This window comes from Sphaeramia orbicularis, chromosome 8, assembly GCF_902148855.1.
Source record: "Sphaeramia orbicularis chromosome 8, fSphaOr1.1, whole genome shotgun sequence".
NCBI classification, from domain to species: domain Eukaryota; kingdom Metazoa; phylum Chordata; class Actinopteri; order Kurtiformes; family Apogonidae; genus Sphaeramia; species Sphaeramia orbicularis.
In genome coordinates, this window is record NC_043964.1 from 32,260,433 (window position 1) to 32,315,759 (window position 55,327).

Genomic DNA, 55,327 nt, shown 5'->3' on the forward strand with positions numbered 1-55,327 from the left:
AAACAAAACAGTTTGCTAGTAGAGGGGGTGGGGCCCAGGACAGCAGCAGCAGCTTACATGATCAACCCAGTACTATGACTGAACCGCGCCCCCCCCCAGAGTATGGAGTATGGTGCTGATCCATCCTGCTTATGTTATGCCAATGCATACATGAAGAATGTCACACGTCACTTTTTAAATCAACAGTTTACTAATAATAAGCATTTTTGTAAAGAAATAATTCTATATTGTTCTTTCCTCTTTAGTCTGATGATAACTATCCAATAAATAATTGTGATCCTAGTTTTTGCACAGGGATCATTAGTGTAAACGGTGGCATGGCTGCAGAGCATCAGTATGATGGGATCCACAACAACCATGTCACATCCTTCCACTGACACATTTAGCGTTTTTGTGTCAGCTGGTATTGTTTTAGATCCACAATACTAACATTTATGAAGAAGAGCACAATTGGCAATAGTAAGTCTATAAGTTTATTCCTAAACAGTGCTGGTACTGACCGGAGCGTCATGGGTAATGTCACGTCCGTCCACCAGCGAAAGTTTTCACATACACCTGCTATTAAAATCCAATATTTATGAAAATATAGGTTGCACTGTCAAAGAATATCAGTAGTCTGTGCACAAATGGATTTGCATTATTTCAACACAGTTCTATGCATTTCTTACAACTTTCTTTTGACAAAAATGCAGTAGGGACGAGATCTCACTGTGGCCTGTGGCACCACTGCCAGAGGTGCCGGTGCCTGTGGTTCACGTTTCTGGTGCCAGTGGTTTATTTCCAGTGGCTGTGGTACCGCTGCCACTGTTCTATTGGTAAAGAGCAGTTTACAATGGCAGGTGCATCATACGACTATACGGACGTTCAAGCCAGGCATGAAGTAAATCTGTTTGTTGGTTATGGAATGGGAGTCAGGCTAATAATGCAGACGTAAGTTTGTTCGTGAATATAGACCAGATTTTGTTGAAACGAATACTTTTGAGATTGAGTGACGCGACATTTTTTCAACTGAAATTTCGTTAAATTAAGTTTTTTTTTTTTTTTTAAATACGACTTTATTCCCTCAAAATTATGACTTTTATTCTCAATATTTCACTTTATTCTCGTAAAATTAGGACTTTTTGTGTTTATTCTCATGAAAATACAGGTTTCATCTTGATATTTTACGACTTTATTCTCGTAGTGACAAGTGTTTTTAATTTTTATGCGGCCCTAATATGCTGTTGTGTTTAACAGGTTCTTCCTGTGTGGAATATTTAGCTGATTTCTGGTTTTCCAGTGGAGAACGATTATTTTCTTTGCGACAGTCAGGGCTTTGAATAATCGACCGGCTCCATTTGTAAAATGTCATGAGATAACTTTTGTTATGATTTGGTGCTATATAAATGAAATTTGATTGGATTTGACCAGTATCAATTATTTCAAATTTATTGTGTTCCTTCTGTCTTCTTCTTCCTGTCATGCACTCAGCCATTGCTCATACCTTGTTCGTTTCATGACAAACTGCTCCTTTTTCCCCCTCAAACATTTTCCATTGCATATCTATGACATTGGATTGTATTAAAATTATACAGGCCCCAGTTTTCCCAAAAGGTTTTATTATTCACGTTTTCGTTAAAGGGTTGCCAAAAAATAGTGGGAAGAATATGACAATTACCGTGCAAACACAACAACGAAGTCAGTGTTTACAATATATGAATGTGTTCGTGCAGGTACACTTTCTGCTGGTAGTGAGTTGTAACTCCTCTATGTAGCACTGACATGGTTCAAAACACCGCTCCGAACAAGGTGCTTCCTTAGCTCACAGTCCAATGCAACTGATAGGAACCCTTGGCACCACACCATGGCACCTGGTACCGAGCTGGGCTGTGGTACCGAGCCATGGTCTCATGGCACCGAGCCCTGGTAACGCGGTGCCACGGCACCTAGCGTTGGCCCCGAGGTGGTACCGCGGTACCACGGCACCTGGCACCGAGGCACCTAGCGGCGGCACCGAGCCGTGGTACCAGAAGTGAGCCACCGGCGGTGTCGGTGCCTCAATATGCACTCGCTGTCTGTCCAAAAATGGCCCCTCCTTTGACCCCTAAGGCCATTTGAGCCGTAATGTAAATGTACAGAAGGATGTTTACCCAGAACCATCATGTTAGCTTGCCTGCTTCCAACTGCCTCTGCCCTACTAAACTAAGCTCAGTTGTCAACAGCCCTCTTGAAAGCACACTTTAGACTGAAGTCGACACAAAACATATGCTGTATGTACATTTCAATAAATATGACCACATATAAAACACTACTCGCCAACAGTCGTGTAGCTAACGTGAGTGGTAGCTTAAGCTAACCTTAGCATTGACACTGACAGGTTCATGTAGCTCGGTGCTAATAGCATAGAACAGCTTGGCTCTGTGAAAACAGTGCATAAAGTCATTCTGAATAACGTTGCATAAGATTAAATTCATCCTTACCTTGTACAGAGTGGTCCAAAGCAGCATTATTCTGAGTCCCAGCGAAAAACTATCCGAGTGCAGCTGAGCTTTTCCTCCTAAAGCAGGAGTGTTTCAGAAGTCAACCTGACCCACATATGTTAGGAGGAAGAACAATTAAACTGTTGTATATGTTATGAATTAAACTGTGCTGTATATGCCAAGTACATATTTGAAAAGTGAAGCACCCTCCCTTTGCCCTTTTTTCAGTGTGTTTCCATTTGTTTCTGTTTCCTTCCTTCTGGAGGTTCAACTGACGGGAAAACCCGTCCGTTAACAGAAGACCAAATCACTCTATTCTTAAACTAATTCACTGGAACTGAATACTAAGTCCTGTTCCTAACAGAGGTTCAAAAACTCACAGTTGGAGTGACAAAAGCAGAGTTGGGTCAGGCCGTCTTCAGCAGCTTTTCCATGGGTACACACAGTAAACACACGGGCTGTTCTCCACCAGAGCCCACAAGCTTCTACACCCTTTTCCGTCCTTCTAGAAGGTTCGGCCTGTTTTTCCGCCGGCAGAAATTATCTACTGATTTCTGTCCCTTCAGAAGCTCTTGTTTTCTTATTAAATGCTCTTTGGTCAGGCACATCTGTGTTGTTGACCTACTTCCACACACTGGCTCATTTGGGGTCTTCTTCTCCCTTCTTCTGTTTCTTCTCAGTTCGGTTGAGCAGCTGTGCGGACACCTGTCCAGATTGTCTGTGCCAACGGTCACATAAGCAGGGCCCGCTCCAGGAAGAAAACAAACAGAGGATCCCTCTACAAAACATGTACAAATGACTGAATATGGGAATCCCTGTGGGGTGCATCCAGGAAGGCTAAAACTAGAGCTGCACAATTAATCAACACTTAAATTACAAGAAATACTGCTTTGATATTTACCCTAAAAATTATTGACAACTTGGCATTTATGCAGTTACAATATGTCAAATAACAAAATGTCAAGTTCTACAAGCTGTAGATGTGTCCTGATATTTTTATGTCTATTTTTTAAAAAAAAAAATGGAAAAAGATAGAAAAGAATTATTTAATATAATTATAAATTTAATATAATATAATTATGAATGTAATATAATGTAATTATAAATATAATATAATTATAAATTAATATATATAATTATAAATTAATATATATAATTACAAATTCATATAAATAATCAAATTTAATATAATTATAAATTTAGTATAATATAATTTATTTGGTTTAAAATACCTCCCATGCATTCATCCATTCCCCCTATTAAGGCGTCTGTACAGCATTAAAAAAAAAGAAAAAACATTCTCTCTATTCTAGAATGTGGATGACGTAAATTTGACGTCAGCCAAGCCACACCCAAAAGGGCAGCACGCCAGCGCAGCGACCCTCACCCATGCTCACCCACCCACGCACGCACGCACAACCCCTACTTGGAGTCGACACGCCTCCAGGGGCGGGTGAGTTCTGTCTCCCAACCAACCAAGCCTCAACAGAACCCATTGGCCCCGCCCCCTTCGGCGTATGCTCCTGGGGACGTACTGGCACGCACCCCCCCGCCTCACTAGCAGCGCCAGCCAGCCCGGCCCGCACAGCACTGGACCAGGGATGATTACGTTCTTCCAGACGTGGGCGGAGCTTACCTCCCTACCAGCCCCCTCGGTAAGTCCGTTGGCCCCACGCCCTTCCGCTCGCACCCTGAGCACCATGCCGACCAGGTGACCAGCGCTGCCCACTCCACAGCTCTGCCAGTACATCTGACCATAGGGGTTCCCCTGGACTCGTACTCACAACATTCGCTTCGCGAGACATGAGCTTAGACCACTGAACCAACGCACTGCCCCAACTATAGTCAGCTCGGTACTGTATTTAACCCTTATACAAATTACGTCACGCCTCACCCCTCCCACCCCCAAAATGCGTTCTAAAAGAACGTTCTAAAAAAAAAAAAAAAAAAAAAAACACTATTGACAGCCTGCCTTGGAAATGAGTAAACGCCTCAAATCAAGTCTATAAAGATAATATTAAATAAAAATAAATAAAATAAATAAAGATTGAAGTAGCCAATCGCAGAAGAGCCTTTCTAGCCAATCAGAGGCAAGGGTACGTGCAAATTCATGTCTTTGCAAACGGGAGGAAATACCGGATTTAGACCAAAGAAACTTTCTCATTTTCATCAACATTTACTATTATGTTGGTCCTCCATAACTTTTCCCCTCACAAATCTTATACTGGGTGTCCCATAAGTGTCCACACATAGGAAAAATAAACGTTTCTTGACATAAACCATTTTGATTTCTACAATATGCTCTATCTGACTGCCATTTTGTCAGGAACACATTTCAATGCGTGTCCTCCACTGCTGAAGAACTAGAAAGAAGAAATAGAAAGAAATACATGTTAGAACCATGGAATGGATTATGTCTCCTATGTATGGAGACTTATGGGACACCCTGTATATGGAATAACTGGAATATATGTTTCAAACGTAAGTCGTTTTTAAAGAATTGGGTTGATTACTGAACACTGCTTGTCTGTCAGTTGTTTAACAGGGAAGGTCACTTATTTACTTACAGTGAATTTTGGTTGGAATATAAAACTCCGGTGCTCCCTAGAATATGCAGTCGTGTTTGATTCTAGCCCTTCAGGTTTAAAACCTTTGCTACTTCTACTATTAGTCCTTCAACAACCATTAGCCCTCAAACTGCACAATCAGAATTATACACAGGAAATTTACATCCATTCTTGAGTAAAAAAAAACAACAAAACCTAATAATAAATGCATTAGAGAAGTGATTCAAAGGGATACAATTTGTAAGCCAGCTTCCATCTTTTTTGGAGTAATTTATATTCTGATGTGGAATGGGAAAAGGTATGGTTATTACCAAGGAAGTTTTATTTCCAATAAAGTGACAGAGGTGTCTTTAAAATTGTTCCATAGATGTTATCCAACTAATTCAGCTCTGATTAAGTAGAAGATCGGTGTCGACCCTTTTTGCTCATTTATCATAATTCAGATGAAACATTAACTCATTTGTTTTGGGAACGTGCCTTTGTTCAGCTTTTTGGTGTGATCTCAATCTTTTTTTTTTTATAGAAAGCTGGATATTTCTTTAACTTCAAAATTGAAGATATTTATTTGGTTTCTTATTACTGATTTGCCTGTTCAGAAATCGTTTATTCTTAATCTCATTTTATTAGCTAAATTTCATATACATACAAGCAAGTCTGCATATCAGAAACCCAGCTCTGTGGTCTTTAAATCTTATTTGAAATCCTATCTAGACACACTTAACTTTTGCACTAACCCTAAAGCTGTGAAGACTAAAGCCTTATGGGAAGAGTTTAAGTTGTAATTTATTTTTTCTTTTTTGTTTATTCCTTTACTTTATTTTTTAATTTACTTACCTATTTATGTAATTGTATTTTATTTCTTCCTGCCTCACCTCAAGCATATTTTTTTTTCTCCATGCCATATTCTGGCCTATGTGTATATGGTATTTTGTAAGTATGAAAAAAGGAGAAAAATGAAAAAAATAAAGAAATAAATAAAAATGTAAAAATTCAAAAAACACAAGTGTCTTTCATTTTGAGGTCAACAGTCAACTAATAACCCTACACCAAACCTAATGCCACTGGAATAAACCTACCTTTTACATGACTGTAACCGAAAATTTCATATTAGTTTGGGCTTTGATCCAAGTTTATGACCAGTGCGGTGCTTCTGTTTGGCTACAATAACTGTTTACGAGGGCTTTAAGCTCTCATTGCTGGCTCAAAGGAGTCACATCAACTCAAACATTTTCAGTATAAAAAAAAAAAATAATGGAAAAAACACATTTACAACAGCCTTGAACTAAATAATTCAGGCTTTTATGTACATTACAATAAACAGCACTAGATTTAAGTCAAAATTAGAAATATTGCATCTTTTAAAACAAACATCTGATTGGGTTTGAATTCATGTTTTGACACTTAAATCTAATGGTATGATTGTTCAATTCCATATTTTGAAGTTTAACATGAGACTGAACTACAACATAATTAGTTTACTATTTCAACAAAAACTTCCAAAGGCAATAATTAAATCAGTGGTATCTGGTGGCAAATATTTGATCCACAAGCACCAGGCTCATTGATTCCAAAGTAATTAACTATACAATAAATATACAATAGATGTAAAACAATGTGAAAAACCAAAAAAGTAGGACATACCTCTGCAGAAAGTCATTTAATTCAATCAAAATCTTGCAATGAAAAAAAAAAAAAAAAGTAGTATCCAATTTGTACATGTCTGCTCCAGAAACTACTGGGTTCATCCATGGCCGACGCTCTATGCTTCATCCAGGTTTCATGAATATATGTGCATTGGATATTCAGAGAAATAAATTAACAAGCAAATGGAGGAGAGAAAATAACATCTTCAGGGGACTTAACAAAAATATGGCAGACAAAAACAGATTTAACATGAACAAAACATTACGATGGGCAACTCGATGGTGCAGTGGTTAGCACTGGTGCCTCACAGACAGAAGGTCCTGGGTTGGATTCCAACACCGTTGATGGGGGGTGGGACCTTTCTGTGTGGAGTTTACCTGTTCTCCCCGTGTCTGCGTGGGTTCTCTCCAGGTACTCCGGCTTCCTCCCACCGTCCAAAGACATGCACCGATAGGTTAACTGGTTAATCTAAATTGTGCACAGGTGTGAATGTGACAGTGATTGTTTGTCTGTATATGTTCAGCCCTGAGATGAACTGGAGACTTGTCCAGGGTGACCCCTGCCTTCACCCCTGTGTAGCTGGGATAGACTCCAGTGACCCTAGTGAGGATAAAGCAGGTTCAGAAAATGAATGAATGAAAACATTATGATGGGCAATGAGGCCACAATTTCATCTCATTTATATTCAGGAATCAATGTCATTTAGCAAAATTGTGTAAAAGTTATTCTTAAAGCAGCGAGCTAATAATTAAAAGCACTTTGTGACTCTGTCTGTGAAAAGTGCTCTATAAATAATAAATTTACTTTAAAAACCATTTCACGATACAGTCTGAAACCACAGACGTCAACAGGGTAACTGCTGATCCAACTAAATAATCTGCTACAGTGCTGTGTAAAAAGTTGGGCATTAAATCGTATCACCAACAGATATGACACAATTAAAGAAAAGCAGTTTCTGTGAATTACAGGCTTGTTATTTTAACCAGAATAAAGCCAGGGATTGTAGTTTTGTCCTCCGTGAAGCTGTGGCAGCAGCTCAGTCAATGTGAACCGCAGAGAAGTTGTTCATCTGTTTGACTTTTCCTTCAGTTCATCAGCATGAGCTTCTCCTCGCAGACAGATGGGAAAGCACCACATTCCTCTTCATCCGCCTTCGAGCGACTTTTTAAAAACTCACTTTTATAAACAAGCATTTCATTAAATCAGGACAGTATAGTGTGTGTGCATATATTTGTGTATGGAGGTTTGTTTCCATCTATATTGTCTGTGCGTTGCTGTATTCAGTGTTGGTTGTGGGTCTGTCTTAGGGGTTGTTGTGACATATGTGACCATGGTTTTCGTTCAGTGTGTGTTGCTTGTGCCAGAAAGTTTGTATCTGCATGCTGAAACTGTTTCTTATTCTTGTCTTTCCTATTTGTCTTATCTATGTCTCCTTTATGTGAAGCACTTTGTAACATGTTTTAAAAAGTGCTATATAAATAAAGTTGACTTACTTACTACAGTGTTGACCATTCAAACAAAACAGACACTATTGTGGTTGTATGTCAATGTCAGTTTAGCCAGTCCAGAGAATGCCCCTTCAAGCTTTGAACACAAACAAGAGAGAAAAAAGAAATCAAATATGAGTGATGTATGAGGAAAGATCTGGTACAACGCTGTCTGACTGAACACATAAGACGGAACACAAGGCAGGGGTCGGGGTTTCAAACTGTGTTTCCCACCACCAAATCTGAGAGCTCAGTCTGGACTCTACTCTGATGGTTTCTGACAGTTCCTCCTTCTCTTCATACTCGCTGGCCGGCGCAGGGTGTTTGGCAGGAGTTGTGTCTGGAAAAATGGCCCCTCTCCATTTTCCTCACCCATTCCCCCAGTCAGACTGAGAGAATAGTAAAAGAAGAAGGGATGACAGAGACATGAAGCGAAGGAGGGGGGTTAGACAGGCAGTTTGAAACACATGCAGAGAACAGAGCGGAGGGAGAAGATTCAACGTTCCTTTTATTGTCACTGTATACACAGAGCATACACAATGAAATTCTGATGTGCTTGTTAAAAACGAGTCAGTGTATCTTTTGGTAATTGGATTTTCTTTTCAGAAACAAAAGGAAAACTAGTGGGTAATTGATTTTCATTTTAAAACAGACAAATTAAAATGGAATTTCAAGGTGTTTCTTTTTCAGTGTCAAAACAGAGAAACAAAATTTAAAAAACAGATTGATTTTCATTTTCTTTCTAGTAACAAAAAAGAAAGTCCAGAAGTGTCTAACGATATTAATTTTCCCTAATTTCATTGTACACACAATGACAATAAGGCTATTCTATTCGTTCATCTGGCTGTTTCTAATCTGTCTGTACATTTCAAACCAGCAAAACATCAGTTTCACATCAGTTGCTCCTTTACTGTACTGTATCTTGGTTGCTTCCCAGACAAACTGGATTCAGACAATGTTTATCTCCTAAAGATTCTGTTGACATCAGCTAAAAGAGCCACAGCAAAATGTTGGCTACAGAAAGAGCCACCCGCAACAGGCTTTTTTATTTCTATCGCAGAAAACATTTGACTGATGGAACAGCTGACTTTTACCCTGCGGCTCCAGGAGGAGCCCCTGAAAAAGGCACTGGAGAAAATGGACAGACTTTACAAACAGTAACAGTACTAGTTAATAAAAGCATTTGATGTTGTATGCATGTTTGATGTTATAAGACCTCAATTTCATGTTCTTGTTTTGTAAAACTAAAATGTTTATAAAAGTGTCAAAAAAAAACAAAAAACACAAAAAACAAACAAACAAAAAAAACATTTTTGGATTTGTGCTCACCATTAACACAAAGCCTGGATGGACCCTTGGCAGCGGTCACTTGTTTCTGATGGCTCAGATACAGAAGCAGTTTGTACTGAAGAAAAGAAGAGATGCATTATTCATATAAATCAAAAGTTAATGTCAAACAGGTGACGGTGTGGCAAAGCTCCCACCTCACCTCTTGTGTGTGGCTTCCCAGTCCGGCTGCTCCCAGCTTCCCTTGTTCACATACTGTCGGTTAATGCTGCACCAGACAACAATCTTTTAACTGGATTTCATTATGAGATGATTTGGTGGATTGTGACTTGATTGAAGTTAGAAAAAAGTGACATCAAAGCTCCTGACTGAAATGTAAAGTGGAGGACTCACTACCTGAAGGCTTGAACTTCTGTGGCAAACAAGTAGAGCGTCTGCACGTGACGTCAGCGCTAGCGGAAGTCACCGCAAGTTCCACCCACTGAGTGGCAGAGAGAGGGAGATGAGTGACAGCGTTGGCTTCAATCCTGTCTAAACTCAAGAACAATATTTAATTAAAAATAGGAAAAAGAGCTGTTGTGTGATTGATTGTATGAACAGGTTCTTAAAGCAGTCGGAGCTATCGTTTTACAGACACCCAAAGACAAAGAAAAGAGAAGGAGATGGATCCACAAATCCAGGAAACCAACCTAGATCTGTGGATCCTGTTTGGTGTCAGCTAACATTCACTGATGCTGTATTTTTGGGTAAAATTACACCTTAAATGACCTATTGTTTTGGCTAACGTTCCTTCTTAGTGCAAGCTCTTGGTTTCATGATCAGATCTTTCATGGTTTTTGTCTTCATTTTGTGATTGTGAACCTTGTGCTCCTACATGATTAGTAAAACTAAATGAAACGGAGGCCAACCTAGTTTTACAGATACGGGGGAACTGGAGAATAAAGCTACGACGGAGTATTAGGACCACAGAAGAAAAGAAAAACACTTGTGACTATGAGTATAAAGGTCATAAAACATCAATATAAAACCCGTAATTTTATGAGAATAAGTTGAATACAAAAAGAATCACAATGTTATGAGAATAAAGTTGTAGTTACAAAAAGAACTCAGAAAATGTCATTTGTTTATGAGATTAAAGTCGTCATATTCCAACAATAAAACCATAATATTACAAGAATAATGTCGCAATTTCAAAACAGGTGGTGTAAATCTGCTAATTTCCCAGAATCCAGTGGTGCCCTGCTGGTCCTCAGCAGTAGTATCTGTGTTGGATAAAGGACTGGATCTGAACTAGACTCAGTAAATCTGCTCAGTCCCAGTAGATCATGCATATATTCCCTGGGTCAGTCCATGCTCGACTGGAAATGCACTTTGGATCAGCTGGTTCTGGACCCTAGTTTTGGAGCCTTTGGATCTGCTGGTTCTGGGCCCTAGTTTTGGACCCTGGTTGTCAGTCATGATGAAACCATGTATATTTGCTTCATGTAAAAATAGCACTGATCCCCTACACCCTGGATGTCCGGATACTCCATTTCTGTCCACATGTCAGTGTTCATGGACCACTTGTTCTTTGGCCGCTCGTACAGATCCATGTCCAGTCCAGTTGTCCTTCATTTAATTTCAGATTTCACATTTCCCGCTCTGGCTGTGTTTACTGCTATAACTCCGTCATGTTGAGCAGGTTGGTTTAAGACACTCAGTCTGACTGAGAGGGGCGTGGCCTGGGGGAGAAGTGATGTATGTGCAGACCCTCTATACTGTAGGAGCTCCAGGTGGTGGCGCCGGTGTCGTTGCTACAAAGAACCATAATGCTGTTCACTTTATTGTTACTTCTCTGATGTTCGTTTTCTCTTTCTAGTAACAAAAAAGAAAGTTATTACCTGACAGAATGGAAAAATGGACCAAAATGCCTGTCTTTTTCATTTTCTGAGACCGGATGTTGGTCATTTTCAAGGAAGAGCGCTAATACCTAGGTCACAAAGATTCTTAAAAACGATGGGTTTGTACAAAATCTGGACATCGTAGAAATGCCCCCTCCACAAACGTCTACAAACTCCAGATTTCATATGACCTGGAAAATTTGTACATTGTGTAGCTATGTTTACTCTCATTTTTGTGCAGTGGAATGACTTTTGCTATTTTCATTTTATTTGGGAAATAACCTGAATGGAATGATAAGTTACAGATATGGATTAGAGGTTTTGCAAAGTTATTTATGACTCTTTTAACAATCATGTCAATATCATGACAGTCAGTGGATAGCTTACTTTTGCACTTTAGAACAGTGTTTATCACCTCCTGCTCATTTGTTTGCACACAGAAAAATTGGAATATGGATTTCTTTTAATGGTTTCATTACACTGGTCATCACCTTGGTTGGGAATATCTGCAGCCAACTCCAGGCACACAATTACAAAAAAAACACTTAAAACGGTTGACTGTATTCATGCTGTGATTTACCACTATTTTTATCAATAAAGTAGTCAGAATATGTTGCTTTAGTAGGTCCTTGTTTAATTAAGTTGTTAATATATCCCAAGTTCCTTTATATTATTCTTACTTTCATATAATAATTTATTATAATATTGCTTTTCGGTAGTTCTGATTATGTTTGTTAATTTATTTCAGTAAGTCATATCTTTGTTCTGCTTCTTGAGTTTTTAACTTAATGAACGATTTAGAGATTATTTTTCTTTTTACACGCATTTGTTATTTCTTTAATAAGCCATGGGTGTTTTATTTCTTTTTCTTTATGCAGAGTTCTTTGGCAGGGCAGTGTTGGTTATACAGAGAAATAATACATCTAAGAAATTACCATATGCACTCTCACGTCTGATTCCCTGTAGACTGTACTCCAATCCTGGAGCATTAGGACTGTTGTTAAAGGCATTGATCGTTTCTTCACTTCTTATTGGTTTACAGATAATTTTCATGTCTTCTTTCCTTTTCTTTATGTCACAGTCAAACAGAGTGAAAACAGGGACATGATCAGTGTGTCACATATAAGCAGGCCACAGGTGGTTTGATTTCCCATGATGTTAGTGTAGATATTGTCTAGAATCGTGGCACCGTGTGATGTTATTCTGTTTGGTTTAGTTATTGATGGATAAAGGGACATACTGTACATTATGTCCAAGAAGTCAGCTATAGTTTTTAGTTTAGTTTCTTTTACAGGAGAAATTTTTCTCCATCCATTCACTGAAAAGTTCAATACTTGAACCAGGTGATTGATATACACAGCTTAGAAGAATTACATTTTTCTTCTTTCATTGTTGGATCTCTACAGTCACACATTCCATCATTTCATCTATTTCTAATGTCACCTCTGTTAAGACCATACATTTTACTGATTTATGAATATATAGTGCAACCCTACCCCTACCTACTGATTTAATATCATTTTCATACTGCTCTTGGATGAAATAATTGCAATCTGTTGCTATGGTAGAAAGAAAGTTATCAGGATCTATCTCTGGATGTGGATCCATTGTAGTTTCAACGTAGTCCAGTGTTTTTTTGGCTTTGGCATTAGTTCTCTTCTTTCTATCTAAACAGCATCTGTGTGGTCCTCGTTAATGTAGATTTTCGTACCTCGGAGGCATTTGGCTCTCTGTAGTATCTCGGATTTATCCTTGAACTTCTGAAGCCGGACTACAATAGGCCTTGGTCTGTCTCCCTTTAGGTTTTCCAGCACGGTGAGCCCTCTCCATCTCAACATCCTTCTGGAACTGGAACTTCTCACTTCAAAGCTTTTCACTTTTAGCTGTGTCCGTCAGCTTTCTCCAAGTGACTCTGTAACGCAATCTATCATCAGGTTGTTTCTCCTGGACTGAGACTCCAGATACTCTATTTTATCAGACACGACCAGCATACTGTCACATACCTTGAACAAGTCTGTCTGTGTGGTGTACTCTGTTGTTTGGATTGCCCAACTGTGTCTTTGTATCATCCACATCCCTTCTGTGTAAATTGCAGACTGATTTTAGCTTACTGGCCGACAGGCCATAAGCTATTGTCGTCATGTGGCATCTGTCATCTGTTACAAAATTTCAATCTTCTTCTCCGAAACTACTGTAGCGCCCCTTTGCTCTTCATTGCTTTGACAGGGGTAGCTAATCTGGGTTCTTGTTAAGTATGTAATCTCTTACAATATTAACGATTATTTAAACTATGGTTCTATCTTCTTTTTTATACTATTTTTAGCGCAATGTAACTTAATAAAAACATTTACCCTTGAAATGAACCCTTTTCTAAACACTGAGCACTTTACCCACACTGTATGCACTTGAAATCTTCCATTCACAATGCAAAAAAACACACACACAGTTTATAAGGGCTGTGCAGGCCTGTGCGCTGCAGCCTAAAACCAAATGGCCTCTTCACCTCATCGGGCAATAAAAAAAACAAAAAGGTACCTGTATCACCAGCTCCCCGAGAAATGCTAATCTATACGTCCAGGGAAAAGGAAATCCAGAATCCGGTAATCAGCAGTCCTCCTGTCCGTCAGCTCCAGTGTTGCTGTGGGCTCAGTCTGGGTCCTCCGTACATTCTGCAGTTAGCGGTTAGCTAACCTGCTAGCTTAGTCCGTCCATAGCTAGCCACATGCAGCTAACTTACTGAGGTCGCAGTCTGTGTTTTTTTTTAACGTTGGACTTCTAGTCGAAGTGCTGTTACAACACAGAGTCTCTCACCATTAAAGCCCCGTTTGTGATCTGTCCGACCACTTTCCTGAACTAAGCTGGTGTTCTTTTCTTCCTGAATACACTGTCTGTGTTATTCCATATTCTCCTACACGCACACGCCCGTCGTCTTCACCAGGTTCTCTCTCTTCTACTTCCTGTTTCCTGTTCCCCTTGACCCCGAACTATTCTCCAAGCTCATAATACACATAACAATAAAATATACATTTTCATTACCTTTTAACAAAACATAAAATATTTGCGCACTTTCCCATATCATTAATATTATTTTTAATTAAGTATTTTAACAAACACTTTGCATTTAACATCCTGTAAACAATACAATGCAGGAACTCAACAAAGTTACATACCTTTTCACAAATACATGATCTTTTTAATACTCCCACACTGAAATGGTTTTAATTTTTAACCCTTTGTATTCCACTTATGAACTTAGGTATTTATGCTATTTTTTTTTTTTTTTTTAACTTTTTAACACACACCCATCCCCTTATTTCCATCGGGCTACACTACAATTCCAATTGACTTCAAACTTGGTATACAGCTTCTTTATGATGATGTCAACAAAAGTTAGTGAAATTATTTGGATCTGGATCTGATTCTGGATTTGGTGCCACTTTGAAAAATGTCCCCATTATCAGAGATAGGAAGTGGATGGATGCAGTAACTCAGTAAATCTAAATGATATCCAGTGTAAATTTCTCCAGTCCAGCCCTGATGGGGAGATGACCCAAACATAATGTCCACATGCTGATCAGGATCTTCTTCTGGATCTGGAACTGACACAAAATTTAACATGGGCTCTTATGGGGAAAACATTTCAATCGTCTTTTTCTCTGAAACTGCAGTTCTGATTGACTTCAAACTTGGTATACAGCTTCTGTATGACGATGTCAACACAAGGGATTGAAATTATTTCAATCCAGATCTGATTCTGGATTTGGTGCCACTTTGAAAAATTTTCCCATTATAACAGATAGGAAGTGGATTGATCCAATAAATCAGTATCAATGATATCAAATTGGAATTTGAATTTTTTACAGATCTGATTGGAATATGACCAAAACATGGGCTATTTCTGCAATAGAATAAACACACAGAACTGGATGAGAATAAATGGATCTGGATACATTTCCCAAAGCTTTGAGAAAAAAAAAAAAAAAACAAAAAACAAAAAACAGTCCAATTCTGTAAAAATGAAAATGTTTACATGTACAAGCTGTACTTGAACAGAACATGAACAAATATGAACGACCTCAACATTCTACAGAACGGTCAGTGCAATGTTACCAATATCCTGCCAGTTTATCATTTACACATGCATGTTCTAACTCACAGATCACAGTGGATCCACAAACACACAAAACATGTAATAACAGACAGAATATTATTCAGATTCCACATCCTTCTCTAAAGACATTTCAGTTTGTTCATATTTGCTCTGGTTCACAGTTTTTGTAAAAGGGTTAGTCTAAATGTAAACATTTTGTGTCATTTGGCTTTTTTTTTTTTTTTTACACTAAATCAAAAGAGGAAAATGAGTGTTTTTCATTATTTATAGGTTCTTATAATAGTATTTTACTGGTCTGACCCACTTTAGGTTGAATTGACTTAAAACGACTTTAACATCATTGATTGTTCATATCTTCAGTATAATTTTTGCATTTCACACATTGATCCCAGAGGCCGGACTGGACCCTTCAGCGGGCCAGGTTTGGCCCCCGGGCCGCATGTTTGACACCTGTGCACTAATCTATCGATACATGTAGAGGAACTGAAGTAGTTGGATCAGTGACAGTGGATGGAGACATTTGGTTTATGTTCAGTTCATGATATATTTTGCTGGAAAAGTCACATTTTCCTTATTTTTTTTTCTGATTTCATCTAATAAGGTTTGAATTTACTCTGAGCTTTTATGGACATCTACATGAATAGGAAATAGGAATAGGAATAGTAGGAAAATACTTGCTTTACACTGAAAAATGCAGAGGATAATTTTTTAATAAATTGTGATGAATCACTGAGGAAAGGTTAAATGTAAATTAAATTGACGACAGAATTACTTTCTTTGTGTTCCTTTTAAATTTAAGGCTGAGATAATTAATATATAATTAATATTCTCTAGTGGGAAAGTGATTGTTTTGAAGTGATCGTGGGTCCTGGTCTGTGGACCTAGTTCTGGTATGTGGTTCTGACCTTTGATTCTGATCTGTAGTCCTGTTGTGGGATTCCAGTCTGTGCTCTGTGACCTGGTCCTGATCCTGTGTGGTTTCTCCTCCAGATCGAGGCTCTGAAACTCTTCTCTCAGGCTGAACTGGTTTCCTGGTTCTTGGAACACAGAAACAGCAGCAGAAAACTCAGCGTCCACATAAGTAAAAGAAACTAAGCCGGCCAAAACCAAAGACATATTCATACAGTTACACAAAAGATGACTGACTGCAGGGTTAGTGGTAGCTCACAGGAACAAACTGTTTATCCCACCCCCTTTAATACAACACTAATTAGATCAATACAAGAAGTCTACACACACACACATATTTTTTATTTATATATATATATATATATATATATATATATATATATATATATATATATATATATATATATATATATATATATATATATATATATACACACACATACATACACACACACATAATTTTTTTTTTTGCTTAATTCAAGCAAAAAAATCTGCCAATGGACCAAGTGAAAATTATCTTGTTCAGATTTCTTGAAGTCAGATTTTCCAGATCTATTGTCTATAAATCAGTTCTTCTATCTGACTGAAAAGTTCCTCTTTAGGTGATTCTGCCTGATTTTCAGTGGGATCAGATATTTGAACTAGAAATGAGACAAATACATGTGGACAGATGTAGATTTTTGCAGTGCACTACATAGAAACCCATATAAATACAGTTGGCTATAATCCATAATTATATGCATTGTTCCTTCTAATTTACACTATATCTGACTATTTCAATGATCTTTTTATATATCCCACAACTCTATTAGTTTATATAAAATATGATCTATACTACAACACTTCCATGTTCTGCTATAATATTCACCGGTGTCATTAGATTTAACGTTAGTCTTTGCTTCACCCACGTTTCAACGCGCTGGTTTTCTGGCCCTGGTCAGGTGGTTGGTTTCGGCGTGGAGGAGAATGACCCTTCAGACCAGAGCGTCCTCTGCCCCTCAGACGGCGCCGACAACTCCCCATCGTCCGTGTATGGCGAAGTCAGCGAGCTGAGCTTCCTGCCGGCCTGGACGCCGCAGCTGCAGGACGCCGCGCTCATCACCAACATCAGAGCCTTCACAACATCGCTGCCGCTCCACCCCTACCACAAGATCCTGCACTAGGTCGGCGTCAGCGGAGCCCCGCCTCCGTCTGGGATGATGCTGTAACTGTGGTGACCGCTGGCAACAACATCCACACTGTGTGATCAGAGAAGAGGCAATGTTTTGTTTTGGGGTTTTTTTTGTGATGCTGCGTTCACAACCTGCGGGAAAAAACTGGAAAAGACATGAAGATGAGGCTTTGATTCGGTTTTCTGCCCCTTTAACAAAATACTTGTGCATTTACGGTCGTATTTACAAAAAAAGAGAAAAAAAATTCTTCTCTAATTTCTCATTTTCTTTAACCTAACAGCCAAGCACTTAAAGAAGAAAAAGTCAGCAAAAAAGATTAAAATAAGTATAATAAACAAAAGTAACATTAAATCAGATTGTAAAAGCATGAAAAGAGACAGGACTGAAGCAGCGCTCTGACCTTAGGCCTAAAGCTGCAGGTTCCAGTTCAGCTCCACAGGTAACATCTGGAGAGGATGCTGCATAAAAGTACATCTGCTAAAATCTTAGTTTTATACAGAAACTGATCGTAAAGTTACAGATTACAACTGAAGCTTTGGATCATCATCATCAAATCCTTCTGAAAACCACCGTCACAACAGTTTGATCAGACTTTAACACGTAAAACCATATGTTCTGCATCTGTTGAATCTTATTTTTGTGTATTAACAGTAAACTGATTCCTGCATAAAAAAAGTACAAACATACAGTTTTACTACACAAATACATACCAGATGAGGTTTTCCTAGTCAGGGGTTTTTTTCCCAGGCGCAGCGAATGCAGCGTGCTGACTCAGGGCTCCAGTGTGTTCAAATAGAAAACCTGCGGAAAGGCAGAAAAATCATCTGTTCCTGCAGTTCCTTCTGTGACACGTCCATGTTCATACTGTAATATTTTGTGAAATATGAATGTATAGACTAACGGCGTCCGTTGGCGAGTGATGTGACCAGTGACTTTTAATGACAATAAATATAAACCTTTAACTTTAGTGAGCGTATTCTTATTTCTAGCAGACAGTTTTCTACATGGTCCAGGTCAGCGTTGGTTCTCCTGCTCCATTTATCGTCTGTTTTATCTTTTAACAAATCCCATCTAACAGATGGTTCTCACTTTGTTAGCATTAATAATGAATCCTCTCAGTGCGCTATAGTTAGTTATGGAGTACCTCAAGGCTCGGTTCTTGGACCAATACTGTTTATCATATACATGCTTCCTTTAGGTAACTTAATAAGAAAACATTCCATCAACTTTCATTGCTATGCTGATGATACCCAATTACATTTATCCATTAAACCTGATGAAGCCAATCAGCTAGCCAAACTACAGGAGTGCATTAAAGAGATTAAAGATTGGATGAACAACAACTTTCTGCTGTTAAACTCAAACTAAACTGAAGTCATTGTGTTTGGACCAAAAACTGTTAGGGATGTGGTGTCCAGCCAAGTAGTCACTGTGGATGGTGTTACCATGGAGACCAAAACCACTGTGAGGAATCTAGGCCTTATTTTCCGTCAGGATCTATCGTTTAGCTCTCACATAAACAGATTTCTAGAACTGCTTTCTTTCATCTGCGTAATATTACTAAAATTAGACAGATTTGAACACAGAACGATGTAGAAAAATTAGTCCACGCTTTTATTCCATCCAGACTAGATTATTGTAACTCACTTCTCTCAGGCTGTCCCAAAAAGTCCTTAAAGACCCTTCAGCTAATCCAAAATGCTGCTGCCCGTGTACTCACTAGAACCAGTATCACAGACCATATTTGTCCTGTGTTGGCTTCTCTGCACTGGCTCCTGTTAAAGCTAGGATAGACTTTTTTTTTTTTTTTTTAAGAATATGTTTATTCAATTTTCATTTTTTCAAAACAACACAAAACAAACCCAAACAGCTCAGCACCACAGTCAAAACTGAAACAGGGATTTATAGTCAGCATGGAGACAGATACTCCTCACATTCATATCTATACAATACAACAAAAAGTTCATTCAAGAGCAGATGAAAACTCGAGATAGAATTGAGGACATATTTCCCTCAGTATAGTCCAGGAAGGGTTTCCAAATGTGATTGAATATGTCGATCCTAGAGTATGTCAGGCATGTCAAAAAGTTAAGTGGAATGTGCTTCAGTATCAGCTTCCTCCTTCCAGAAACAGAAAGGGTTTATCAGAAGTCCACTGTAGTAGTATGTTCTTTTGGGCACAAAAGTTAAAATATTATATAGTTTCCTGTTATGTTTGTTACTGATCCACCTATTTGGTAAGCCAAGGAGAAGAGATAGAGGATCAAAATCAATGTGAGTTTTGAGAATTTTTCTAATTTCCAGTAGGACAGACTCCCAGTCTCCTTGAATGTTAGGGCAGGACCACAGACAGTGTGTGAGGCTGCCTTCATATATTCTACATTTGAAACACTGTGGAGAAGAGCCCGGTTTACATTTAGATATACGGTTTGGCGCCAAGTGGGCTCTATGTAGCAGTTTAAGCTGTAAAGCCCAAGAACAATTGCAGATAGTAATTTTTTTGGCCGCATTCCAAATTTCCCTCCACACGTCTTCTGTGATATCAATATCCAGTTGTCTTCCCCAGGACTGAGTCAAACTAGGAGAATCAAGCTTACAATGACCTTTCAGAGTTTTATAGCACAGACTAAGTGACACCTTCCTAGTTCCAAAGAACAACTTTTCAATATCCGAAACCTCACTGTCTTTCATTAACGATGTTTCTTTTTTAACAAAGTCTCTTATCTGAAAAAAGCGAAAAAGATTGTTTTTCCCTATTCCAAAGACTTCAACAACTTGGTCAAATGACATGAAAATTCCTTCCTTAAAAAGACAACCGAAAGTGGAAATGCCTTTAGTTACCCAGTCCTCAAAACCTGAATCTAGCACACCTGGAAGAAAGTCCGGATTATTGACAATAGAGGTGAAGGGGGAGGTTTTCCCAGTTCTCCCTTCAATGTGACGAGCCATTCGCCAAGCCCTGACTGTATTAGCGATTATTGGGTTATTGTGAAGATAGGATGTTGCTTATGTAACATTACAAGAAAGGTATTATGGCTGTGCTACTGAAAGTCTTTTGTCAGACACAAATCCACTCTGAAACAGTTCTTAAGTCACTTATCCGATCACATGACTACAGTCTATAGATTACAAAAACTACTATCTTCTAAGTCAGCAGTTCCCAACCTATTTAGGCTTTAGGCCACTTTCTACCTCCTACCTTATATACCATCGTCCACACAAACCATGTCCATATAAACCATACTACTGTCCATACAAACCATGTCATACTCATGTCAGTACACACTCACACACAGCACCACATTTGCAGTTGTGATATTTTGCCCAAAGTTAAGCCATAAATTGGATTTATTTTACCTTTCTGACTGTGTTGGGCAGACTGACCACTGGACTTGTCTGATTCTGGTTGCTGACAGCTGACTGGCTCTGGCTGCTGTCATATGCAACAGGAGGAATATGGCCCTTGCTCCTCTTCAGATAAAATGTTGTTCAACAGTAGGTAAACAGGTTCACATTTGAAGAACCCATTAAGTTTCCTGGCTGCATAGTGTATGTGTCTCTCCCTAAGTGGAGAAACACCTTTCCACTATAGAAATGCACTGTTTGGAGTCTGTATGACATTAACAGGAGAAGGATGACCGTTGCTGTATGTGCAGCTGTTCTTGACTACATAAGGCTGAACTGCATTCTGCCACCCAATGCTTTAGTTGTTACATGTTTTGATAGTGCACAATGTCCCCCACAACATGAAACAGTTTCACTTATAGAACCAATTCCAGTGAACTTCCAAAGAACCACACTGACAAGGCTATGGCAAGGGAAATATTTTAACTGGAGTCCACTAGCAGCCATGGTTTTCATATAAAAAAAATTAAATGGTGTTCAATCTGACTGATTCTCTGCATCACCATCCTCAGTCTCTAAATCACATCTTCCTTCTTTCACTCTACTTCATTCACTATAGATTATTACTGAAATAATATTACACTAATAAAAATAAAAGCAGGTCAGCAGCATTTTGATTTGTGATATGACAGTGATAGGAGCCACATTATGATTTTGGGTCCAAGAACCTTCTGAGATTAACACAAACCGGGGTTATCACTATCGTGATTTTGACATCAGATTAATTTCTGATTGTTTGATTCTTATTTAAAAACCTAACTACAAGAGACTAATTACTGAGAGAGTTCAGCTAGACGCATGCTTCAAAAAACTGTGAACCAACAACAGGAGAAAGACATTCAGATCCTCCTCTACCTGTTCAATCTGTCAGTCCCAAACTGATGAGTAATAAAAACTAGTGTAAAGGCCAACATTTAAAACAGGCTCAGCTGTGTGCTGACTGCTCAGAACACCTGCCCCTGGCCTCCTCAGTTAACTACATGCACCAGGTACAGGTCAAATTTGTTTCCCCCTCATGTGTTACACAAAGCAGGCCATGAACATTTTAAAGTGGTATCCTACCATCACATAATCGTTACAGTATAAAATATCCTGCTGTGGTTCATATTTTCCCCCAAAAGCCAAACCTGAGCTGTCCTGCTGCTGTCTGTCCTCCTCTCCCCCTGCCCCGCATGCACACCGGAACGTTAACGAGGCTTAATTAACAACCACCGTAGCTTGCTGCACATACAGAAAACTAACAACGGTGTCATATTATATCCAGTGCTGTTACTTTTCAATCATAAGGCCAAACCTGAGCTGTCAGACTGCTGTCTACTCTGTGTACACTTACAGTTAAAGACTGCACAACGTAATGTTAATTAGGCTTAATTAATGAGCAAGCTATAGCTTGCTGCAGGACACAAAACCAACAATGGTGCCATAACATATACTGGTTTATAACTACTGAATCCAAAAACCAAACCTGAGCTGTCGGCTGTCCTTGACCTCTTATTAGCAAAGCTTTTAGCCATAGCAGCGTTAGCTAATGAGCGTTAGCTCTCTCATCTAACTTTACCATGTGCAAAGAACACACACATCGATGGCTTGACACACAATCAGCAAAAGAGGCTGAATTAGATTAAAAACCCTTACCTGTATGTGTTTACTCCGTTAGTTAGTCCACCAAGCAGCGACTTCCTCCTCCAGTATTTCATTTTTAAACGTCCTGAAGGTCTGGAGACGGTGTGGGCGGACCTTGGAGTCGACGTATTGTAGGTACCGCCCACTGACAAAAACCAGCCAATCAGAAGAAAGCCTGCCAAATCGCCCGCCAAATTTGACGTGTGTATCGAAAATGTGTGAGGAAGTGCAGTTCCACCACTGGCCAGTGGCGACGCTGTCCTATACACTGGGATACACTCAAAGTCAGGTCAAGTGGTACATAAGGACTTTCAAAGAAAAAGCGAAAAAGTGTTATTTAGACACTCAATAACACAGTAACACTCTTTGTTTTATGAGGACTCTGGCATGGTCCGGCTAAACCACATAGGTCCTCGGAGCCCAGGTGCGTAGTCAGGTGAAATGTCCCTCTAAACCACAAATACCAAGCGCACACACACACACAATACACAGAAAGGAAAGCATACCTCCACAGGTTCTTTATTCTTCTCTTCTATTGCCTTATAGAGTATATCCACGCTAACCTCGACCCTTTCAGCTCCTGCTGTTGTTCTGGATCCAACAGCTTCTGTCATTGGGACTTGTCTCGTCTTTCCTCTTCCAGTTTCAGCCGTTCTCCTGCATGTTTTGGGGCTCGACTAATCTAAATGACAAATGGCATTGAATAACAAATGACCATTAGGGTTAGGGTTAGAGGTTAGGGTTAGGGTTAGGTCATTCGTTATTCCATGCCATTTTTCATTCGGATTAGGAAGACCCCATGTTTTGCAGTTGAAAAGTGTCTGTGGAGCGGCCACTTTCGTTTGTGTTCCAACACAATATTGCAGGCAGTGCAGAACAGTATACTTCCGCTTTTGTGTAACTCATCTGGAAACTGACTTGCTTGAAATTTGGCAGTGATATTTGTCGGTAAATGTGAGTGTTTTGAATTGCACGTCTTCATCTTCTTAACCGTCAACAAGGAAGTGAACTTGATGACGTACATGTCACGTAGACAGGGGTGGGTGAAAGGGGGCTAAAGTGATTAGTCAAATTTGCAGAAAATTCGCAGTGATTGGACAAAATTGCAGCACTGCGCAGAATTCGATGATGGTGATTGGTTGAATTTGCGTTAATAGTTGCGATTGCAACATCGCAAATTCCTGGAGGGACTGGTACATTAGTGGAAAAAGGTTTTAAAACACCCTGTGCATTTGTCATATATCCTCCTGAGACCCAGCAATGACTTTTTTTGTCTTCTGTAGGGGACATAAGTTTGGCAGTTTTACTTGGTGTCCATTGCAAAGGACTTTCCATCAGGCAGAGGAGTGTGTTCAGCTCCAGGTTGCTGTCTCTGACCTGCTCCACAAACAGGCTCAGGAACTCTTTTGTCCCCCTGGCCATCAGATTGAACAACTCATCACTGAGTGGTCGGGGGGGTCTCAGTCTCCGTCCTAGTCATGATCACATTAGGACTGATCCAGTGTGACTGCAGAATATCTATGCACCTTATGTAGTTCGACTACACCTACCCATCAAATCACTTTAGATCACTGTTTTCACTTTAAATCGCTTTTTTCACTTTATAATCAGTTCCCTGAAATGTGTAAGCATTGTACATTGACAATACATTTAGTTTTCTACAGATTTTTTAATTAGAAGCATTGTTTATTGTACAGGAAGTTTTTTTGAGTATGTTTTATATACTAACCTTAATGTTCATCTGGTTACTAACCCTCCTGTTTTGTCTGTTTTGTCATTTTGTGTTGTATGCAAAGCTGCTGAATACTTGAATTTCCCTTGGGATTAATAAGTATCTATCTATCTATCTATCTATCTATCTATCTATCTATCTATCTATCTATCTATCTATCTATCTATCTATCTATTAAGAAACATACAAAAATAGTTTTTAAAATGTCTGAAAAAACTGTTGCATTATTATTAAAAAAGCTAAAATTTTCACTTTCCTGGGTCTCAGGGGGATATTGGATTAAGAATAACTCTTATGTATTGAACTCTGCCAAGTATTTTGCCATTCTCTAAACTCACATGCTAGTATGCTAATTTGCTACACCTGTTGAAACACAAAAAAGATTTTTCTACAAATATTTCATGATATTTGAGAATGTGTAAAATTTGAAGGGTGCCTGAAAACTTTTTTCTACTGCTGTATTATAAGAATATATATATATATATATTTTTAAATTAAATATTAAATTCCTCAAAAACATATTGAAGGTCAAACTTCATAAATCATAATTATAAGTAATAGATCTGGAAAAAATGGTAAATTTTCAGTTTTTTGACTGTAAAGCGTCAATTCTCCACTTATTCTATTTCCTCTGTCTTAATGCACTTTCTTCCATTTTATGTCTTTGCATATGTGGTCCTATGTTAAGTTATTGTTTTGGTATTGTATGTTTTTCCTTTCTCTTCTACTTCTATTTTTACAAATGAGTAAAAAATAATATTAAAACACAGATCTGACTTTTGGGGTATATTTGCACCATTCAGTGACAGCAGATCAGATTTTTTCATGTTCCTTATCTTATTTAGAGGCAGCTAGTTATGTACTTCCTCATGACCCTGATGAAAGCCACACACTGAAAAACGGTCTAATTTGAAACAAGCTAAACAAGTGGTTCCAGGCACAACAAACCCCACCCCTTGCACGTTTTGTATCTTATTTTGGTATGGATCCAGCTGGTTTCATCCTGTCTATGTGTGTGCTTATGTCAGCATATCAATTGCCTCTATATATGTGCCAAGTCTGAAGTAAATTGAAACAAAATTGATGTTTTTAAGGCTTTGATGTTTTTATAGAAATTTCGCCCATTATAAGTAACTGGGAGAAGAAAATATGTATAAAAATTCATAAAAAACTTTAACTTTAACCTACTTTTCCCATATGTAATGACATCTATTCTGGGTCACTGCTAATTTATAAACCCAATTTGGTATGAATTCAACCAATAACAAACAAACAAACAAACTGAATCAAAAACAATACCCCTTGCCTCTCCTTCAGGGGGAGGGGTCATAGCTGTTCAGTACAAGCAGTGCTGTTAGAGTCATTGGCCTCCATGCAACTTGGAAGGAGGTAAAATTATGTAAGAACCTTCTGCTTCGATTTATGTCATTAAATAGCAGCAGTATGACAAAGGTAATTGTAAAAAAAAAAATAAAAAGATAAAAAACACAACAAACAGAAACTAATGTTAACGCATTCCACAAACATTCCTCTAAAGAAAAAACCATGTGTCGTAGAAAAATCTAAAAAAACTTTATTTTTGTCAATATAGTGTCCTCAAACATGTTCACTACCAAAGGGAAAATATGATTTTTTTAAAAACCAAGACAGTCAAGATTAAAATGTTTCCAACTACATATTTTTCAGTTATCATCAATCTTCTGATACAGTAAGTGGTTGTCCATGTTTGATTTTTTTTATCCACACTGTGGTCCGGTTCACGGTGTTCGTACTGTAGTCAACGTGGTAACAGTCAGTGCTGATACGGCACAGGAACTCCTGCAGCAGTTTAGAAGTTTAGACATTCGTGTTTTTAACACTGCAGGATTTGCACCATCCTCTTGTTGTCATGTCTCTCTGTAGTTCATTTTTTATAGTTGACATTAGCTTCAACTGGAAGAAGAACAAGAAAAGAAATAAAAGAGTAAGAGTCATACAGGCAAATGTAGCATCTAGCAGTTAATTAATATGGGTTTGACAATGGCAGATGGAAGTTTGTGTTGAGGGAGAAGAATATTACAATAATAGTAACATCATCAAATTAGACATAAATTCCCTGAGCATACATGAATATTAACACTATTTATCTATATTATCTTTGTTTCCTTACGTAGATCTATTTTGCACTTTGAGCCACTTTATATAATTTTAAACCTTTTTTAGGCGCCAAAGTTGCAAAATTGCGACAAGCAAATAACTGCATTAAAAAACAAACTAGAAGCACTCGGAGAGCGCAGACCTCCGCCAAGGCTGATCATTTGTAATAAAAGCTATACTTGGTGAAGCAGCATCTCCTTGTTTCTGAGAACATTTGTAGATGTGTTCATATTATGCATTTATATTATGTTTATCTGTCTCCTGATATAATTACCAGTCAATGAAATTATCTACAAATTTAGTTTATTACCAATACTAAAGTGAACTTTTTTTAGACAAGTGAAAGGTTCAACTTTACTTGTCAAAAGTGAGAAATAAAGTAGTAGTAGTAGTAGTAGTTTATTCAGTTGTTAATTACTTTAAACAACAAACAAAAACAACATATCCATTGTTCCATATACAATATGACCGAAAGGGTTTAGGCTGAAGTTAAGACTTATTTTGCCTAACCCTATTTACAATTAACACAATGTTTCCACAAGAAAACAAACAAACACAAAAACTCTTCTATGTAATCATTGCTAAATCTATAACAGAAGAGAATACATATTTAATTTTAATTTAGGTAAATCATGTCCTTATCTGAACTAAACCAGTAATTTCTTTAGTCAATCCTGAGCTCTATATTTTTGAATACTAGATAATTTTTACATCTTTTTAAAAGTTTTAATTGTTTTAGACTGTTTCAATCGATATTCCAGGACATTCCAAAGATTAACCCCTCTAACGGATAGTCTCATGGATAAAGAATTGTCATTACACCTTAATAAATAAATATTCTCATTTATAATGTAGCAAACCAAAAAATGCACCAGCTTATATCTCTGCAACACATTCCATACATTATGCACTACAAATGGTTAATATGTACTTGTGTGCATAAATGCAAGACTGTACATCAAATATCTGCACAGTTTACATGTTGTGAACTCGTCATGTTTTCTTACTGGTATAATCCTGCGGTGCCATTGGTCTGGACAGAACCTGCTTGAGAGCGCTCAGCCACTGTCTCTGGTCCCGCTCTTGCTCACACATGAAGACGTACTGCCGCTCAGGCGTCTCCACCATAACTCCATATTTCCACTTGTTTCCCCGAGTATGTTTCGGGCTACACTCCTTTGCAGAGTAGCCGTTGGTCTCTGTACCTATGAAAATGACCCCTAACTCCTCCGCGTCCTTAATTCACAAAAATAAAAGCATTAAAACATAAAACTGGTAGAAGTGGAGACAAAGCGTGGCATGTAAATATGATTACAGATAAGAAACAGGTTTGACCTCACCAGTTGACCTTTAAAGTAGAACAACTTCCTGTTCTGAGAGTCCAAAATAAACCACCTCTTCTTGAATGACTCTTTTTGCTGTTGAAGAATGTTAAATTGAAATAATCATCAACACAATATGATAGTTTTATAATTTTTGTTTTTACATTTGGGTCTGATCAAGCGAAAGTGAACATCAACATGAAAAAGTAAATTTGCACACATTATTTATCAAGTGGGCTCATTTTTTAACTGAAGATCTCTATTTTATGAAACTGTTATCCTTTTTAAAATACCACTTACACAGTAACCTTCTGCGAGGCTGCATTAAATTAACAAATATACATGCAAAAGACTGTCTATTACTTTGAGAAATTAAAATTCTGAATGATGAAATTTGTGAATTCACACACTGGTCATATTTAAATAGACTATCTGTGAACTGTTACCGAGAAATTACTCTTTATTTGTAATTTACCTATATCAGTATGGACCAGCACAAGTTGTAAATAACACTGTGTTAGTATTAAATACATTAAATAAAGCATTGTGATTATATCTGGCTTGTTGTTTTAAAACATAAGTCAACATTTTGGGTGATCCATACAATGGTAAAGAGTCGTCCACGTGTTACTATGGCAACCTGTCCACGTGTTACCATATTCTCATGTCAATAAAACAGAGACTTTTCAATATTTTACTCCAAAATGTATTTTCAGCATAGTTCAACATAATATGTAAAAGGTTTTGTCCTACTTCATATCAATGTCTGTCAACAACCGCATGTTTTGAATGTTTTTGTAAAGGTTAAAAAATTTATGTCTGTTCCAAGTCCATGTGTTACTGAGCAGTAATTTGACATTTTTCACCTAAAAATTTTATCTCCCCATATGTTGTTATACATAATGGTAAAGTGCTTATAAATACCTACTTAAATATGTATAATACATGCATATAAGTTACTCTGCTTACATGACAGAGACTGTTGAACATGAAATTGCTTGATCGGACCCATTCACTCACCGATGGCCCTGTCTTTTCCATGTATCCCTCTTTAAGGTAGTTTCTTGTTATCTTTGGTATCAGCTGAGAAGAGAGCAAACAGGTATACTTGATTGGATTAAAAATGTTCAAAACTAAAGATGAAATTTTCTGTTCTGATTCCATGTCAAAAGATCTGTCAGTTATTGATTAGTAACTGATTAAAAGTAAAGGTTCACCACTGAGTTGTGATGAAAACTTCAATAAAAGTCATTTAATCCATTTCAGAAAGTATTAAATGTAAATCTAAAATTCTGAAAAATACAAATATATACTTAATATTTTAATTACTTAATAGTATTTAAGTACTATTAAAGGGGTCATATTTTGCTAAACCCACTTTTATTAATCTTTGGTTCATTTATTTGTGTATTTGGACCCTAATAGTTCAAAAAGTTTGAAATTGAACCCTCCAGGTGCTTCAAAGCTATCTTTATATTCATTTAGGCAAAAAACGAGTGGATTTCTACAACCTGTTTTAATTCCTGCATAATTTGTTGCATCTGTAACTAGTTATGTCATGACATTTGCACATATAAGGTCAAGACTTCTGATGAACATTTCTCAGCGTACAACATAATTGTTTGTCAGCAGCAGCAGTTGTAGCCCATACTGAAAATATGTCCAAACTTCAAGCCAATTACCAAAAATGTTCAGTTGTTGGTTGTATTACTGAACACAAGTGGCTGAACAGGCCAGAGAAGCACAGTCAACAACCTGGAGGGGGTGGGGTGTGAATTAGCTCATTTGCATTTAAAGGGGCAGCACTCAAAACAACCTTTTCCGGTGTCATTACTCAGAAATAGGGTTGAAGATGGACCTGTGGAGTTTAATTAATGAAGAATTCAGACCCATGCATAGCATTTACAGTTTATGTAGACCACAGGGAAATGTTTGAAAATGCATAATTCCATTTATAAAAGCAAAATATCACTCCTTTAAGTAATTAAGTATATTAAAGCTATACCTACCGATGTGGCATTTCTCACAGCACTTAGTAAATGTTTGAACATGAACAACCCGCCTCCCTCCAAAGCCCCGCCCCCTTCCCTCTGCCTGAGCACTGAGGCTCCTCCTCCTCTCTCCTCATGCGCGATGGAAACGGAGGAGGAAGCAGAGGTGGAGGTCCAGTCCGTTTTGACGTGTCTGCGGACCCCTCCCTCAGTAATCAGATGCATCATCCACCTGCCGCGGGCCCGCGGCTCCTGTTCCATCAGTAGACCTGGTCTGTGCAGTACTGGGTCAGTGTTTTCACTGCAGTGCCCAGGGGATGGGCGCGCGCACTGTGAACGCGCGGCCTCCGCAAATTTTCCGTGGACATTTGAGGTTTCATAATCCATACAATTATCATCCTACATCAGCTTACATTGTGTGACACCATGTACATGTACCTGTATGAGTCCCACCGTCATAAAAGCTGACCTTTATGCAGACCTGTTCAGTCCAGTACAGCTGACTTCCGGATTTTTATCTCCATCCTTCATTCATCAGACTCCCGTTTGTGCCCCTCAGTTGTTGTTTCTGTTCATAAATCAGTTTTTTCCCTTCCACATGTGCATGTCAGTTCTATCCAAACACATCCTAGACAGTAGACTGTGGTCAGTGACAGGAGAAGCAGTGTCAGTGAAGCGTCAGATTCAGAGGAACACATATCGGATGTGAGACGGAGATAATGGATCAGATGCTGGACGGCCGTAATGGATGATTGACAGGAGGCTCAGTCAGGCTCGGCCAATTATTTTATTCGGACCGACTAAAATGATTGGTCAGACTTTTATTAGAAATATATGAGAATTAAACATTTTTCAGTTTCAATGCCTGGTGGATTTCTTTTACATTTTAGTTTGACACACACTTATTAGGAGCATTTTAAGATGACAAAAGAAAAGTGTAAAAATGCCACATCATACGGTATAGCTTTAATAAGAATATTAAGTATTAACTATTAAGCAGTAGTAATTACTTAATTACTATTAAGTAATTACTTAATAGTATTAATAAAATACTTACTTCTTCATCGCTTCCAGTCGGGTATGCCGTCTTCAGGTATGCATAGCGAGCAGCACGTATAGCGTTGTACCATGTGATTATTTCCTACAGCAGAAGAAGAAACCTTGAGCTTCTTCACAGCCACCAAACTACTGTACGACCAGTTAAACAATATTTACTGTTTGGACGATCATGTATTTGCACCTCAGAGCTTTCATGGTAAACATAGAGGTTCCTGGTGTGGTCTTCATCTTGGTAGGTGATCTGGAGCCCATGAGGGTGACCAATCTTGTCTGGCTGGAAGTTGGCGTTCAGGTCCTTGATGGAGATTACAGCCTTGGGACCTTTGGACTCCTACATCAAAAACACATGCAGTAAGATGTGCAAAAAGTCTCTGAGTTCATCACTGAATAGTCTCTGTACTCCATTTACTTGTTATTTGAATTGTTGACAAGTAGTAAAGCAAAGGGGTTATGTAATACCCTCATGTTAATGTCACAGATAAAACACAATTATTGACAAAAGCCCAGTTCACACATGACTAGTATAACCTGTGGACTGATTTAGAAAGTAATCCCCCACATTAACCCCTGTATTTCATGCATTTCTCACAGTAAAAACAAAAAAAGCTAAAATATTTTTTTACTTGAATTTACTGACATTATTCTTTTGTTGTGATGTTGTGGCTCACCACTTAGAGACAACGGCTGAAAGATAAAGAAATGTGTCACACATCTCATCATCATTTCAGATATCACAGATTTAGTAGCTGTATGTTTTATTTCATCTTTCAAATATTAAAAATGTCCTAAAATTACAATCTGAGTATTTAGAATAATGAGTTCTGTGGTTATGTCAAATACACCAATGCTATGAACTGAATCTATTTATTCCTACGCTCCAGCAGGTTTATGTGACCACTAGAGAGAGTAGTACAGCAGTTCCCAACCTTTTTTGGCTTGCGACACCATTTTAACATCTCAAATTTCTGGCGAGCCCAGACATTCAAAACAGAGACAATTTTTTTGCTAAAATTAATTTGTTTTTGATCATGTAATAGTTTGCTATACTATGTTGCAAATAAACATTAATTTTAGATGACATTTAGTCTATATAATGTATATTATTATGGACGGAGGCAGAAAAGCCAGGTGTAGATTACTGCACAAAGTGAGAATTTTATTTTCCTTGGTCAGGATATGTACAGTCAGTCCAGCTTGGATTTACAAGGCTGACAATTAATACTGAACAAACAAGAACTCAAACTATGAATTATGAAAGAGCTGCAGCATCTGAAACCGACTACAATGAACATTTGAAAGATAAACAGTACCATAGTGCTTCAGTTTCAGCTTCACAGTTTGTCATGTCTTTTATGTACAGTATTGGGATTGTCTCTCTCAACTTGCCATATATTTTTTTAGAAAGTTCAGGCGACCCCATTTGAATTCCAGGCGACCCCACATGGGGTCCCCAAGGTTGAAAAACACTGGACTAGTGAGTCACTCTGCCAGTTCTCCATAGTGAGGAAAACTAACACCAGGGGAGCTTGACCAAAAGCATCATAAGATGGGATGAGAATCACTAAGAAATAACTTTTAGAGTCAAAGAAAATGAAAAAATGCAAAAAGTTAGAAGCACTGTTGTTTTCACCCTTGGACACAGCTGTAAATGAAAAGATTAGAGTTTGATGATGAAATGTCAGTGTTTCTTCTACATGAATGAGCTTGATTAGAAGGGTATAAATGTATTATGTGATGTTAATATCTTTGCTAAGTTTGGTGTTTGTTGATCTGTGGTTCAGACTAAACTATGACAGTTCTGACCTTGTTTGGACGATTCTAAACAGATCTTTAGTGCTGCTATTGACAACACAAACTGCACAGAAAATAGAGGTGATTTGTGGTTTTACTGTGGCTGTTTTCAGTCTAAAAACAGAGCTAAACTAACAGAGCTATAATGTAAGCTATCAGCTGATGCAGCATCCAAAGATTATAAGACAGTGTTATTTTGACTGTCCAAATAAGCAGCTAGGTGTCTTTGCTTGAAGAAAACTTGATACCACAATACAGATGTGTGTAAACTAGGGATGTAAACAATGAATTGACTATCAATTAATTGTTGATAAGAATTTGCTCGATTAAATTATTAAATGTTGGTTAATTGCCCTTTTCCACATCCTGTCCGAAGGCTGCCGGTTTGTCTGTGCTGCAACGCCGCGGCTGAGATAGCCGGTCATTGAACCAGATCATGGCACTGATGAGTTAGAATCGCTTTAAGGACATGGTGGAGCAAAACACAGCACGGCCTGTCTGTTTGTGGGAGCGGTGCACCCACGCCTAAATACACAAAATGCTAAATGCACAAATGTTGGGTCAGTATCGGATCAGAACATTTTCCCTTGAGGTTGGTGTAGTCCACGGTCATCTGGACTATCTGGTCAGTGAGACAGAAGTCGAACACATCCTTCAGGCTCCTGATCTGGGCCACAGGTATGTTCTGCATTATGTTCCATGGTCACCCCGGTGGCAACAAGAAAATAGCGCGGGGGGGGGGGGCATCTCTGCTGAAATCTCACTCCATCATGTCAGTGATGCAAAGTCAGAAATGCCCATTTCTTTTAAACTGCCCCTCTTCAGATCCATTTATTTTATTGAACTTCTCTGCAGAATTTTTTTAGTTCTATTCCATAAATGTCATTGCCTGGACTGTATCCAATAGCATAATAAATCAATCATTAAGGAATATGACATGCTTTTTTCATGAAGTATTTAAACAATATTTAGTTTTTATTCTTACAGACCCTATCAAAAGACAAATTCAGGTTCTCATGAAAATCGCCGCTTATCAGTTAATTGTTAATCGAACGATAAGGTCAACCAACTAATGTTTAATGGATTAATCGATAATTTGCACCCCTAGTGTAAACAATGAACTCCATACTTTATTCCGTGAGTGATACAGTCTGTGATACATAGCACTGATACATTGGTGGTTTTGGCTTGTGATCTGGACTTCCCCTTGCTGAGTGCTTGGAATCTTAATACCACACACGGTGCTCTGTCATTGAACTTCCATGTTACACTGCAACATGACAAAACTAATTTTCCATGTACCTTCAACAGTGTAGCTTCTGTAATTCTGATCCAGAAAACATGCTGCATGAATGCGGAAATGAGGATATGAAAAAAGCTGTGAATCATGCCAGAGATGTTGATTCACACCAGACTAATATTACCAGAGGATGTCTGTGTTTTCTGAAATAGGATTGGTAATTTCTAGTGGAATTGTTACTTAGCAAATTACAGGTGCAGCTGATTCACAAATGGTTAAAATCCCCCCAAAAAAATAAAAAAAAAAAATAATTAAATCATTAAAAAAACAGTGGCAACTGTGCTGTGATGGCAAGGTGTGGTGGCGGGGGCAGCAACAATGGCATTAACACACTGATGACATTATATTTAGATACATGGTACTTTTCATCTCATTTGGTTATTATCATTTATTTATTTATTTACCTTTTTTTTATTACCTCAGTTTTCCTCCTTTTTCTCTCTCTTTTCTTTCTCTTCTTGTCACTTATTTTCAGTTAATTAATGTTTATCTTTTGTCACACTCCTGACTTTTTGAAAAGCCCACATCACAAAATTTACACCACATACACATCTCACACACTTCACCACACACAAAACATTTACACAACCAAGACAGGACATTCATTTATACTACCTGTTCAGTCATACATGTTGCTTCTATTGTACATTACATGCTATAGCCCGGTGTTTTTTAACCTTAGGGTCGCCTGGAATTCAAATGGGGTCGCCTGAAATTTCTAGTAATTGATACAAAAAAAAAAAACAAAATTACAACTAAAAAATATTTTTTAATGATTCGACTATTATTAAAACACTACACACTTTTCCTAATAAAAATTATGTTCAAATAAAATGCAGGATATAATATCTGAGAGGGCATATCTTGATTGACCTGATCATGTGACCACGTGCATTACCACATTTCAACCTGCTCGAACCCAGTCGCAATGGAAAGACTTCTTTGCTTGCCTGGCCCCGCTAAGACATCTCCAAGAGAAACTGAGAAGTCTTATTTTGTTTGTTCCTTGTTTTTTGTGTGTTTGTTGACTGTTATGTTGTTCAATTGCTGTTGCTGTTTACTTTGTCTTTTTGTTTAATTTATTGTGCATTCATTTGTGCTTGACTTCAAGGATGTATGTATGTATGTATGTACTTATTTATTTATTTACTTTTCTGGTATGTCAATATGGGTGTGTACGTATGAGTATGTGAGGATGATGTGAGGTTAATTACTGACAAAAGATCCAAGGGACTTGACTTTTCATATATTATACTGACAGGAAACTAAAGGATAGACTGTTGTGTGGAGAAGGGGTGGGATTAAATAAGTTATACTTCCTCCCACTCCTTTTAGAATGTGCAAATGAAGTCATGTATATGTATGGGTTTTTTTGTTTGTTTTTTTCCATGACTTCTTACTACCCATTTTATTTCTAAGGACTAAGTAAGATTACTTTGTCTTGTTGCACATTTGGAAATAAACTAAACTAAGAAAAAAAAAAAAAGAAGCAGACACCAAAAAGGTGCATTATTTACATTATATAGCCTAACTGTCATCTAAAATTAACATTTATTTGCAACATAGTATAGCAAACTATTACATGATCAAAAACAAATTAATTTTAGCAAAAAGAAACATGTCTCTGTTTTGAATGTCTGGGTTCACCAGATATTTGTGATGTTAAAATGAGGAAACGAGTCAAAAAAGGTTGGGAAGCACTGCTATAGCCTATATCCTAACACCCCCCCACCCCCCACCCCACAGACACATTATGATGACTTAATGTAAATATTGTATATTATTGCTGGTTTTCTTGTCACTTAGTGTTGCTTAAATAAATGTTATGAAAAAAAAGGGTTAAAATCACAGATGACCTCCATAATTTACAGAGGTCCACAGATAATACTCAACTTATTCAAATATACCTAAAATAAGAAAAGTAGTTCTTAAAATCATTGTCATCCCATCCGGTAATTTTTTTTTTTTTTTTGGGGGGGGGGGGGGGGGGGGGTCCAGTTAGATGACCTAATTTATAAGGGAAACCTTCGTGTTCAGGTACAACAAAACAAATCAGCATTTCTAAATTCTTGCAGCCTGCGTGTCTATTTTTAGAGAACAGTTGAACTGTGTCAGAGCTGTAGAGAACTCACGTCTTCTTTGTTGTAATAAGTCAGCGTGAATTCCCTCTCTGACAGCACGAACTTCCTCTTCAGAAACTGAGCATTGTCTTTCCCCTTTTTCCACAGCATTCCTTCATAGAAACCTTAAATGAACCCAAACGGTCGAGTCAATCAATCCAAGTATAGACTATTAAAAATAATCATGTTTGACACCGACACACTGTCTGCTTGGCTGGTTTTCACTTCCTGGCCTTGTAACGATGCAAAGAACAGGTTTTACTTGCTCAGTTCTGCATGTGTATGAGGAACAACACTGATATATATTTTATTTTGTTTGATTTTAATTTACAGAGGTCATGTTGTCATAGAAACCAGTGGAAACCTCACCTGTGGTATAAGACAGGGGTGGATACTTGGTTTCTCCAGTGAATTCCAGCCTTTCATATTTCGCCCGAATCCACTGCTCTTTCAGGACACTGACGACACAAAAACATTCACAGGCTCAGTTGACATGATTCACCAACCTCCGAGCCAACATATTTCTCTTTTAAGGGCATAAGTTGCACTTCTCTATGTCTATTTTTTGTGGTGCTGCTAAGTCAGCAGTCTGCATCAGTTCATTAATAACTGAGACAACAAGAACACAAGTGGTGACGAGAGTTTCTACTTTTGGACAATGTCCTGGAAAAACACCTACTTGCAGTCATTTTGCTGGGGACGATAGTAATAAGATGGAACCGCCCTCTCATACAAGGCTTTGGCGCTGGCATTGCCTTTGGATTTCATGAACTTCCAGAAGAAAAAAAGACATTACGTATTAGAAATAGTTGCAGCCAACTGGTAATGAGTCCTTCTAAATATTCTGAAAGGATTGAACTAAGTGAACGGTGATGTTACCTCCACTAGATTGTCCTCCCAGAGGTCCAGCTTAATGGATTTGACCCGGCTCGATAGATTGCGATGGACACCAGAGCAGTTCAGGCAAACAAACACACCCAGCTTGTAGGATGCCCAGTCTGGATCTGCAGAAAAAGGACTCAAATGCAACACTTTATTCTGACAAAAGTAGGAGGTGGAGGAGAAACCAGAATCAAGTTTGCTTTAGGGTCAGGATGGGTCATACATAAACATAGTATGATATGTGAATTTATTTTCTTAATTCCAGTGGTTGGATCTAATCGTATATTTAATCAAGTGCATTACTTAAGAACAAATTTTGTATTATATTTTACTCAAGTGTTTCCATTTTATACTGTCATACTTCCTAGTCATTACATTTTAAGATAAGATAAGATAAGATAAGATAAGATAAGATAAGATAAGATACCACCATGGGGAAATTTCACAGTTAACAACAGCAACATACAACAAGTAAATTCAGAGAAAGACAGGTAGAAAAACCAGAAATGAGTGAAAAATGACATACAGAATTTGAATTTTGAATTAATGGCTTTTGCCTTTTTTAACTTTTTTAACTTTAATTTTTACTTTTTTCTTTACTTGACTCTTTACAACTTCTTCCACTTTAGCTGAGTTTTTAACATTGTTGTTTACTTTTTGCTAGTTTTTATTTTTATCTAGCTATTTTTACTTTTTTCAACTATACTTTTTATTATATTTATTTTATTTATTTTTAGTTTTTTACTGTACTTTTTTTTAACTACAGTATTACTAAATATAATTTTTTTTTTACCATACTTTTTAGTATATTCACTTATTTTACTATACATCCATGAAATTAATTTTACTCATTTATTTTTTTACCATACTCTTTTACTACATCTATGCATTTATTATTATTATTTTATTTTTATTTTTTTACAATAATTTTTAGTATTCCTTTTTAATTTTTACAATATTTTTTTGTCACAATTATTATATTTTACTCCTTTTTTTTTTTTTTTTTTTTTTTTTTAGCTTTTTTTTTTTTTTTTAACTATATTTTATCTATGACATCTATTTATTTACCTTTACTTTCTAAAAACTTCATTCATTTATTTATTTTTGGGTTTTTTTTTCCCACCATAATTCTTAGTATATATATATATATATATATATATATATATATATATATATGTATATATATATATATATATATATATTTACTACACTTTTTATTACATTTATTTTTATTTATTTTTTACTTCTTCCACTTCAGCCTAGTCCAGTTAAAGATTATTATGGATGAACAGTGTAAGAATCTCTACCATTTAGTAAAAATCTAAATATTCTGGCAAGTCCTAAAGATTGTTTGGCTTTTTGAGATCAGATTTCTCACTGTCAAACCAGTCCAAATAAAAACTATAAATGTTTCAGGTAAAAAGGAACTGAAAGTTACAGTACATTGTCGGTGTAGTTTCAGAGCTGTCTTTTTTTTTTTTTTTTTTTCAGTAAAAGCAGTCCTGTGTGTAAATGTCAGATGAATCCCACATGCATGCTCCCTCCTGGGTCTCTTACCGGCCGCTCCGCAGTCCGCGCACCGGCTGTTGTCCGGCTGCTTCACCAGTTCCAGTAAAATCTTTTTGTTTCGCTCTGTTGCCATTTTGTTGCAATAAAATAAACCTCTCCTCTCGGAAGACGACGATCCCCTCTGTCGAAAGTGAACATAGTTGTCACATTGTTTCACACGTGGTGAAATTCAACCGTAAAAAAGTCAGTGAAAAAAAAAAACAAAAAAAACAAAACTGGAAGCAGAAGATGTCACAACAACTGACCTGAGCCGCCCACGCCCACATCCACGCACTGCCGGAAACAATCACACTGTGTAGTAAGGTGTGGGGCCCTTTGTAAACAAATGACCTTCATGCAAAGTCTCATTATAACCGTTTAGCTTTTTATGTTTCGTTTTTAACCCTTGTGCATTCTTCTAATTTACGAAAAATGTAAAAAACAAAAAAAAACAAAAAAAAAAAGTTTTAAAATCATATTTATCTTGAGTGTTTTTATTCCTCTTTAGACATGAAAAAAACAATGTAATTGAATTTTACATACATACATATATATACATACATATATATATATATATATATATATATATATATATATATATATATATATATATATATATATTTTTTTTTTTTTTTTTTTTTTTTTTTTTTTTTTTCATGGAGTTACAAAAATGTACACTCAGCTAGACACCATGCGTTTAATTTTTGAAGCAAAGAAGCATTTATTTAAAACTCATCATCAGAAAGTGATACTGTGTGAAAACCATGAAACAAAAACATTTTTAATGTTGCTAATCTTATGTTTTCTCACATTTTACCATACTCTAATATTAGTTATTACTCATTTCATGGGGATAATATCCTCCTGAGACCCAGGAAATTGACAGTTTTAGCTGTTTTACATTAAGAAATTATCTTGATTGGAAACTGCAAAATGCAACAGTTTTTTCAGATACATTTAAAAAATTATTTTATCTATTGATTGATTTTTTAATGGAATGTCCTTTGCAATGCATAGTATTTTTAAAGTAAAACTGTCAAACTTTTGTCCCCTACAGAGGACAAAATGCATTGCTGGGTTTATGGTGGATATGCAAAAAAAAAAGAAAAAAAAAATTTTCTCCAGAAAACTGTTAATTACAGTCTAATAACAATTAGCAACTGATTTACACTAAAACATGTTACTGCAGATCAGGTTTATCAAGAGCAGCAAAGTTATAGCAATGGTATGAACTGCAGTGTTTGGGATGATGCATAAACTCCACTATGTTGGCTGACAACAAAACACATGGATAAACAAGAGAACAGCTGTAGAATAGATGTCCACTGGAGTGACCACTATGCATGAAAGGGGTAATATTTTTTTCAAACCCCGTCAACACTTCTTAAAACTCACTAATTTTCAGAAATTTAATCTTTTAAATGCCAGGTCAAAGACATGATGCCAATATTACTTATGAAAAAAAAAAAAAAAAAAAAAAAAAAAAAATATATATATATATATATATACACACACACACACATATATATATATATATACACACACACACACACATATATGTATATATGTACACCATTGCTTATAAAGTTGGAATTCATTTTTTTTTTTTTTTTTTTACCTCTTATGAAATGATTGTGCCAATGTAATTTATTCTTGATAAAGTGAAGCTGGGACTCAGTATGGAGGCTAATCATTGCATCTGACCAGATGATTATTGACATGTGTAAATAAGAATAATAATAGGAATGTGACTGAAAACAAAATTAATCCAACTTTATTGGTATCAGTGTACTGTGTAATAGTGGGGGATGGGCCATTTCTGGTGACAACATAGATTTCATTGCAATTGCATTTCTATGTAAGATTAAAGAATGTGGTTTCAGTTTTAGTCAATGAGGAACCTGCACAAAAACTAACGCACTGAAATCAGCGCTATGGCAAATCTTTGACACATTCAAGACTGATATAATATAATTTCACATCCTTCCATCATGTATCATATGGAAAATATCTGATATTTTACGTTGATTTTTAATAAAACAAGTGGCATCACATTTCCAAACTGACATTTCAAGGGTTATAATTATAATTGAACAATTAGTATTTTAGAGCTGAGCTTAAGTGGTCTAGGAGATTTATACTGAAAAAAAAGAAAAAGAAAAAAGTATTGATATAACAATTCGATAGAGGGTCTAAAAAGTGTCTATTGTGTACAATAGAAATTATTATACATGTCAGAAATGAAACATTCTTGTATACATTTATAGCATAAACTCTATACAAACATAATTAACACCAAATCAAAAAAGAAAAATGACAAAAAAGGTAAGTAAAGACCATTAAAACTTTTATTTGGTCACAGCAAAAACTCATGGATGTGTACATATTTAAGGCTGTAGAAACAAAACAGTGATCCAAGTGCAGGTGACATTAAGCGGTAATTCACTGCCTTCTCTGAACTTGAACAGTATGAACAGATATCCTGAGTGCTTTCACTGTAGTTTGTGTGGAAAATGAAAACATACACAGCCTTTACAAATATACCAGAAGATTCTATTTTACATGTTAACCTCATAAAAATGATTATGATTCATAGCTGCTCCTCAAAAGCAGTTTCTACTTGATAAAACACTTTGCAAAAGGCAAAGCTGATTGATAAATGAGGCTACAAAGCAAACTGTACAAAAACAAACCAAATTACACTCCAGCATATTTTAATATTACAATAGCTATATTGACTTTTAAGATCTAGTGCATACTTTAAAAGCACCAAAAGGCAACACGCCCATGTTTGGATGTGAGGTCATTTAGTATAGTGCCCTTCAGGTTAGAGTACATTTTTCATATTCAGTCATGTTCAACTTGAAGAAAACACGTGAGCATTAATGTGTGACTGAGGACTATTGTCAAGCTCATAAAGACACAAAGAGAACAGTATTTATGTTACAAAACTCTCCCAGCACTACAATCAACTTGGAGAGTAAAACAGATGTAAACAGTAGGGTCACACACTGAACATCGGCCTCTGTTTGATCCTCAGAACATGTGGTTTCTGCTCTGGTTTAGGGGAAGTCTTCTGCAAGGTGCTGTAGACTGGTCTTTTGAAGACCCAGGTGGATTGCGTCCAGGTAGTGTAAGAACCTGAGAGAGGAAAATAACACTAGATTTTACTGTGGGTCCATTCATATGGCTGTGCAATATGACAATATATACTGTTACAACAGAAAATCATCTGTTTTCCTGTTATGTATTTAAATATTCTTCCAAATAATTGTGCTTCAAGTCATTCTTTTTGCAGCAATGTTTTATTATATGGACAATGTGTTTTCTTTAGTTGTTAAATTCCATATTGTGAACCTTATTTTGCTGCTGTATCTGATCATTTTACTTTACTGCTCCATTTCGAACTCTTCTACTATATAAGACTATTACTGCCCTGTATTTACTTTGGTTTTTGGCTGTGATATGCATCAGTTATGTGGAAATGAAATGACTTTATCAAAATGTGAGAATGTGGTCATATACCACAGCCGTCACAGCAATAAATACAAATCACTTTACACTTTAACACATTTCAGATGTGCCGGTTATAACACTTGGTGCCTACACAAATAACCTATCATCTAACCAGTCAGCTTCCTGTTCAGAGGAACTCAACCACATCCTTCCCACAGCTGATCTTTTAGGTTTTCTATGCGCTCACCTTCGTTTGACTTTGCCTTGCTCCTTTAGCTGCTCTGATCTGCAGATGGTGCGCAGGGCTGGTAGGTAGTCAAGAGCAGCCGCCGGCCTGTTGCCCACAGTACCAAACACTCCTTTGAGCATCAGGTCTTCCATAACCTCCATCCTCCGCTGGACTACCCTGAAAGATAAAACATGACCTTTGTTTGAACTCATTTAAACTGTGGTTAAACTAAAAATCAGGATTTAATTTAACCTCCTAAGACCCAGCTATGAGTTTCATGAGTTCATGTATGTAGACAAGCTTCACGGCTTTATTTAAAAAAGAAGCTGTCTATCACAAAAGGACATTCACTGAAAAATAAATTTAAAATGTATCTGTAAAAAAAGTAGAACCGTGTACTGTCCTGGGCCTAAGGGGTTACAGAGTCTGTTTCCAGTGCTCATTGTATGACTCACTGAGGTTGACAGGGGCTGTCCTGAGTAAAGCTGTAACCTTCACGATGAGGGGCCATGGGGAGGGACATTTCTGCTGCAGAATCCTTTCTGAGCTCCTCATCTAGTTGCTGCACTTTCTCCCAGGTGTCTGTCACTGCGAGTCGACACTTGCTGAAGCTGAGAGCCTCCACAGCTGCCTGGATCTCCAAAACACACTCTCCTGTCATCCAGTTCCCTCTGCTGCTCTCGACCCTTGACTCATCGCTCAGCCCATCTTTCACCATCGCACCCGTTGGGATCATCCCTCTGTGAATGTCATCACCTTCTGAATGAAGCAAGGAGGAGTCCATATAGGACATGTCGTCTAAGAAGTCAGCTATGGACTGGAGACACTGGGAGATGGGGACACTTTTCACCTGCTCCTGAGGAGTCAGTGGCTTCCTTTTCACCTTCTCAGACACTAAACTCTCTTTGACTTTCTCTGGAACATGGGGAAGACCCTTCTGCTGGCAGAGAGACAGAAAACCATCCTCTGAGTCTGAATCTGATTGCAGTTTATCCTGGTCAAACAGACGGTGCCTCTTCTTACTCTTCCTCATTCGGTTTGACACTTTAACTGGACTGGCATCATCAGAGCAATCAGAGTCACCTGTGTTTAATAACCTGCCGTGGGATGGCAGTTTGTCAGACTGAGGCTCCTGTGGATGAACAGAAGGCTGGTCTTGTGAATCAGGGACAAATTGCTCCGGTTTGTGGACAGAAATAGTTAACTGTGTGAGTGGTAAAGGTAAGAGCTTCTCCATGTTGGAATAGATTAAGTCCACTCCTCGCTGCTTGCTTGCTGTCAGAAGTCTCCAGCAAACCGCATCCTCCACCAGACTCTGGCTCTGTTTACACAAAATAAATCACGTCAATAAATCATACTTACTCTTACCATTGTATGAATGAATGAACACTTTACCTTTAGCAGTTCCCAAATGTCTACGGCAGGTTCGATGTTCAGCAGGCCGAGCATGCTCTCAGTGCAGCCGGAGTCACATGGGGGTAGAGTGGACGTCACTTTATCAGTCTTGACTTCTTTAGTAATGAGGGGGAAAAAAGAGAATACTTATTTATACTTAAACATATTGTCTGCATCTTACTTCCAAAAATATAAATAAATCAATACAAGAACAGGTAATATTAAAACTTAGTTCTTGTAGGTTTCAAAGTTAAATTTCCTATCCTTTCACTTCAGTGTTGTCTCCTAGTGAATGCAAGCCAGTATTGGGAGATGTTTTCCTGTTGGTTTTTGGAGTGTTTAAGTATTCATAGAAATAACATTCATCAGTTTGTCTTCGTACCATTTTCACTGCTGTGTGCTAATGGCCTGGTTATGTGTTCGCCGCCTGCACTGCGAGTCCAGAACTGCAGCTGCAGTAAGCTCTTCCTAATGTCACAGCCGTTGAGACTGAGCAGAGACTTGATGTCCTTTAGATCAGTCCGCATGTCCTCGGCTAAACACAGCAGCTGCAGGTAGGTGCCCACGTTCAACTGTTCAGCAGAAGATACGCAACAAAAAACAGAACGATCAGATGCACATGTTCAACTGTGGTAAATGAGACACCTCTGTTGACTAGCATACCACTAAAAGCCATATTATTATTATTATTTTTTATTATTATTAATAACAGTGACATTTCTCTGCTCACCACTGAGGGGGTTCTGAAATGGATCTCTTCAAAGTTTCCGTCAAACATGGTGCTGAAATTCGGATCTATAAAACACGATAGGATTCAAACTCAGACACAATAAACTCTACATACACATGCACTTTGAGCCTCCTCCTTCTACTCACCGCTGGTAGTGAGGATTACCGGCCTCTTGGTAGTGCTCATGAACGTCTTGATGGCAGCTAGGAACCCAGAGTCATCCTCAAAAATAACATCTACTTCTTCAAAGAGGATGAGCGAGGTGGCGGTCTTCTTGCTCTGCTCTTCGTTGCTCTTCTCCTTTGCTGTGGTGGCAGTTGGGGATTTGACTGCTGGGTCTTTGCGCTTGCTGACTGCTTCATTTGACTTTGTGATTTTCTTGGAATCAGCTATACGAAAAGAAATAAAAGCAGAAAAAAATTAAAGGATATTACATGAAATGAAACAAGTGAAAAAGCGAGCAGAGTTTACCGATACCCCACCCGGTTGCACAATACTCTACCTCTCCTGCTCACTAATACCCTGCCGACCCAGGGATTAATCTAGAGTCTCAACTTTCCATGTTTTCAAAAACTTTTCCAAAATAAAATAAAAAAATAATAAATAAATAAAGCAAATTGAGAGAAAGACACCTGTAAAGAACACGCGTGTGGAATTTGAAAAGAATTGGGTGAATAATGTCCGAGAAATTAGTCGGACAAATTGTCTATGTGTAAATTTACAAAAATGTATTTAAAAAAATCCAAAAATTGAAATTCAGCCATCAAACTGCTCTGCTCCTCTCCTAGTGCTAAAAAACATGTGTGAGAAATTTGAAGAGCTGGGTGAATTGTGTCTGAGAAACCGGATGGATCTTGGACGAACAGACAGAAGGATGGATGGAATTCCTGGTATATCTATATAATAATATAATAATAATAAAATTAGTCAAACAAGCAAACTTAAAGTATATTTATTTACCCTTTTGTTCATTCTTCTTAATGTTGGGGGCCTCCTTGTTGGCAGGTTGACCCATTTTGAAGAAGTTAGCCAAAGAGGTGGGAGCCAGCGCTCCTTTTTTACCTCCTCTTGGGGACTGGGGTTTCCTGGGAGAGGAAACAACCCTGCGGGGAGAATTAACCTTTCCTGCAAGATATAGGAAACATAATTCATGTCCATTCAACACATTCTGACAACAATCCTCTAATTAGAGACCGTCTCAGATGTATGTTGGTACATACTAGGAGAGGATCCAGCCCTGACTGAGCCTGTGCTGCTGCTCATGCTGTAGCTGTTAAAATAGGTGGGCTTGTGGGCGTTGATCCCCTGACTATCCACCTGGTGGGACTGCGTGGCCTCTTTCAGTTGGGACAGAATCAGACGGCCACTGCGCTGAGATGACGCATTCACCTCAAACACCTGCAGACACCAGTAAACAGATCAGGAAATAAAGACATTAAATCCCACACAAGCAGATGTATTTACTGGACAGGACTTAAAAAAGCCTTTGCACCTTAAAGCCCAGCTCCTGTGCACAGGCGTACACTGCGGCGGTCTTTCCTACTCCAGTGGGTCCTGTTATAAGGATTGTATTACACAACAAGTCCTCTCCATCCTGGGAGTCGTCTTCTCCACAGTCCCAGTCAGAGTCTGCAACAAAGAGTCACCATTCAGTTAAATCAAACATGTAACTTAATTTATTTTAATTTAACAACAATAAAAAATGTAATTTCCCACCAATGCTGCCTTCCTCTTGTTTTCTCTCTTTCTGCTTTTTTCTGTCTTCTTTGTCTGCACGAAGTTTCCATTCCTTTAGCCAACTGTGAAATAATGGAACATAAATCACTGTAATAATGAGAGGCTACTGACAGAAAAAGGATTTTAACTGAATCCGTTTTACTACCCACCTGTGCAGTCGCTTCACTGAGGCCGTGTTGCCTATGATTTCACTAGAATGCTGGGGCTGATATTTGTCTGTCCACAGCACGTCCTCCTTCACTACATCTGTCAAATGAGAAGAAAATAAAATGTCACTTCCAAGGAAATGTATAGATGCCAACTGAATGACTTTATTAAGCAAAATGAGTGCAATCATTCCTTTGAGAACATTTGTACTCAAATGGTTTTGCAATGTGGCCATGGTTCCCAGATATGTTCCAATTTAAAGTTAATAATTCGCCAGATATTTTAGACAATATTTTACATCCGAGTACAAACAGATACATGCAAGTAAGTTGTCTAATAACCCAGCAGTTAAAATGTATGTTACATTTTCATTGCGCCAAATAGTTAGCACTTGGATTCTTTACATAAAAATAATAAGAAATAGTGGGGTTTATCTGAAATTATTTGTAAAAAAGTGTAATTTAAGACTAATGGTATGTCAGTAAAATGGATTGTTTTTTTGAATACCTTTATACTTCTATGTCAATGTGCTTTGGTGCCTCACCTTGTTTCTCAGCATCTTGTCCTACAAGTAAGTCATCTACCACGATCACAGAGTCATCTTCAGATGGGATGGGAGCCCTTTTGATTGAAGGCTTGGCTCCTTTTTTCACCTCCTCCTCCTTTAACACAGGCTTCTGTCCTCGTCTTGTACGTCCTTCCCTTTTTGTTGGTTCTGCCGCTGCTTCAGGTTGGCAAACCTTCTCTCCTGAACGAGTGGCCCGCTGCTTTTTAGCCATCTTTCCTGTTATCTCTCCATTGTCATCCTTCCTCTTCCGCTTCCCTCCCACTGCTTCGGCTGGCACTGGGGTGCTTGAGACATTGGTCGCAGCCTGTAGTTCTATTAATTAACATAAAAGGGGTGTTCAGGATAATTGGGATTTTAAGCCAAATCAAAATGTTGTCTGTGTTTAAGCCTAGTATTGAAAAAATTATCTAATTAAAAGAAAATCACTAACACATGCATCATTTTTGTAGTAGATACTAAACGTTAAAGTTAATTCTCATTTTACCCATCCTAACACAGACTGCACCTAGCATTAACACTTAACAGTCATTGAAGGCGCTCAGGCACCTTCATCAGTACCATGGTCAAAGGACACTGACATGAGAATTAACTTATGTATGAATGTCTTTGATGACAGAGGAGACCTGTGCATTTGCAGTACACAAGGCAAACTCAACAGAGAAAGGCAGACTGGGAATCAGACACTGAATGTTCTAGCTGTGTCAAAGTGCTAACTACCACACTGCCCAATCTTCATTTACTTTACCCACTATTACAGAAACATGGATAAAAGTCATATTGAATCAGTGAAGTGATTAAGGGAGATGAGCAACTGCATTTCAACAGTTACAACGTTACAAAATTCTTGCATTTGTTTGGGTGTGTAATATTTGTGTAACAGCTGTTTGTCAGACTGACCTGAGGCTGTGCAGTGTTGGTCGCTGCGTCTCTTCAGGAAGCTGATGATGAATTTCTGAGCAGGGAAGGGAGGATTAAAGGCGTTGACCTCCTCCATCAGAAGCTGACGAACACTTTCAGAAATCTCTGGCCTCCATCCAGAACCCTTGAATAAAACAAATACTATCATGACATATTGGGTTTGATGCATGAAATGTATTGTGAGAATTAATTGTCAAAACTTACAAACAAATAAATAAATAAATAGAGGTGATTGAGACACAACAAAAAAGGTAGCATCGATCAACAAAACAGTGGTTTGTGAAATATCACCACTGCCGAACATATGACTTTATCCTGTTCACCCAGATTAACATACCCTTTGACAACAAGCTTGACGGGCTGGTGCCATTTTCAGGCTGAAGGACTTAGTCACTAATGACGGTGGGTTTGATATTTGGCACCAAAGCTCTTTCAGATGACACAGCAATGACGAGTCAGGCCACGGCAGACTCCAAAAAGGACAGTCTGTCAAAGCACAACAATTGTTCAGTTCTTCATTAATAACAACTTAATATTTAACAAACTGCCTTAGGATAGATAACGCATCACCAGGTTTTTCACTAAGGAAAACTGTACCTTTTGGGGGTTGATTCATGTGTACAGCAGGTTGAAAGGAGGAACAGGAGAGTGTGTAAGCCTCCTTGGTGGCTGCAGTTTTAGCGATTTGCTTCCTAAAGGACTCAGGCAGGCCACTCTTCAAGAACTCTCTTCGTGCTCTGAACTGCTCATCATCCTGGGAATTTTCTGAGCCTTCGTGGCTGCTTTCATCAAAAATGGAAACCACCACTGAACTCTTCCGAGCAGTTTTCTCTTGACACATTTTGGAGCCTGTAAGACACATAATTCAACACAACAAAAATAAACAGAAAATACAGCAAAAATACTTAAGAGTAAATGGTGATTTGAAGTACGGGAAGACTACCTGGAGGAGCCTTGACATCTTTGCAGGCTGGTGTGGTTTTGCCAAGAACATCATTAAGACTGCGTAAAGCCTTGCGGGTTTTACTTTTTTCTGGTCTCATCTGAGGAGTTTCAGTCTGGTCCTCCTCCTCCTCCAGGCAGATAACAGAATCCTGACAGAGTAAATCATACACACAATTTTACAACTTCATCTACACATAGCAATACCTGCAAAATTGAGTTGTTTTTGTTTGTTTTTTTTTTGTTATAAAGAAGCCCAAAAATGGTAAGAAACACTGATTTTTTTTTTCATGCAATACCTAAACATACTGCAACATACAGTAAACAGGTGTTATCAGTCAAGGGTAGTAAGACTTAGAATACCATTTCAGCTGCAGTAGGAGAATTCACTACTTTCAAAACCCATTTCAAATGATAGCTGAAGAGGACGCAGATCTGTAATCATTAATTTTATACCAATATGTGCAATATTTAATCTTGTACATTATATTAATCTTATTTTTGTTTATGCCAGGGACTACAGATGTAAAGTAGCCTTTTGACCAATTCTGGCATATCTACATTGATATGTTCATCACTATGCACTATCCCCTTTTAAATAAATAAAACACCACAAAAAACATTAAATTATCAGCTATTTCCGAATAGGTGTAATTATTGACTTGATGACCCTGTAGAATACTTAACATACACTAATCTGGTTTCATTGAATTGCTGCTTCAGACCTCAAAGACAATAAAATATGAGTGATCTTGGTCATGACAATATATTAAATTGTTATACCTCATTCTCACAGTAGCTCTTCTTCAACGAGGCCTCAGTTCGTGATGAGCGCCTTAAGGTCCTCTTCTCTGTGACAGAGGTTTTCTTACTCTGCTGAATTGCTTTTGCTTTCTCCACCAACTTCTTTGCCTGCTTTGCTTTTTTGGAGTCCTTTGTCATCTGAAATTATTGATAAAACAATGTTGGTTTATCCTCATAAGTACTTTATGGCCTAGTGTATGCACCAAATAGAAAACAATGATTTCATACTTACTCCACCTTCTGCTTTGGACACTGTAATGTTTTTATGGACTCTAGTAAATTTGATCCTGATGAAAAAGAAATAATTAAACCTGATTAGAACAGAGAAAAAATACACAACACTAAAAATGCCCTTAACAAATCTTCACATATAGAATTGTATGAATTTTCCATATACTGTGAGTCACCTGATAGGACTTTCTTTTCTGTCTGGGGGGCACACCACCTCTGCTTTAAAGACCCCGTGTCTGGACTTGTGTCTCTTTGAGGTAGAGATCTCCAGAGTGCTGTCCTGGGTTAAGGGTGCTGCATCCTTTGACCTGTCCTGTCTCCTGGTAGGAGTTTTTGGTTCAGGCTTGGACGTCTGCCTCACCACAGCCTCTCTGGTAGACCTCCTTACAGCTGGCATGGAAGGAGTTGAAGTAATGGGAAGATCTTTTTTGTCAACCTCTTCAACTATGACCACTGTTCCTTCCTCAGGAGCAGCTGCAGGTAAAGTAGTGGCCTCCTCTTTTTCTTCTTTAGCCATCTTTCGGCCTTTTCTTGCTGGTTTCTTTTTTGCTACTTTGTTCTCCTGAGAAGAAGCAGTAATTTTCTCACTAGAGGGTAGAACTGTAACATCATCCTCATTAGCTTTTTCTGTAGTATCCACAGTCTTCTCTCCCGCCTGCTTCTGCTTGCCTTGGCTCTTAACAGGCTTGGTTTTGGATCCATCCAGACTAGGCTGTTTGAAAGCAGCCATGAACTGCTTTCTCTCCACTTCACTGCACTTTGGCGTGGATTCACTCTCAAGCACAGCCAACTCTAGATCACCCTCTTGCAGAACAACGTTAGATTTCCTCTTGGCATTCAAAGAGGATGGTGAAAGCTGGTGTCCAGTCTCTGTTTGTGGAGATGAAGCTCCTTTTCTCCTTGTGAAGATAGAGGCTACTTTTCCCACAGCTTTGACGGGTTCCTCTTTGGGTGAGACTACATGTACCTCAGCCTGGACGGTGACAGTTCGGGGTGAAATTTGAATAGAAGGCTCCCCAGAACTAAAATTTTCTTCAGCTTCAGGTACACGCAATTGATCAGTGTCCTTTTCCTCAGCTTCTGTTGTAATTTTACTTTCATCTCCTTTACCCTCTTCATCCTGTAAGGCTTCTTCACTCTCATCCTGGCTGTGACTTCGCACAAAATCCTCAAAGGAGATTGTGACTGTGCTTTTATTCAACTGAGAAGTCTCATCTACATTGACTTCCATGCTAACATCACATAAGGAATTCTCTGACTCTTTCTCCTCCGGTTCTGATTGTTTTGTCTCTTGTTGCTGCTTCTTCCTAGCATTGCGTGCAGTAGTTTTCATCCTTTTTACTTTATCTTTTGAAGGTAAAACTGGGGATAGATTTTTAGAACTGAGGTCTTGTTTAGGTTTTATGTGGTTCCCACCTTTAAAGCAATTTTGATCTTTACCCTTCTGGTCAGCATGTTCAGTTAGAGCAGTATTCTTCTCTGATATTGCAGTTGTAATACAAGATTCAGCACAAAGCTGTCCCAACAGAACTGCTGTATCGCTGCCAAGGACAGTGCTGCTGCTGTTTGCTTCTGCTGCTGCTGATTCTCTGCCATCTTGTGGTTCTACAATAAAACAGCTGTCATCCTGTGTGGAGATAACAGTGTCTGCTTCCACAAGTTTCCTAGCAATTTTTGAAGCCTTTCTTCCCCGTTTCTGAGCTAATCGTTTCACTGCTACCTCTGGAGAGTTCCGTTTCTCTGTCTGACAGTTCTCCTTTGACTGTTCTGGTGAGCTGATTTTTTCTTTAGAAGACGGGGCTTTACGACTGAAGTAATCCATGATGTTGTTGGAGCGAGGAGGGGAAAACGGTTTCTCCACAGGTTTGGGTAGCGGAGAAAAGTAGTTTGTGATGGTCTTGACAACAGGACTTCCACCATCTTTACGGGCTTTTTTGCAAGGCTGTGAAAAGTAAAATCATTTAACATCAGATACCAAAAAAAAAAAACAAAAAAAAAAAAAAAAAAACTACAAGATGTATAGCATTAAAGAGATTGCAATGTAATATGTTATACACAGCTATTCACTGTAATAACAACAATACCTGAGTGTCAAAGTCCTCAATGACAGATGCCATAGCAACCACTCCAGCCATAATTTGCAAAGGTCTATAAGAAAGAATACAATGTCAAGTACATACGTTTTACACAAGTATTAATTGCAGTGTCTTTCCTGGAGTGACAACAAACCTAACTCTCCTAAATGTTACTTCAATATCACCAAATCAGCTGAGATGACAACATTTATTTCTCCCTGTCATTCTTGCAATGACACCATAAAAAACAAAACAAAGATGAAAGAATGCTCTTTGAGGCATTAGCCAGCAAAACATGAAGGCCACAACATTATTATGATGTGTGTTTTGAAATTTCAGGAAGGTATAAGAAACTGCTTGGGATGTGTCAGCTGCAAAATTCTTGGCAAATAACAATAGATTTAACCAAGAACTCTTCATAACCAATGTAAAAATATCTCCTACATCAAAGTATTAATGGCCTCTATTACATTATCTCTGAATGAACACAGATTGGAAGTCACATTTATGAGAAAACCATCAACATAACATAACAGATTCATATACGATACTTGCATCAGCAAAAAGACATCCTACAAAATATGTTCCTGCATCCCTAGACACTGTTCATGTTTTTTATTTGTTAATATTATGTTTTATGTTACAATTTAATGTTGCAGACAGCAAAAATATCCAAAATGTTTGGGATTATGTAGTGTCAAAAAGTGCTAACACATCAAAACATACATTATTTAAAGCAGCCACCTTTACTATTTTTTAACCACGTATAATGATTTTCAATTAAAATCTGTGCATTGTTAAAAGCTATTTGGTGTGAATTCATTACATTTTGGCTGTTATATTAAGCCAAATTGCATATATAAAAAACAGCTCACCTTAACAAAAAAGAAAACACAATCAACTGATAATTACTTTGCCATATTAAGGACAACAGTAATATTTAATCAGCTACATCAACCTTTTTAGAAACTATGACGCTATAAACTTCATACTGTGATTTTAAGCATTTATATATAACATACTAACCACGAAACGCCAGTATAAATTGCCCATCCACAACAGATTTATTCGTCGTATAATATGGAGGTCACTGTAGCAGATAAAATCGCAACAAGTAAATTTAAAACTTATATTATGTCAAACATGGCGCCCAGAATGATGGCAGTTTTGTGGCAAATAATAGACAACTATCCAAACAGTAAAGATGAGGACAAACACTCACCTATTCAGGGCAGAGACAAGCTGTGAATCCACTAAAGACGGGTGTCTCTTCTTATTCTCTTTCTCGTGTATTTGACAGGACAACAAAGGCCAAAATCATTGTGAGACGCAAACGACGAGCTGTTGACAACATACATTCATTTGACTGTAAAACAACAAGCTAGCAGAGTTCTCCAGCTGCTCCTCTCAAACCACTTCAGCTCTTTCCAGGTCTCAAAAACCCTCCTAACATTTCCCACATGTTACGACAGCCTATGGTCCAAATCCTTACACAGGTAATTTACAAAACGGTGAAAGTCGAAATCTAAAATACATCTTTCTAGGCGTATGTTGCTCTTTCAAAAACGCGCCAGACCAACTGTGGACGAAGAGCGCCAAATTTACGTGACCTTTGCAAGGAACAGTTTCCACCAATCAGAGCACAGGAAAGGTGTGCGTCATTGTCTGACGTAGAAAGATGGCGCCCAGGGTCAATGAGGAAGAGAGGTAACAGAGACAGACAGCGACCACTACTGGCAGTTACAGGTCAACATTTTGATTACAATTACAATTTTCTTTATGTTTTTACACTTATTTAAAATAGCCTAAAACAAAAACATATTTGTGCAAAACATAATTTCAGGTGTAACTTTTGGATGAAATAATAGTAGCTGTTTGTAGATTATCTTTCTACTGAATCTACTACCTTTAAATCTTTTTAGTCTTATCAAGTATTATTATGATAAAATAGCTTGTGTCATGTTTATGTATTTTCACATTGAATTTAGACAACTTGGATTGGAAAATATGACATTAAACATGTAAAACTCATGAAAAAATTGTACTTTGTTCTTAGTCCAATTATTATTATTATTATTATTATTATTATTTATTTATTTATTTATTTTTGCTAAATTTTACATTCTGACACTGACAACTAAATCCATCATTAATCATCATCATCATCCATCATTGCATTTTATATTAATCCCTGACTAATTTTATTTATGTATATATGTATTTTTACATCTTGTTTATCATTTAGATTTTTTTTTTTTTTTTTTTACTAAATTTAGTTTTAATTATATTTTTATTCAATATTCAAGGTTTTTAATTGTCGCATGCTCATGCTATGAACAGCAAAAACGCAAGAATGGTTCACAAAAGCTGTGCAAATATAATAATTATATATATATATATATATATATATATATATATATATATATATATATATATATATATATATATATATATATATATACAATATATTAACACTGGTCTGCACTGCAATGCACATTCTCTCATTTCTGCACTATGTAAATATACAAGTTTGGTTTTGACTGTTATTGGTTAATGTAATATAGAGAGCTACTTTAACATTTATATAGGCAGGTTACTTTGATATTTTATTATATTTATATGACTTCACTCCTAAACAGTAATTTTAAAAATCTTTTGTATACAATTTGGTTTTCTATGGCACAGTCATTGTGGACAATTCTTGCATTTCACCACTCATACTATGAGCATGTGACAAATGAAACTCAGATATCTTGAATAAAATATATCATTCCTAAAAAACAAATTTGGTACTAAAACATCCAAATAATAAGTACCAACATAAGAAAACACATAAATACATAAATAAACCAAATTAAATGGACTGAAAACAAAATACCACTTTTTTATGAGTTTAAAATTTTCAACAATCAAATATATTTTCCAAGCCAACTTTTCTTCATTTAATTGTGAAATACATAAATATAACACAAGCTACTTAGTCACTATAATGCTTAACAAGAGAGTTAATATCTGACAAGACTAAAAAATGTAAAGATAGTAGATTAAGTGGAAAGTTAATCTCCTAACAGCTACTATAATTAAATCAAAAAGTTACACCTGAAATTATGTTTTTTTCTCAAATATGAGTTTTTTGTTTTAGACGCTTTTAAATAAGTGTAAAAACATTAAGATAATGACATCAGAGGGAGTAAACACAAATAACACAGAGTATCTAACACTGAGTGATTTTATCGGCATATGTTTTTATTGTATTTGGTCCATAATGATCTATTATTCTCCTAAATCACAGGTGTCAAACATGTGGCCTGGGGGCCAAATCCGGCCCACCAAAGGATCCAGTCCGGCCCTTGGAATGAATTTGTTAAATGCAAAAATTACACTAAGATATTAACAATCATTTTAGTTCAGGTTCCACATTCAGACTAATTCAATCTAAAGTGGGCAGGACCAGTAAAATACTATCATAATAACATGTAAATAATGACAACTTCAAATTGTTCTCTTTGTAAATGTAAATATTTTCATGTATTTACACTAAAACAAAGTATAATTTCACAAAAAAATGTGAATCACCTGAACAAATATGAAAAATCTGAAATTTCTTAAGAGAAGTAAGTACAATTTTAACAGTATTCTGCCTGTTACCAAAATGTTTTGTGTATTTGTA

General features: G+C 37.4%; 2 protein-coding genes across 4 annotated transcripts; both read right to left on the minus strand.

Moving 5' to 3' along the window:
- Positions 1-25,826: 25,826 nt before the first annotated feature.
- adap2 (ArfGAP with dual PH domains 2) lies at positions 25,827-38,634 on the minus strand. The gene is made up of 11 exons (XM_030141704.1): positions 38,435-38,634; positions 36,875-36,999; positions 36,675-36,766; positions 36,365-36,453; positions 36,008-36,120; positions 30,966-31,115; positions 30,783-30,866; positions 28,755-28,817; positions 27,753-27,830; positions 27,420-27,648; positions 25,827-26,208 (listed from the first exon to the last, which is right to left on the minus strand). Exons 1-11 carry the CDS (start codon positions 38,517-38,519, stop codon positions 26,180-26,182), a joined length of 1,137 nt encoding a protein of 378 aa, XP_029997564.1. The 5' UTR covers positions 38,520-38,634; the 3' UTR covers positions 25,827-26,179.
- Positions 38,635-40,751: 2,117 nt separating this feature from the next.
- atad5a (ATPase family AAA domain containing 5a) lies at positions 40,752-53,256 on the minus strand. 3 transcript variants are annotated; one of them, XM_030141703.1, is made up of 22 exons: positions 52,880-53,256; positions 51,667-51,730; positions 49,759-51,524; positions 49,584-49,638; positions 49,331-49,489; positions 48,549-48,699; positions 48,203-48,454; positions 47,943-48,091; positions 47,585-47,729; positions 46,664-47,002; positions 46,122-46,218; positions 45,952-46,034; positions 45,728-45,864; positions 45,456-45,633; positions 45,196-45,360; positions 44,382-44,624; positions 44,236-44,300; positions 43,888-44,077; positions 43,506-43,621; positions 42,566-43,431; positions 42,129-42,287; positions 40,752-41,566 (listed from the first exon to the last, which is right to left on the minus strand). In XM_030141703.1, the coding sequence occupies exons 2-22, from the start codon at positions 51,715-51,717 to the stop codon at positions 41,488-41,490; spliced, it is 5,445 nt and encodes a 1,814-aa protein (XP_029997563.1). In that variant the 5' UTR covers positions 51,718-51,730; positions 52,880-53,256; the 3' UTR covers positions 40,752-41,487. The 3 variants fall into 3 exon arrangements, with proteins under 3 accessions (XP_029997563.1, XP_029997562.1, XP_029997560.1); XM_030141702.1 differs by having other exon boundaries at positions 46,664-46,999; positions 49,331-49,491; positions 49,577-49,638; XM_030141700.1 differs by having other exon boundaries at positions 49,331-49,491; positions 49,577-49,638.
- Positions 53,257-55,327: the final 2,071 nt, after the last annotated feature.

Bases quoted from the DNA above. Each gene is read 5' to 3' on its own strand.
- adap2 (XM_030141704.1), bottom strand. From the start codon at position 38,519: ATGGCAACAGAGCGAAACAAAAAGATTTTACTGGAACTGGTGAAGCAG. The intron at 27,831-28,754 runs GTGAGTGAATGG...ATTCTTCAACAG, and splicing joins TGGAAAAGACAGGGCCATCG to CAAAAAGAGTCATTCAAGAA. The intron at 27,649-27,752 runs GTGAGGTCAAAC...TTGTGAATTAAG, and splicing joins TCTACTTTAAAGGTCAACTG to GACGCGGAGGAGTTAGGGGT.
- atad5a (XM_030141700.1), bottom strand. From the start codon at position 51,717: ATGGCTGGAGTGGTTGCTATGGCATCTGTCATTGAGGACTTTGACACT. The intron at 48,455-48,548 runs GTAGTCTTCCCG...TGTGTCTTACAG, and splicing joins AGATGTCAAGGCTCCTCCAG to GCTCCAAAATGTGTCAAGAG. The intron at 46,035-46,121 runs GTGGGTAGTAAA...ATTATTTCACAG, and splicing joins TCAGTGAAGCGACTGCACAG to TTGGCTAAAGGAATGGAAAC.